Genomic DNA, 60,541 nt, shown 5'->3' with positions numbered 1-60,541 from the left:
GAAGAAGCGATGTCGGTTCCTCGCATCTTGACGGATGTGGAGGAAGCTACCCCGTGGATTATGTCACGGAGAAGACAGATTGCGAGCTACATATGTTATTCAGGACCGCGTCCGTTAAGGTGGCGGTCGGCTATGTGTACCCAAGTGAAGATGGAGCAATGCACCATCATATGCCCATTCCACCTGGTTGTGTTCGTGTCGGGGTGGATGAAGTTGTTTCGGGGTTTGAAAAAGTGGAGCTTGATATTCCTAGAGGTGAAGATGAGAGGACACCGGGCGATGTCAAGCACGGTTTCGCCCTATGGCCGAAGAAGTACGTCGTCCTTTTGCAAAGGCCACCGACTCCTACACATGAGCAGCAAATGCCATCGACTCCTCCTGGTGGCAGTCCGGTGAGCAGCCAAGTCCACACCTACCGAGAGGGACCCCAGCGTGAGTCCACCATCTCGAGATCCTCCGCGTAAGACAGCGTCCGTTAAGCGGAACGGTACGCCGCCTAGGAAGAAAGCTAGAAAGGAGAAACAGCTGCCGCCTCCCGAGAAGTTACCTTGGGAAAAAACTCCGGAGGAAAACGCGGAGGCCGTTAAGGCCGAGGTGAAGACATTTTTTGCACCGAAAGTGCCAGAGATACCTTTCGAGAAGACACTAGATCGGGAGAAAGTTGTGCGTACCGTTGACAATCTATATGACCCTGTACCATCGCCGCCATCTGACTATGCGCGTTCTATTGAAAGGTCGTATGACAAGATGATCGAGGCGACAAAACCCGTTAAATCGGGTATCGTGGAGATAAAAGGGATACACGGTGTCTACCAGCTCGGACAACAACCCGTTCAATCGGTCGCCCCTCTCAAGGTGTTTGACGGGAAGACCGTTCAAAGTTCTCGACAAGACGCAACTGATTACGCCTTAGCTGAACGAGCATATCAGTTTGTTCAAGGGAAAGATTTGGTCGAGAATCTCAGGAAGGTACCAACATGTATGCGTAACTTGCATTCGTGGTACCTTAAGGCCTCAAAGGAAGGGATCGAGACTATCATGGTGCGAGTTAGGGAAGAGCACTACTTCCAGAGTACTGTGTGAACGTTGACTTCGCCGAACTCTTTCGGTTATACAATCTCGGGCCCTCGACAAATCAATCATCAGTTGCTATTGTCCGTAAGTGATTTATTTATTTAATTTGAGAAGTCGTTCATTGTCTGCAGATTATAATCTTTTGTGCGCTATATTATGCAGATCGAAGATGCTCGAATGCAAAAGGGACGATATCACAGACATTGGGTTCATTGACCCGAACACAATGCATGTCAAAACCATAGATGATCCCCTCTATAACAAGGATACACCGCAGACTTTGCTAAGGTTTTTGAAGCGACAACGTGACAAAAAGCTAATACTTTGGCCTTACAACTTCGAGTGAGTCTTACTGTCTTATAACACATTATATTTTGCTCACCGTATGTCAAAATTTTAACTAATGACTACATATTGAAACGTGCGTAGGTTTCACTTTATTCTTCTCGTCATCAATTTGGAAATTGGAGAAGTTGAAGTCTTGGACTCACTAACCAAAGAAAAGGATCTATACGTGTCTTGTTTTTTAATGCTCGGAAAGGTAATTTGAATTCTTATCGGTTTGTTTCGTTAATTTCCTGCTTTGAACTAATTGATGACTCTTTTATGCATTTTCTTTTGTCGAGCAGCGTATGGCAAACTTTCATCAAGGAAGATACGTCCCGTGAATGGCCACCGAAGCTGCGATGGCGTGCGAAAGTAAGTAGTACTACCTAGGTCCACACACCTTTCAATTATCATACTTGACTATTGTTTGATTGAATTATATTCTTGTAAAGAAATGCCCGCAACAACCTCCGGGGACCGATCTCTGTGGATTCTTCGTTTGCGAGTTCATCCGCAGAATTGTCAACGAGAGAACGAATAATGAGAGAAATAAAGAGGTACAAAAACAATCTTCACAAATTTGTTTTGTTATCATAAGTTGTGCCGAGTTTCAGTAATAGTTGTTTCATGTATTCATTTGTATCTTATTCTTTTATAGTTGGCAAGAAAGCGGAACAAGCTCTCAATCGATGACCGCTTCATAGCAATAGGCGAGGAATTGGCGGGATTTTTCCTTCGGGACGTCATACCACCACTCGCAGAGCACCACAATGAATGAAGATGTACATGTTACATATATCGTTGACTCGAAGAGTACCACTATGCTACATGTAATAGACATATATAGAGTACGCCTCGGAGAGCACCACTATGCATGAAGATCGATCTTCATGCATAGTGCTACTTAATTTGCGATCTCATGCAATAACATGTGTGTTATATTATATGCACCAACTTGCTATGCATCATCTTGATCTTCATGTACTACCTAAACCCAAACGCGTTTCTGGTGCATCGACGCGATATGAATCAAACCGATATCCCTAAACCTCTCCAAAACCCTAAAAAGCCAATTCTCTGCCGCGGCAGAGATTTGGGAAAATTCCCTGCCGCGGGGGGAACCTTTGGTACCGGTTCGTATTACCAACCGGTACCAAAGATCCTCAGCCCTGAGCTCTCCTGGTGGCCCACGTGGAGGCCCGTTTTATACCGGTTCGTAAGCAACCGGTACGAAAGGGGGGGGGGGCTTTAGTGCCGAATAATTTGTACCGGTTGCAAAACCGGTACGAATGGCCCTCTGGAACCGGTACAGATCGCCCGCCACATCTTTACATACTTACCAAATTCACCTTGACATGGATGACATCTCCGGAACATCGATCACGCGGCCGTCCTGCCGCACACAGCAGATAGACGGTGGTACCTTCACGGCATCAGATCAAGCACCACGCCTTGCCACTTTGCATCATGGATCAGCTTCTCTTGCCTTCACCGTCGCAGCGTCGGTCACCACCATCTTCCGCAGCTTCACACTACTGCTGCCGGCATCACGCCGACTCTCCTTGAGATGACGGCATCGCACCGTCGTCACCGTCGTCGTCATGCAACGGCATCGCACTGTCGTCTCCTCATGGGAGCATCACACCGCCGTCTTCTCCTAGGTATCATACCACCGCCGGTGGCACCCAGCAGCATCGCAAGGCAGATGCCTCGTGACGGCATCGCACCGTCGCCTTGCCATGGCAGTATCGCACCGCCAGCTCCTCCTAGCGGTATCGCGCCGCGACCAGCTGCTAGCGGCATCGCACCGCCAACAGCCTCCTTCTTGCGCCCTCGGCCTCCACCTCGCATGAAGCCCGCCGAGCCGCCGCCTCGGATGGGGCTGCATCTCGCAGCCCCTCTTCTTCTACCTCCAACTCTCTATCTCTCAAGCACAAACGCAATGGAAGAAAGTTGGAAGAACTCTCCCCCACACACACACCACCAAGGAGAAAATAAATGACTTTGCCATGAAAACTTTCTCCTTGGGAGCACGGTGGCTACATTGTGTCTTGCCCTCACGGCTTGCCTTTTCCATTTCTGAATGCATATATATATATACAAGACGCATGCACCCATGCCACTCCTCCACTAACCACTAACTCCATGACTCATGCACTAACTAGACGTGACTACCTCTCACTCCTGAAATCACTCTATGACTCAGCGATCTGGACATGCAACATGCATGTAGCTAACTAACTTGACCAACTAACTCTACGACCCCTTCTTCCTAGAATCTCTCTAGAAACCAAACTGACGGATACATGTCCAAATTAATTCTAACATGAGGATTGCATTAATAGAACCCGAGTGATGTATCATCTCATGACCTACATAACCGTGTTGTTGTTCAGACTTCAGACTTTCAACATTACCAGTACCATGATGTGACCTCGATGACATTGCAGGATCTGAAGATGTCGGGACGGCGCGGCGCCGGAGTGCTGCCGGCGGCCGGAACCGGTGCGGTCCGGTCGTGGGATAGGAGGCGGCGGGGCGTGGCCATGCAAGGCCATGAGAGAGCAGCGGCCGGGAGAAGAGAGGAGTGACTTGGCTTCGACAGTTTTTTTTTCTGAATTCTTTTTTTTTTAGCAAATGCCTTCACTCTGGACTTGTGCGTGCGGGAAGTGTGCAGCTCTAAACGTCATGTGCACTTGAAGATCACCCATCTTGCTCTCCTGAGACTGAAAACCTGTCCGGTGTCCCCTGTTTAAGCAGGAAATCAATTTTGCCAGCAGAGTTGCAGGCTGGTAATACTTGTCAACTTTAATTGTTATCTTTTCATGACTTTCTTTCTAGATGCGTTACGATGTAGCTTTACATGAGCACGATTCTAGCATTGCCATTTTAAATTTTCAGGTAAGTTAAGTCCACTAGCTTGTACCAACTTGATGTTTGAAAATCTCGCTCGTTAAAGATCTGCACTAAGCCCCACTAATCAAAGTTTGTGTTGTTGCTTTTATTTTCTAATTATGGTATTTCGTCGTGTGCCCAACTAGCTATACTTGATAAGCAACCAATATCATCTAAAGGCATGCAAATTTACCAAAATTGTTTACTTTAATTTTTCCCAATATGGTGACAATTTACAGATATTCCTTGACGCTCCAAAAGAGCCCACCGGCATAGGTGCCGATGCAATGTTGGTGGAAGCGACAGAAAACTCATCCTAGAACCATCAGCATATTGTTAGCTCGGTGGAAACCCAATTCTTTTCCTCAGGATCTCTTGAATGAAATTAGGGAACGAAGTAAGTAGACTAGATGGATTTAGATCGATTTTTTTATCTCCTATTCTGTAAGGATCATCTAGAAAGTAGAGAGAGTTTTACATAACTTAAGCGTGTCAAGGGAGAATAGCTTAGTAAATAAGAGATAATTTGTTGGGCCTTGCTTTTTATATACATTACATTGAATTAAACATTTAACTTTTTGTAAATACTACCGGGTTATTTTTTCTATATACTTAAATATTTATGTGCATTGTATTGTGTGTTTACACGTGTAACATGTGCGACACCATGCATAAGATTAAGAGCCATGGCAACACACGGGCATTCAACTAGTGAATGTTAAAGGAAGGCCTAGTTGCAAGGTCGACTTAAAAAAAGACCAAATTATTACAATCATAATTAGGTTTCCGTCATAATTTACACCTCATAGCAAACATTGCTTTGCCGAGTTCTACCAAAAAATACTCGGCAAACAATCAACAATACTAACGGCTATATATTTTTTCCGAGTGTCCCGCGTGGTACACTCGGCATACATTGACACGCCATCAACCCGCTGTCAACTGTGGCGAGCATGGACATGTGGCGCGCTATTTGCTGAGTGTCGCCGGATGGGCACTCGGCAAAGCGGAGACTTTGCCAAGTGTATTGCCTTTACCAAGTGTTTTCTCTGTCACTCGGCGTAGGGCAGCGACTTTACCAAATATCCAACAAAAAATGCTCGCCAAAAATTTGGACACTCAGTAAAAACGTAGCTTCCTCACTAGTAGAAAACCCCCCTTTAGTACCGGTTCCAAAGGGCCTTTAGTACCGATTTTGGAACCGGTACTAAAGATCCGGTACTAAAGCCTCACCCCTTTTAGTACCGATTCCTTATGAACCGGTACTAAAGGTACCTCCACGTGGGCACGGAGGAGCCCGCGGGGCTGGAGACCTTTGGTACCGGTTCGTAACACGAACCGGTACTAAAGGTTGACCCATTTTTTTTCTTTTTTCAATTTTTTTTTAAAAAAAATTCAACTTTTTTTCCTAATTTTTTTATTTGAATTGTTTACCACTTAATCACACTATACACACATTTATCACTAAGCATTCTTAATTTCAATCTAAATTACTCGATTCTACTAACACTTTCCCACAGGTCACCCATCCTCAGACTACTCCAGCCCTAGCACTCTTAACTTCTTAGTTCCTTCCCTATGAGGGACCTACAAACAACTAATGCTTACGTGACAATAGTATCCAATCAATCCTATTAACCCATGGACCATGTTGTCACACACATTTATTTTATGAATCGAAATTATTATTTAAATAAAAATAAATAAATCATTAATAATAATCTTGAATTAAAATATTCTTGAATGCAAATAATAATTAACTTATTTGCCTTTTTCCATTTAATATTGAATAATTCATATCTGCAAATCCGTAAATCAAAATTTGACAAATAATATGTCTAAATCGATTAGAAAAATGAGAGAAATCTAAATATGACATCCATATCATCCACATCCATGTACCTCTTTTGAAAATGACAAATTCTTGCCGATTCGGCTGGAAACGGGTAAAATTTGAACTGCAGGTGCATCATAGTTTGCTCATGATTTTTGGGAAAAATCATTTTTCGGTACACAACTATCTATTTCATCAGAGATATACAAAGAGTTTCTCAATATTCAACCCCTAGCTATGAACGGTCGTGCCCGCCGTCTTGACTTTTTCCTAAAACCGGCATAAAAAATTATACAAAATTCACAAAAATTCAAAATGGTGTAAGACTTTCACGTGGTGTCATTATATATACCCTAGTATCCTCCAAAAATAATAGACTTGGAATACCAAAGTTCTGTTGAAAATGTTTTCAAAGAAACGAGATATCTCGTACGAACATTCTAGGGTTTCGGTCCAAATGACGGGTGTTTTAGCCACATCCAAAGCATAGTTTGCTAAAATGTGCCCATATTCCATACAAACATGCATTTTGGAAGCACGGATAATGTTCACGGAGGAAGTTTTCATATTTATTGGAAAAAAAACCATTTCCCATTTTTCGAGTGCGAAAAATGGGTTTTTTTGTGAAGCAGCAACCACAAATATGTTGCAAAAATTGGGACATGCATTTTTTGAGTACATTAGACCATGTTAGATTCAAAAATAACCAAAGTGTTGGCTGTGAAAAGGTTTTCATGCACCTCTTTTGAAAATGACAAATTCCTGCCGATTCAGTTGAAAACGGGTAAAATTTGAACTGCAGGTGCATCGTAGTTTGCTCATAATTTTTGGGAAAAATCATTTTTAGGTACACAACTACCAATTTCATCAGAGATATACAAAGAGTTTCTCAATATTCAACCCCTATTTACGATCGTTCGTGCCCGCCGTCTTGACTTTTTCCTGAAACCGACATAGAAAATTCTACAAAATTCACAAAAATTCAAAATGGTGTAAGACCTTCGCGTGGTGTCATTATATATGCTCTATTATCCACCAAAAATAATAGATTTGGAATACCAAAGTTCTGTTGAATTTTTTTTCAAAGAAACAAGCTATCTCCTACGAACATTCTAGGGTTTCGGGTCAAATTACGGGTGTTTTGGCCATATCCATGGCATAGTTTGCTAAAATGTGCCCATATTTCACACAAACATGCATCTTGGAAGCACGGACAATGGTCAAGGAGGAAGTTTTCATATTTATTGGGAAAAAAACCATTTCCCATTTTTCGAGTGCGAAAAATGGGTATTTTTGTGAAGCAGTAACCACAAATATGTTGCAAAAATTGGGACATGCATTTTTTTAGTAAATTAGACCATGTTAGATTCAACAATAACCAAAGTGTTGGCTGTGAAAAGGTTTCCATGCACCTCTTTTGAAAATGATAAATTCCTGCCGATTCAGCTGAAAACGGTTAAAATTTGAACTGCAGGTGCATCGTTGGTTGCTCATGATTTTTGGGAAAAATCATTTTTAGGTACAAAACTACCTATTTTATCAGAGATGTACAAAGAGTTTCTCAATATTCAACCCCTAGCTACGATCGGTCGTGCCCGCCGTCTTGACTTTTTCCTAAAACCGACATAGAAAATTTTACAAAATTCACAAAAATTCAAAATGGTGTAAGACCTTCACGTGGTGTCATTATATATGCCCTAGTATCCACAAAAAATAACAGACTTGGAATACCAAAGTTCTGTTGAAAATGTTTTCAAAGAAACGAGCTATCTCGTACGAACATTCTAGGGTTTCGGGCCAAATGACGGATGTTTTGGCCATATCCATGGCATAGTTTGCTAAAATGTGTCCATATTCCACACAAAAATGCATCTTGGAAGCACGGACAATGTTCTCGGAGGAAGTTTTCATATTTATTGGGAAAAAAACCATTTCCCATTTTCCGAGTGCGAAAAATAGGGTTTTTTTGTGAAGCAGCAACCACAAATATGCTGCAAAAATTGGTACATGCATTTTTTTAGTATATTAGACCATGTTAGATTCAAAAATAACCAAAGTGTTGGCTGTGAAAAGGTTTCCATGCACCTCTTTTGAAAATGACAAATTCCTGCCGATTCAGTTGGAAACGGGTAAAATTTGAACTGCAGGTGCATCGTAGGTTGCTCATGATTTTTGGGAAAAATCATTTTTAGGTACACAACTACCTATTTTATCAGAGATATACAAAGAGTTTCTCAATATTCAACCGCTAGCTACGATCGGTCGTGCCCGCCGTCTTGACTTTTTCTTGAAACCGACAAAGAAAATTCTACAAAATTCACAAAAAATCAAAATGGTGTAAGACCTTCGCGTGGTGTCATTATATATGCCCTAGTATCCACCAAAAATAATAGACTTGGAATACCAAAGTTCTGTTGAAAATGTTTTCAAAGAAACGTGCTATCTCTTAAATGACGGATGTTTTGGCCACATCCATGGCATAGTTTGCTAAAATATGCCCATATTCCACACAAACATGCATCTTGAAAGCACGGACAATATTCACGGAGGAAGTTTTCATATTTATTGGAAAAAAAATCATTTTCCATTTTTCCAGTGCGAAAAATAGGTTTTTTTTATGAAGCAGCAATCACAAATATGTTGCAAAAATTGGGATATGCATTTTTTGAGTACACTAGACCATGTTAGATTCACAAATAACCAAAGTGTTGGCTCTGAAAAGGTTTCCATGCACCTCTTTTGAAAATGACAAATTTTTGCCGATTCAGCTGGAAACGGGTAAAATTTGATCTGCAGGTGCATCGTAGTTTGCTCATGATTTTTGGGAAAAATCATTTTTAGGTACACAACTACCTATTTCATCAGAGATATACAAAGAGTTTCTCGATATTCAACCCCTAGCTACGAACGGTCGTGCCCGCCGTCTTGACTTTTTCCTAAAACCGGCATAGAAAATTCTACAAAATTCACAAAAATTCAAAATGGTGTAAGACCTTCGTGTGGTGTCATTATATATGCCCTAGTATCCACAAAAAATAATATACTTAAATACCAAAGTTCTGTTGAAAATGTTTTCAAAGAAACGAGCTAGAACATGGTACCACATAATTTTTGGTTGGATTCCGACGCTCCGGAACCCCTCTTCGGTGAAACCCTAGTTTGAACATGAACTTTTTTGTCCTTGCTCATGGATTTTTTTTGAAGAATATAGTTTGAACAACGTGTATGATGATGTGGATCTACTTCTTCTCTTCGAAACGAGCTAAGGAACATCGAAATCCGAGTTCCATTGCAAAAGTTATGCTCAAAACGGTGAGTGAGTAAAAAAAACAGAGGAAAACCTTTAGTACCGGTTCGTATCACGAACCGGTACTAAAGATCTTTAGTGCGCGACCCTTTAGTACCGGTTCGTATCAAGATGAAGTTCGAACCGGTACTAAAGGTTGCCGACGCCCTGAACAGTGGAACCAGTACTAATGCTACCTTTAGTACCGGTTCGTAAGGGAACCGGTACTAAAGGCTCAGACGGTTGCCCCTTTTTCTACTAGTGCCTGTAGTGGAACTGAAGGGACTTGATTGTAATTTTTCTTTTCTGGGTTCTTTCCTACAGTTTGCATCGGGACACTTGTCCTTGTCTTTTTCGGGATTTTATCTAACTAGTTGAATGCCCGTGTGTTGCCACGGCCTCTCTCGATAGAATAGTTTAACTCTCTAGCACTGGCTATACAGGAAGTCTATCTTCTGCCCGTTTTTCTTTTGTTTTCTCCGAATTGTCAACATCATCTATCTTTTACCACTTCACAAAATTAAACATATTTTAAAGTATTTTTTATTCAGAACATATGCACTACTTTGATATTATACACTGAAAAAGAGCACATAATCGGTTAAATAAAAGTCAACTATTATTCTCTTAAAGTCAGAAAATCTACTACACACTCTTTGTAGAAAAGGCCTTGTAATTATCCTGGCAAAGCATATGTAATAAGACTTTACTCTGATTAGTGCCAACAAGGCAAGCCGTAGCAAAATTGCAGCAAAGTCTCTCTCTCTCTCTCTCTCTCTCTCTCTCACTTACAGTGGTGCCCGGCCGGGTGGGGAAAATTTGGACATGTGGCACGCTATTAACTTCTGATAATGTGTTGCTGACCTGGTATTGAGATGTTGATAAATGGTAGCTGTTGTTAATTCTTGAATGACACCATGCTTAAATTTGGTGTCTTGTGATTAGCAGTTGTGGTGATATATCAGTCAAACAAGCACAAAGCAACTTACACAGTAGGAAAAACTTAGAGGTGCTTTTATCAACTTCTTTGCTTCTATGAAATTTCATTCCTCCATATAATACTCAAAAGTACATACATAGCTATCTGCTCACCCTTTTATATATACTAGCACAATACCCATGCGTTGCTACGAATAGATCTGAGTACATGTATATCGAAAATAGTTTGGTAGTGGTGTTTTGGCACGTTGAAGCATATACTCCTTTTATTTTGAAATGCTTGTTACACATACTTTGATATTGGAAAAAAATTTAAAACGGAAAATTCGCACGTAATTCTTCACGTGCTACGTGCTCACAAAGTTGTTTCATGAAAAATCGATTTATCCTGTGACGTGTGTAAAAATGAAAAAAATTCAATGCTAAAAATAAGTCTTTTTAGAAGATAAATTTTCTCTTTCTTACATAGATCACAAAAAATATTGGTTCCTCGCAGAACTTCACGAACACACTTATATTGTGGAGATGTACATGTAGAACGTTTTTTCAAAAATTTCGACATTTCGAAATATAACTTTTTACACATACCTTGTTTCCCAATATTGCATTGAGGTAAAAAAAAATCCAGCCAGAAATGCCACTACTTTTTTTTGAGAATTTCCGCTACTAACTCTGTGAAAAAAAAGTAAAGAAAGTTTGAGCCCATATGTCAGCCCATGGCCCAGTACATTAATCATCGCATGTGCTATTTTTTTTCACGAAGCACATCGTGAAATCATCCTCAAATCCCCAAATCTTAAGTCTCCAAAGCTTTATCCCGTGCCCATACATAGAAGACAACCAGCCAAACCCTCCGGTCCGCTACCTACAGGAACGTGAATTTGGGGATCGGGAGACATCAGCGAAGGCGGAAAGTGTAGGAGAGGCGAGTTGCTGCTAATTTCATTCTTGCAACCTAGTCGATTCTTCCTCCACGTGCTAATCTTTCACCAAATCTCAGCTTAACGCGAGGGGCATGTTCCATGGGATCACGATGCGCTTCGGCTCCTTCGCAGCGGGCGTCGGTCTCGACGCTTTGGCGCTAGTCGCGGGTCTGTACTATGTTTCTTCCTTGCGTTACCGTTACAGCGGGTTTATTTCATGATTTCTGAGGGACTAAACTGAAAAACGACTGGCTACATACAACGTACCGGTTAGGGTACCAGACTGATCCGAATGAGATCGAAGGTCCCTGCGAGGCTGCGGCCAGATGGAACACCATGCGTCCATGCCCATGCCTTGCCACGTATTGACTGCCGTCACGGTTGCAACCATCGGACCGGTGAGATAGGTGATGACTTTTCCGGAGATGCTGGCGAACACGAACAGTTCAGCGATCTCCCTGCATTCAGTTTGTACCGCCACCAATCTTGAAAACCTTTTGAGCCGTGGTATCATGCCCTAAAGATGACGGAGAGGGTGGATGGCCGCCGGCCGGAAGAGCGCCGCGATACCGAACGGACCCGGTGGTCCACGGCAGTCACCGCCTTCTCTCCTGCCAAGGCCATAGTCGATTTCTTTGCTGCTACCTGCTCGCTCTCCGCTGTTTGGAGTCTGCCGCCAACACAAGTACATAGGTCAAGGAGTTATGCATCCGCGTGAGTGTGCTAGCCTGCCTGCTGTGTGCGCCGCTGTCCGCACGTCATCATAGGTTCCTGGATCGAGGCGTGCAGATGGCGCTTGCTGCTGGTGGCGTACGCGCGGGTGGTCTAGCGCTGGTGCAGCCGCCGATGGAGAGCAGGAAGGGGGCAGGCGGGGCAGAGCAAATTTTGCAGCGAACCGTTTTTTAACTTGGCGGTGGCACATGATGTAATTTCAGCGAAATATAGGGGCAAAATCTGACGGACGACGAAACCCCTTTTTTTGCTACGGATTGACCACCTCAAACCATTAAGTTCACGTTCTCTATTTCAACGCTGCGTTCCATTCATGTCTCCTACGCATTAGGCAATACATTTGCAAATTTTATAATTCCATGATTTATCTCTTGAAAAAATGAGAAAGAGGATTGGATGTCCGTAATTACTCTCACAGAGTATCAACTTAATTCAACTAATAATCCTTAATTTTTAACTATAAAGATTTTAGCACATTAATTCAACTACAAAAATAGTGGTAAGCCAATATACAAACTATTGCGTGTTGTAACTTGAAGGGGTGCAATATTGGAATCATTTGTTGGCCTTTGGCAAATTCAAAGGCAGAACAAGTTTAACTCATTACAGTTCAAAAAAAAAAAAGGGGGTGGACGGAAGCCTCTTTTTCTACTAGTGAACTCATTACTTTGCATCAAAGCTATTTGCTAGTATATTAACTTGAAGTCCATAACATAGGTCATTGCAACGATGCGTTGTTATCGCTTAAAGAGTCTGCAAAGAACGTGTACAAACAGATTAAGAATCAGCCAACAGAATGGGATCTCTCCATGTACCTACAACGTACTGACGAGAGAAACACCAAGCGCGCCTTCAAACCTGGCTCGCTCTATATCCACTTCCGAATCTTCTCAATCTTACACACTGTAATAAATTCTTTCATGGGCGTAGCACCGGGAAATTTTTATTTTTACTTGGCAGCGGATAGGACCTAGGGAAGTAGAGTTGGCTTTCAGAACCAAACAAGCACGAAACCAGCGGAGCTGAATCCACTCTGAGACACTGTCTCCTTCTCGTTGTAGACATCCTGACATCCTCGCACCCGGCTGCGCTCGTCGTACGTGGAGCCAGGCTGTGTAACGACCGAGTACCGTATCCAGGAAGGCAAGCGACCCAGGACTCGTGACAGGCTGCGAAGACGTGTCCTGGCCAGGAAGGCGTGTGCTCCGCTCAGTACTTAAGGAAGGCATCTCCTCTGTAATAGGCATCGAGAAAACTGTAGACCAAACCGAATCGGGATAGAAGCGGTGCTTCGTCCTTGGACTCCTTCCTCCCTCCCCTTTATGTTGTATCCCTGAACCAGATATCTTCTCAAATTCGAATCGAGATCGAGATCTGTAACATTTGGTATCAAGAGCACCGATCCTGGAGTACCTCGACAAGCCCCGCTACATCACCAAGGCTACGCGGAAGATCATGACTATGGAGGAGCAGATCGCCGCGCTCACGGCGGCGGTGAAGGAGAGCCGCACGGCGACAGACGCCAAGTTCGACGCACTCCAGGCTTCCTTCGACAACTGGAAGCCGGTGGTCACGGATCTGCAGAGCCAGGTCGAGGCGCTGCGGATCAAGGTGGATCGCGTCATCCCGCTCATCGACGGATCCTCGTCATCGACCCCGCACGCCACCGCCACCGCACCAAGGGAGGCGGAAGCGGAGCAAGGAGTACGCGCGACGGCCGTCAATTTCGGCGGCGGAACCAGCGGCTACTCCGGGCCAGATGGCCACCGTCTTCAACACGACACCGGGGGTAGCGTGCTTGGGTTGGCCAACACGACACCTCCGATCACAGGTGTGAATCAGATCCTCTCTGCAACCGCGATTTCACTTGGTCGTCATGAGTCATATGAGTGTAGAGATGGTAGGGATTCACATCACAAATGGGCGCTACTGAAACTGGATTTTCCAGCGTTCGATGGCGAGAATCCCCAATTCTGGAAAGCTAAGTGTGAGAAGTATTTCGATGTTTATGGGCTTCAACCTGATCTCTAGGTTCGGGTGGCGACCTTGCACTTCTCGGGCAACGCTGCACGGTGGCTGCAGGTGCACGAGAAACAAGGGGTGCAGTGGAATTGGGACATTCTCTACTCCAAAATTTCAGAAAAATTTGGCAGAGAGCACTACCAGCTGCTTCTTAGACAGTTTAATTCTCTGAAGCAGCAAGGGTCAGTCACAGATTATATGCACCAATTTGAGGATCTCATGCATCAAATCCTTGCTCATAATCCAGCCATTGATTCGCTGTTTTTTCACCACACAATTCCTAGAAGGGCTCAAAACTGAAATTAAATCTGGTGTAATTTTCCATCGCCCCAAGGATTTGGATACTGCTTTTTCTCTGGCTACAATGCAGGAGGAGCTGTTGGAAGCCATGCCCAAGCGAGAGTACCGGCGTGCTGATGCAGGAGGGCAAGGGCGCTATCCAGCGCGCCCCCTGTTGGCGCTCGATGCACCACCACAACGGCCACTGCTGATGCCACCTCCGGCTCCAGCAGATGATCGAAGAGGCATGGAGAGCGCACGCGCTGCAGAGCGCCGAGCACCTGATCAAGGGTGCGCTCCAGAATGAGCACGAGGCGACGATCGCGTCAGCGCTCTCCGAAATTACAGGAGAGCGCGTGGCTTGTGCTTCAAGTGCGGCGAACGATGGGGCACATGGCACCAGTGTGCAGCCACAGTACAACTGCATGTTGTGGAAGAACTACTCGAGCTGCTGCAAGCAGAACAGGACGCTCTGCAATCAGATGACTCAGATGATGACCTGCTCATGTCAATTTCCAAATTGGCAGTATCTGGAGCAACAACTTCCAGTACCATCAGACTGGTGGGGATGATTCGGGATCAGGAAGTGTTGATTCTTGTCGATTCAGGCAGCTCCCATTGTTTCATCAGTGAAGGTGTTGTGGAGAAATTGAAGCTTGCAACCACAACAATACCTCCAGCTCGAGTAAAAATCGCAAGTGGTGGAATTATGACTTGTGACAAACAATTGGCAGACTGTGCTTGGTGGACTCAAGGGTATTCTTTCAATACTGACTTGCGAGTGCTAGCTTTGGGTTGCTATGACATGGTCTTGGGTATGGATTGGTTGGAGGAAATGGGTGATATGAAGGTGAGCTGGAAACGGAAAACAATGCAGTTTCAGTACAAGGGACAGTCGGTGTTTCTGCGAGGTATACCGCCTACACCACCTGTCCTAGAGTGTGCGCCAGTAACACTTGCACAGCTGCAAGCCATGGAAAAGGTAGGCTCCATCCTACACATGGTTGCCATCTTTTCTGCAGAGGACGGAGACAGTACGCAGACTTACGCACCAGCAGTTCAGAGACTGATCAAGGACTTTGCAGAAGTTTTTGCTGAGCCTACTACTCTACCACCGGCTAGGGATTGGGATCACACCATCCCATTGGTGGCAGGGGCAATCCAGTTACAGCAAGATAGTACCGCTATACACCAGCACAAAAAACAGAGATCGAAACACAAGTCACTGCTATGCTGCGTGCGGGACTCATCCAACCAAGTGCCAGCCCTTTCTTGTCACCAGTCCTTCTCGTGCGTAAGAAGGATCTATCATGGCATTTCTGTATCGATTATCGACTGCTCAATTCCATCACAGTCAAGAATAAGTACCCGCTCCCGGTGATTGACGAGCTTCTGGATGAGTTAGCAGGGGCATGTTGGTTTTCCAAGCTGGATCTCCGTGCAGGATATCATCAGATTCGTCTGCGAGCAGGGGAAGAATACAAAACTGCCTTCCGAACACATCAAGGACACTTTGAATTCAGAGTAATGCCATTCGGGTTAACCACGGCCCCAACAACGTTTCAAGGAGCTATGAACACAGTGCTCGCTCCGTTACTGCACAGATGTGTCCTGGTGTTTCTGGACGATATTTTGGTCTATAGCGCAACCCGGGAGGCGCATCTCCAATACCTGGACCAAGTTTTGCGTTTGCTACAGCAGCACGAGCTCAAGGCGAAGCTGTCAAAATGCACATTTGCACAGCCAGAACTCAGTTATTTGGGGCACAGAATTAGCGCACAGGGCATAGCGACGGAGGAGGATAAAATCTGTACCATCCGTGATTGGCCAGTTCCAGCTACGATCAAGGAGTTGAGGGTTTTTTTTGGGACTGGCTGGCTACTATCGCAAATTCGTACAGAATTTCGGGATCATCAGTCGCCCACTCACGGAGCTGCTGAAGAAAGGGATCCAATTTCACTGGACACCTACAGCGGACATTGCGTTCCGAGCTCTGAAGCGTGCACTCATGGAAGCACCAGTATTAGCACTTCCAGATTTCAGCAAACGATTCATCATCGAAACAGATGCAATTGGGATGGGTGGGAGAAGTATTGATGCAAGACGCCCATCCCATTGCTTACCTCAGCAAGGCGCTCTGTCCCAGGAACTTGGGCTTGTCAGCATATGAGAAAGAATGTTTGGCACTCCTCTTGGCAGTGGATCATTGGCGACCGTACCTGCAACACTCAGAGTTCACCATCCGCACAGACCAGAAAAGTTTGCTCAACCTCACTGACCAACGCTTGTATACACCAATTCAATAGTGCGCCTTTACAAAGCTGTTGGGATTGCAATTTCAGATACAGTACAAGCAAGGGTGGAGCAATCGGGCCGCTGACGCACTCTCCCGTCGCCCTCACGAGCAGACATCAACATCGGCTGAACTAGCAGCAATGGCAGTGTGCCGACCAGCGTGGCTGGAGACAGTACAGGCAAGTTATCAACCAGACCCAGAAGCACAGGCTCGGTTAGTTCATCTTAGTGCAGGGGATGCATCAGAAGTTGATTTCGAACTCAAAAACGGCGTCATTCGCTGGAAGGGGCGAATTTGGATAGGAAATGATCCTGACATCCAGATACAGCTGATTCGTTCGCTGCATGACAGTGCAGTAGGAGGACACTCGGGATTCTTTGCAACGTATCACCGTATCAGAAGGCTTTTTGCTTGGGCAGGGATGAAGTCAATGGTGCACCAGTTTTGTCAAAGAATGTGTCACTTGCCAGCAAGCGAAGACGGAGCGCTGCCCTCCTGCTGGACTGCTGCAACCCCTGGACATTCCTGGACAACCTTGGGAAGTTATTTCAATGGATTTCATCGAAGGCTTGCCGCGGTCAGCGAATCATGACACGATCCTGGTAATTTTTGATAAATTCTCTAAGTTCAGTCACTTCATTGCCTTGAAACACCCCTTTACTGCTCTGCAAGTAGCTAAGGCATACATGGCAACCTGTTTCACGATCCATGGGCTTCCTCAAGCTATTGTCTCGGATCGAGACAGAATCTTCACCAGCACCTTGTGGCAAGAACTTTTCAAACTAGCACAGACAGAGCTGCGAATGAGTTCCTCTTATCATCCTCAGAGTGATGGGCAAACGGAACGAGTTAACCAGTGTCTCGAAGCATATCTCAGATGTGCAGTACATGCCTGTCCAACCAATTGGTTTCATTGGCTGCATTTGGCTCAATATTGGTACAACACGTCGGTGCACACGGCGCATGGTCTGACTCCCTTCCAGGTAATGTTTGATCGCCTACCCAGGGAATTTGGCACATTGCAAGTGGATCAAACTACTGTCACCGATTTAGCAGCATGGCTGAAGGAAAGGGACATCATGAGGGAGCTACTGAAGCAACAACTGTTTCGTGCACAACAAAGAATGAAATCACAGGCAGATAAGCACAGAACTGAGCGTGAGTTTGTGGTGGGTGATCGAGTGTTCTTAAAGTTACAACCATATATTCAGACCTCAGTGGCACATCGCCCCAATCAGAAGTTGGCCTTCAGGAAAGTGGGGTCCGTGGCTTATAAACTCGACCTCCCTGAAGGAAGCCGAATTCATTCAGTTGTGCATGTCTCATTGCTGAAGAAGGCGATTCGATCGAGTACCCCGGTGAGCACACAATTACCACCAACCATAGACATTTTGCATTCTGTGCAGGCTCCAGTACAAGTCCTGGCGCATCGGCTGGTGAAACGAGGCAACATCACCAAGCTTCAAGTGCTGATTCAGTGGGAAGGCCTGCCGGTTCATCTGGCTACCTGGGAGGATGACATCGACTTTCATCGTCGCTACGAAGCAAGGTCGGCGTGAGGACACGCCGCGGCAAAAGGAGAGGGGAATGTAACGACCGAGTACCGTATCCAGGAAGGCAAGCGACCCAGGACTCGTGACAGGCTGCGAAGACGTGTCCTGGCCAGGAAGGCGTGTGCTCCGCTCAGTACTTAAGGAAGGCATCTCCTCTGTAATAGGCATCGAGAAAACTGTAGACCGAACCGAATCGGGATAGAAGCGGTGCTTCGTCCTTGGACTCCTTCCTCCCTCCCCTTTCTGTTGTATCCCTGAACCAGATATCTTCTCAAATTCGAATCGTGATCGAGATCTGTAACAGGCTGCTGCCACGGCATTTGTGGAGGAGACGCAGTGGGCCTCAGGGAAGGACGTGGAGGTTGTCTCATGAATAAGGGAAGGAGAGAGTGGTTGGTACAGCGCTGTTCGTCTTTGCCCTTAGAACCACCATCGAGCAGAGGCTGCTGCTGATGCAAGACGACGACCCGCACAGGTATCAGGATGGATCCTCCACGCCGCATCTCCGACAGTTACCTGACTCCACGACTGCCGGCTCCGGTAGCTCCTGCCGCTTCATACTCTCCATCCGCATCTCCAATGGCCCCATGACCGCGTGCTCCCCAAGCCCTTGAGGAGGCCTCAGATCCCGGGCGTAGGCTTCGTCGTCGTACCCTACGGGTCAGTGCAGCCATGGTCTCTGACATCGGTGATGGCAGACGGAGTCAACGGCAGGAGGTTGGAGAGACGACGATGGCGGCTCGAGCGGGTGACGGCAGCCAAATCCGGAGGAAGCGGGGGCAGATTATCGTCCGCGTAAGGGAACCTGGAGAGGGGCTTGAACCGTTTTTTCACTCGTGGGTGGCAGTGGTGGGTAATTTAGATTAACTTTCGGGGTAGTTTAAAGTTGGACGGACGACCGAGGGAGAAACCTTTTTGCTTTTATTATTAGGTATAGATATACTGAAGCTTCATATATTTTATCTCCCTTTCAGGATCATTATGCAGACTATTGAATGTCCAAATTTTTTTTTTACAATAGCGACATGAAGACCACTAAGTAGGATTTCTTCAAGGAAGTAGGAGACCACTAAGATAAGGCAACACCTATATGTATTGGAGAATACTATGAATCAGGTATGCATCACAGTTCAATCATAAGAAAGATTTCAATCCGCATTAGCAGTTTGTTGCCCTTTGTTTCTATTGAACTACATGCCAAGCCTGCAGTTTATATTGATATTGTTGTGCTTGTTGTCGTTGCCTGCAATCAAGAAGAATATGTATAATCTATGAATTTAAAATGCTACATGTTAGTTGAATGCTTGACCCTGTCATCACAAATATCTCACGCGTAAACATAAATTGCGGATAAATATTCATTTGATATAAAATCATCCATTACATTTTGAAAGATATAATAATTATCAAGGAATCTGCTCAAATCAGGTCTAGCGAGTACCAAGTGCTACGTACTTCCTTGTAGACTATGTTCAGCGTGGTTGTTACAAAGGATTTGGTTCTTTTTCTCTTCTTTGAATTCTTGGTGTCTTTTGCATTGTCCTTGATGGAGAGGATCTTGATGTTACTTCTCGCGGTGGCTCTGGACAATGCGACATACAGTTGACCATGACAGGACACTGGCTCTGGTAGGTACATGCCCACAGTCGGGATGGTCTGCCCTTGCGCCTTGTTGATCGTCATGGCAAAGCTGAGCCTGATGGGGAACTTCTTCCTCTTGAATTTCAACGGTAACATGTCATCGTTGGATGGGCATAGAGGTATCCAAGGAAGAAACACCCTCTCCCATGTGTGTTGTCCCACGACGATCTCCGCATCGATGGCATTCCTCTAGAACCCACGGACCACAAGTCTCGTGCCGTTACACAACCCGTTAGCTCGGTCAATGTTCCTCAGCAGTATAACGGGCCAATTTATCTTCAGTTTAAGCGCTGGGGGGGGGGGGGGGGGGTGTATCCCACTAGGAGCCAGCGAGTTAAGAAACTCGGAAGAGTAGTAGCCATGTGGATCATTCTCCGCACTGTCGAAGCTATAGTAGATCATCTCCTCACCCTGAAAATGCTCAATCATGTGCAAGTTTATTCCATCGATGATGTCGTTCCTTGTGGAGAGGATCGCTCAAGAAGTCATGTAATGCGGATTGTCCATGTTGTGATCTAGGGCAGGAAACACATGGTCGATCAACTTCTTTATGTCAGCCGCGTCATCGCCCGTAGACGACACACATATATCTTCGGAAAGCTGGATGTTTCCTTCCTCGTCAGGTGCCGTTGCCTACCCTCAGGAGGTAATCCGTGAACCACCGGTCATTTTCCGCCCTCATGTTCTTGATGAGCCTTAGCTGGCACATGCTCTTCCAGAGGTTCGAGCTCCATAGACGTGCGTCAATTATCTGACCCCGTGACCCTTTCCTCGCTACCGGAAGCACATGCCTGAAGTCCCCACCGAACATGACAGTCTTGCCCCCGAAAGGTCGGTCTCGGCATTCCATGATGTCACGCATGCTTCTATCCAACACCTCAATTGCCTGCCGTTTTGTCATGGTTGCCTCGTCCCATAGTATGAGCGAAGCCATCCTCAGGATCTTGGCTATCCCACTCTGCTTAGTGAAGCTGCATTGTTCCATGTGTCTCCTGGGCCATCCATGAAGAATACGCCCCCATCTCCACCATCAACTGCCGCTAGTATCTCGTCGTAGGCAAGCCTCTGCTCGTGGTTTAGTGAGGTCGCTAGAGAAGCGTCTTCCTTGTCTACCTAAATATTGGTTCCCTCGCCTTCTGTGTTGTCATAAGTCTCATCAATGTCTGGGAGAGGGTAGGACTTTATGTCTTTGCCCACGGACTGCGGCATGCCCCTGATATTAATCAACACCTTATGCTCCACTGCTCTTTGAAACTTGTGTTCGCTCCGGTAGTCGTCAGACATCGCCTCAAGGTGTCTATCCCAAAGACCGCGCACATCTCCAGCCTCATAGAATACCAAGATCGTTGCGAAGAGCCTCCTTAGTGAGGCTGGCATGGCGAACTGCTTTGACTCGGTAAGACACTCGTCGAGCGTGCTGTCGGCCTCAATCAGACCCTTCCTCTCGGTGGCCTCACAAAAGGTATCACATAGCACACCGTCCACTATTTTCAGATCTTCGAAGGACTTCAAGCCTGGTACATGGTTTAGAAGCACCCTCAGAAAGTACCGCTCCCCCTCGGCAGGATGGGCTAACAAGATTCGGCCTACTTGCTGACCCTTGTCCCTTTTCTTCCAGTACTTTGTTGGTTGCCATGTGAACCTTCCCGGAAAATATTTGTAAAGAATATCCCAAGTGCACGCGTGCCTCTGGTTAACCACGAAATACTCTGTCAGCATGGATGGGTTCTCCCGGGCGGCGATATCATTCTTGTTGTCTCCCTCTTTGAAAGACTATTTGCATATTTGGGAGATGAAGTGGCAGCTGTAGGACTGCTGGGTGGTTCTCACAGAGCTTGAAGCCGAATATCCTCCACATGGCCTCCGGTGGAGTAACCCACCTTGCGTCAATGAATCTCTTGATCTCGTCTATGTTACCATCGGCGTCAGGCTTGTTTATATTGAATGAAGTCTGATCGTGGCGCTTGTATATGTACTTATATAGGTACTTGATGACCTTTATGCTGGAGCACACCTCCAAGTTGATGTGGCAGTCGAACATCAGCAAGAGGTAAGGGTTGTAAGGCACAACCCATCTATTGTCCAACGTCTGGTTTTGGACCTTTGCACAACGACTGTCCTTCCGTCTCCAATAAATGGGGTATGAGTCCTTCCCCTGTACGGTGGTCTCATTGAACGTCCGTGGGTACCTACACTTGCGTGACCCATCTTGCATGCACATGTTGTTTGGCTTGAGGACACCACATGGGTCGTGCAGCATATGCTTCACAACCATGGCGTATAGCTCTGGGTACTTATTCTTGTCCGGGAGCTCGGCGGATATGATGCGGTCGTACTGCTCTGGCACAATGAGCTTATATTTGGAATCCACGGTCAACAGGAAATGGGCATGCGGGAGGCCCCTCTTCTGGAACTCGACCACATAGATGTAGGGCTTCACAACGCCCAGGATATGCTTCTTGGTCAGCATCTCTTTTATCATCTCCACCTTGGCCCTAAACACTTAGACCACAATGTCTAGTCGGTCCTGCCGGGTTTGTCCTAGAAGCAGTGCATCTTGTATCTCCTGCCAGTTTGGGTTGCAGGTCATCGTCATGAAGATGTGAGGCTTGTCGTACATCTGCACCAATGCCATGGCGTCCATATGCCTCCGCTTCATGTCTCGGAAGCCCCCTGGAACTTCCAGGGGATAACACTCACTACTAGGAATAGGGCTATAGGTGGACGGCTTACCTGTGGCGCACCAAACTTTTGGTGCGCCACTGCTATTACCCGTGGCGCACCAAAAAAGGGTGGGCCACTAGTATGGCCTTACCTGTGGCGCACCAGCTAAATCCATACGCCACGGGTAAGTGGGGACAGGGGTGGCTGGGGTGCACCCACATACTAGTGGCGCACGCCACGGGTAACCTAATACCCGTGGTGCACCAAAAAGGATGCGCTACTACTATGTCTCATCCGGCCAAATCCAGCCCACCTGGAGCAAACCCTAACTCCCAACCCGCAGCTCCCCTTGGCATTTTTGCACTCCACCCGCCGCCGCTCTGCATCTCCGCACCTCGCTCACTCTCCCTCACCCCGCACGCACGCCCCCCTCGCGTCCCCCATGGCCATCTCTCCCCCTTGTCCTCCTTATCTGTGGTCGTCGTGCTCTCTCTCCCCTCTGCCCCCAACCTCTCTCAATCCCCCCATCGACTGTTCTCTCTCCCCTCTGTCCCCGACGCTGCCGCTTCCCTTCCCTACCCCGCCTCCTCTGGACCCAAGGAGCCGCAAGAAATCCGGTCGGCGCCGCTGGGCATCGCGAGGAGAGGGCAGGCTAGCTCTGACGCGCCGCGTGGCTCCAAGGGCAAGCGGGGCCAGCAGCTAGAGGGGCGGCCATCGAGGCGGGTAATGGCGCTGTTGGCCACATGTGCGCGTGCAACACCCACGAGGAAGAGACGGGGCTGGTGGGGCGCGCGCTGCTTAGCTAGGTGGCGGATCTCACCAGCGGTGCTGGCAGAAGAGGATCAGCTGCTTCCCCTTGAGGAGCAGCACAGACTCGCCGCCGCCATGGCTCCGTGTTGTGCGCGCCGTGGAGATGTGCAGCGGAAGCACCCACTCAGCCCCGACCACCACCACGGTGGTCATGAACTATGATAGCAGCATCGCGCCATCATGGCGCTGTTGGTCGCGGCGGAAGCGGCCACGGAAGGCCGGCCAGCAACGGAAGTCATCGACGGTGGCACGGATTGCGTGGTGGGCGACGATCGGGAGCCCACCCTTAGCGGTGGCGCTGACGACCTGGACGTGCTCGATGGGCGGATTCATCGATTCCTCTTTTTTTTTTAATTTCGATTAATAGCTTTGTTGTGTGCACAATGACAAACACTCGGCAAAGACGAACTTTTTTTTAATCCACTGAATCTTACCCGTGGCGCATCATCCTGGTGCGCCACTAGTATCTTACCAGTGGCGCACATGCGACACTGGTATGTGTATATACCAGTGGCGCACCAAGCCTGTGCGGCATAGGTAAGATATTACCAGTGGCGTGATACCAGTGGCGTAGGGCCCTGCGCCACGGGTAGCACAAACTGGTGCGCCACTGGTAAGTGTTTTCCTACTATGACTCCTTGTGCCAAAAGTGCTTGCGCAAATCTCTTCGGCTGTGATGCTATCCACAATGCCTTTATATAGATCGGCACGTATCTTCGGCTGGTGGCTCCTGATCCAATTCAGCCTGCAACCCTCAATCTTTATGTACATGCTGACCGCAAACTATTGGAACAGATGTTCGCCACAGTAGTAATCCCTAACGAAGACGCATAAATGGCCACCTCCATCTGCATGGAGGACATGAAAAACAGGGTTAGGCAAAATACGAGAAGGATATACATAAAAATGCAGAAGTATCTTCAGCAGCTGAACCTTCGTCCTCACGGTCCTCTCTTGATAGCTGCGCAACGTGCCAAGGCGTATCACGTTTTGGGAGATTCGGATGCTAGCCAAGATCCCCCTTTCGGAAGAAGAGGGGGTACGAGAGAGGGTCATAACATCCTTGTGTGGCCTGTATACTGTGCCTCTCGTTGTTGTTACCGTAGAGGGTAATGCTGCGCTTGAACCTATTTCCCAGATCGCTGCCCTCAACCCAGGTCGTAGCCACCTCAGACGACACCGGTAAATTGCATCTCCGTTGGTCCAGCTTCGTGTCGGTGTTTAGTTCTATATGATATTCCTGGAGGTTGCCCTTGTGGGCGCCCAAATGCCTAAGTTGTTTGCTCTCAGTATGTGCAAACCTTCCAGACGACCTCCTTGGTGGCTTCCTTGCGATGTATCAGGCTGGGATCGTCATCATAGAAGCAGAGTTGTAGATGTTTCGGGTGAGAGTTTGGCCTGAACGAATGCACATTGTGGTACAACTAGCCTTGCGTCCGGAATGTGTACACCCAAGACCTCATATTCGTACAGTTGTTATCTAGGCTAACGCCAAGAATAGTGAATGAGAAGTGGCCATTGAAGATTCATATGCTCTCCCGAAAATGTCGATCGTCTGCATCCGCATTAAACTATAGCCTCATCAGCTCCGGGATAGGCTCTGGTTCTTGTTAAGCTAGATCAATTTGTCCTTTTTACAGCAAAAACCATTGGTCTCAAGCTCAAACTTCTTGGTATGGCAGTGTTTGCAGTTTGGTACTTGGTTCGGGATGTGCGTGCTGTCTGGGAGGTTCGAGTACACAAAGTCAAAAGGATCGATAGATTCAGCGCCGGATGAGTCTGTCGGTGTATCTAGGTCCATGTCATTAGCGTCGAAACCTACATGCATAGGATGTCATATCAATATGTTCATATTAACTCGTACAACAGAGAGTGCCGATGGAAAGGCTGGCATAAGTACCTTCACGGCCATACATGCAGCACTCCTTGTCCGTGAGTTCATCGGGGATGGCATTCTCGTCCATGATACCACTAAGGAAGGCCTTCATGTCGCCTACAACATTCTTGATCTGGTAAGTACAACGCTTTAATGCTCCATGACATAAATAAAATTAGTAAAGATCGGTTTGTTACCGTCGGTCCCATGATATACTCCGGCTTGCTCGTTGAAGGGGATGCGGGAGGTGAAGCAGTTCCCTCTCTGGCGGGTGATGCATGTGTGCTTGATGTCAGGTTTATCGTTGGAAAAGATAGTGTATTTGGGCACGGCATTGCGATGGATTCAGCACACGGGGTGTTCCTCCTAGCTACAGCGTTTTCCCTGCGCTGAGGTAGCAGTACCGCCCTCTCCTCTTTAGTTATGCTCTGCCTAGAAGTGCGTCATCGTGCGTTGTTTTCTTGCCTCTCTTCCGTGGATATATTTTGTCCGTCTGCCCTTTGTTGTGCGTTTCTTTCATCGAGTGCTTTATTCTGTCGGGATGCTCTTCTACGTGCATTAATTTCTTCCTTTCGCCGTGCATTTTTGGCATGCCTCTTTTTTTTGCGAGGCTGCCCTTTACTTGCATTGATCTCCTCCTTTCGCTATGCGGTGTCGTCCTCTCTCTCTTTGTTTTGCTAGGTTGTTCTTCTACGCGCATTAATCTCCTCCTTTTTCTCACACTAGTAGAAAACATGTCTTTTGTTCGGAGCTGCCCGGAGCAGTAGTCCCGGCTGTGTTTGAATCCGGGACTAATATACCCATTAGTCCCGGTTCAAACGGCTAGGATATCGAAAAGTTTTAGTCCCGGTTCGTAACGGAAAATTTAGTCCCGGTTGGAGACACCAACCGGGACTAAAGGGGTTGCGGCAGGCCTCGTCGGTGCCAAAATACCCTTTAGTCCCGGTTGGTATTACATACCGGGACTAAAGGTTTTCTGGGTTTTTTTTTGCTCTCCAAGCACCCCACCCCTGCCCCCCCCCCCCCCCGAATCGTCTTTTTTAGCTTTGTAAAATACAAAAGAAATAGATAGAAATTTCAAAAAATAAAATCCTTCGAAATGCCCATGTATTATGTCATCTAGTTTTAATGAGAATTAACAAACATGAAATTTGACTTTTTTTGCAAAATTACGTCATGGATCGGTAAAACAGGATTTCTGGTTGCATACGAACTCGAAAAAATACGTTTAATATATGAAAATGTATCTACGCGAAATTTCTGGTTTACCCGGTTAGCCAATTTTTAGATTTTCAAACTGCCAAAGGGAAGTCTGAAAATTTTCAGGTTTTAGGTTTTGCAAAAAAAAACTTAAAATTTAAAAATTAAATAATTTATTTTTATTTAGTTATTCAAGATTATTATTAAATCATTAGTTTATTTATTAAATTAATTATTTGGATTTAAACAATAAACTTTTTTAACATCGTGACCAAGAGGTTAAAAGGATTGATATGATACTAATATCAATAACATACGCGAAGCGGGACGAAAGGAACTCGGAGGTTAAGCGTGCTAGTGCTAGAGTAGTGGGAGGATGGGTGACCGACCGGAAAGTTTGACCACAAACAAGTAATTTGACTAGTGATAGGTGTAGTTAGAGACTAAAGACACTAATAACTCAAATACTAAAAATTCTGAAAAGAAATAGAAAAAAATTAGAATGGGAAAAAATTAGAAAAAAATAGAATGAATTTTTTTTTCTCGTGGAGACCTTTAGTCCCTGTTGGTGTTACAAACCGAGACTAAAGGTCCTCCGCCCCGGTGCGCGCCTGCAGCCCACGTGGAGGGCCTTTAGTCCCGGTTTGTAACCCAACTGGGACTTGGAAGCGGGACGAAAGGAACTCGGAGGTTAAACGTGCTAGTGCTAGAGTAGTGGGAGGATGGGTGACCGACCGAAAAGTTTAACCACAAGCAATTAATTTGACTAGAGATAAGTGTAGTTAGAGACTAAAGAGACTAATAACTCAAATACTAAAAATTCTGAAAAGAAATAGAAAAAAATTAGAATGGGAAAAAATTAGAAAAAAAATATAATGAATTTTTTTTCTCGTACCAACCGGGACTAAAGGTCCCCCGCCCCGGCGCGCGCCCGCAGCCCACGTGGAGGGCCTAAAGGGTGAAACTTTAGTCCCGTTTTGGTAGTCCCGGTTGGGAAACCGGGACTAAAGGCCCTTCCCAACCGGAAGAGAAGACCCATTTTCTACCAGTGTCAGCTGTCAAACTATTACGCCAAGCTCTATCATGATCACGTCTTGCTTGATTTATATCCTTTTAAATATTTACAATTGGTTCCCTTTGCTATGCCATGGTCACGTGTGCCTTGTGAGTCGTTGCTAAAGTAGTAGTTTAATGATGCAAATATATTTAAATTGTATTTGGCATACCTTGACCATAGAACATGTATTCATCGCTTGTGTCTTGTTCAAATATGACTTCATCGTTACCTGCGCAGCAAATTTGTTTGTATATTATTTTGTGTGTTCCATAAGAATATATATGAAATTGATAACCTTACCATGATCATAATTATTGCAGAATGATTGTGCTGGTGCATCTTCGTCTATGTTGATTGGACAGGCTGAAGAGGGGATGTCTGTCTAGAAAGATGCTTAGTAGTTCATACTGTATATTGTTTTTGGAATGTATGAATATTTTAGAAAATTTAGAGTATTACCATTAATCATGACTGCTGGCTTCTTTAGAGGTTGTATGTCACCGTTGCCGTTTTTCATCATGGATATTATGAGATCGATAGCCTTACCATCTTCATTATCATTGCAGAATGATTGTGGTGGTGCATCTGCGCCTTTATTGGTTGCACATAATGAATAGGGGATGCCTGTCCAGGAAAGATGGTTAGTTGTACGTACTGTTTTTTGGTATTTGGGATGTCTCAGTATTGTATGGAAATTTCAGTATTACAGTTAATCAAGATTTGTGGCTGTTTTAGAGGTTCTATGTCATCGTTGCCGTTGTTCTTCACGGATGTGTCCTCTTTTGATGATTCCGAAACAGTTTTTCTCTGTTTTGTCGAGAACTCTTCGTTACGACGATGTAGAAATGTTTGTCTTTCTCCTGGCATCACAGACTTTCTTTGTCTTACATTTAAGGTAGATGTACCAATTTCCTCTTCTGTTGTGTTAGATGTAATTTGTTCTATTGTATTTTTCTTTTGTTCTGGCTCTGCCTTTCTTATGCACATATTTTTATCCTTTTTCTGGCTCTAATTCTGCATATTTCGTTGCCTCTTTAATTGTTTTGTTTTCCTCATAGGCATCACGGCGTTTTTCTCAGTTTTTCTTGCTTTTCTTCATCAGTCATCCGTGCATACCGCTCTCTATCTCTTTTCCTTCTCTCTTCTTTGGTGTAAGAGTTGGTTTGGTGCAACGATGATTGTATTGATCGTGCACAAGGCATATATATATAGGTACAGGGGTGTGACCGGGTCTATCTCCACGTGAATACAGAGAGAGAGAGACGCTACAGGTGCAACATACAAAACCGTAACCTATACACATACGGATACGTTCAACACCCCCCGCAGTCGAAGCGGCGCCAGTGACGCAAAGACTGGACCTGAAGCCCTTGAATGTCGAGGTAGGAAGGCCTTTCGTCATCACATCGGCGAACTGCTGATCGGTGGGAACATGAAGAACGCGGACACGACCAAGGGCGACGTGCTCCCGGACGAAGTGAATGTCGAGCTCGATATGCTTCGTCCTGCGATGATGGACGGGATTAGCCGAGAGATACACCGCGGAGACATTGTCGCAGTAGACAATCGTGGCCTTCGGAACCGGGCAGAGTAATTCCTGTAGGAGCTGTCGGAGCCAGGAACACTCGGCAACGGCGTTAGCCACAGCCCTGTACTCAGCCTCGGCGCTCGAGCGTGAGACCGTGGGTTGTCGTTTAGACGACCACGATATCAGGGAGGGGCCGAGGTAGACGCAGTAGCCGGAGGTGGAGTGGCGCGTGTCAGGACACCCAGCCCAGTCAGCATCGGAGTAGGCGACAAGGCTGGTGTCGGAAGAGGCCGTCAGGGTGAGTCCCATGGACATGGTGCCACGGATGTAGCGAAGGATCCGTTTCACCAGTGCCCAGTGAGTGTCACGCGGGGCGTGCATGTGGAGGCACACCTGCTGGACAGCGTACTGGAGATCCGGCCGTGTCAAGGTGAGGTACTGAAGACCGCCAACGACGGAGCGATAGAAGGCAGCATCGGACGCCGGAGAGCCCTCAACGGCGGATGCCTTCGCCTTCGTGTCGACAGGCGTGGAAGCGGGCTTGCAGTTAAGCATGCCTGCGCGCTCCAGTTGCTCATGCGCATACTTCTGCTGATGCAGGAAGAACCCGGTTGCGGTGCGGACGACCTCGATGCCGAGGAAGTAGTGGAGGGCCCCCAAGTCCTTGAGGGCGAACTCAGCGCTGAGCTGAGCGGTGATCTGCTGCAGGAGAGCCGTCGATGAAGCAGTCAGGATGATGTCGTCAACATACAGAAGGAGGTAGGCGGTGGCGGCACCCTGGTGGTACACAAACAGGGAGGCGTCGGTGACATAGGCATCCCAAATGGGCCTGCCGAAGATAGTACCCGGGGTTTACTGAAGGCCCACTACCCGAAGAATAAGAAGATTCGGGAGCCCAAGATATATCAAGGAAAGTCAAGAGTTGTAATAGGAAGTGTTATCCGTAATCTGGCGGGATGAGTTAGAAACCGTCCCGGACTCTGTAACTTGTATAGCACGAACCCCTCGGCTCCACCTCCTATATAAAGGGGGAGTCGAGGGACGAAGAAAGGATCGAATCATTGTCTACAAACCCTAGTTTTCATAATCGTCGAGTACTTTTCGGCTGAAACCTTCGAGATCTACTTACCCTCTACTTCTAACTAAACCCTAGCCTACAATCCATAGGCATTGACAAGTTGATACCTTGTCAATTGGCGCCGTCTGTGGGAACTAGAGGCGTAAGGATCTGATCTCGATGGCACGCTCAAGATCTTCGACATCGTCAACCGCAAGCAACACAATGGATCGAGGTAAACAGATCGCTGCTGGTCTTGTCGATTTTGTTCCTCACCCACCCTCCCGTTTGGATGCATATGCGTATCTGGCGGAGCCCATGGAGATGACGTTCGAAGGTTTCACTTTCGCGTCGAGAAGGAAGGATCGTATCGTGTCGAGGTTCCGATTTCGTCGGGATCGTTGAAGGTCGATTCCGATTTTTCAAGCTATGCGTCGTCAACCGAGTCAGGAGAAGAAGAAACTTCGGCGACACGCTACATCAGCACCAGAACAAGAGAGAAACTCGCCAAGATCTTCAACGACATGTCGTTTGAGTCATTTGCGGACTCATATATAAGCGATGGCTCAAGCGATGTCGACAGCCATGACTTCATCGACAAATCTATCACAGTGGGCAAGGTCTTCATCAATCTAAACGATGATGCCACCAAACCCAACATAGATCTGAGTACAAAGTATCATCAGATTTATGCCATTGAAGATCAAGAGGAAACATCTGAGGCTTTCGACGATCTGGGAAATCCATACGTCGATCCCTCCAATCTGCGACAAGGCCTGGGCAATAAATACGTCGGGCCAGGGCCGCGAGATAGAGTCCAACTTCCGCAAGCAGCGTGGGACAGAGCCGCGAGAGCTATGAACGGTACAGAACCAATGGCTACCACAGCCACACCAGAGGAATTACAAGCATATCAATATAGGCTCGCACGAGCTGCCAGGGAATTGGAAAAACAGACAGCTGAGTTGAACAGGAGGACGGAGGCAGCTTCCTTCGCATCCGGCCAGAGAAGGGCAGATCTGAGTCGACAATCTAGAACTTCGGGTGATAGCCACAGGGAGGCTCGGAACAGAGGAAGATCAAGGTTACAACACATACCCGAAGCAGAAAGAGAGCACTTGGTTCAAAACCTCGACATGTCCTTTATGTCGATAGACACAAGAGGAAACATTATCCCTAAGACACCAGAAGCTGGGTATATGGCGACACAAGCTTTTATCCTCGCGTCTAAACCACCTCCAGGTGATCCAAGGGAAACACTATACAATATGGCGATAGCAGGAGTTGGAGCTATGGGGACAGCGTTCGTTTCAACGCCTCCCGAAGGAACAGCAAGGCAAAATAGTCCACGACCTGCAGCAGCAACGGCGGCAGCCCCTGAAGGACCAAGTGGAGCAAGAGATACGGCAGCACAAGCAAGAGTCGACAGAGCACGACAAAGCAGAAGGGATCATCGGCAATCTCCGGAGCTTAACGACGAAGATATGTGCGGCTTGCCATGCTTCACGAGGAGAGTCCGAAAAACTCGAGTCCCTTCAGATTCAAGCTACCCGACAATTTCAAAAAGTTCGACGGCCTTCAAGATCCGGAGGATTGGCTAGTCGACTATCTCTGAGACAGTGAAGCTCACGGGAGGAACCAGTGCAACAGCCATGCAAAGCATTCAGGTGCATTTGAGTGGAGCCGCACGATCGTGGATAAAGAAACTCACTCCAGGATCTATCGACAGCTGGGAAAGTTTCGAGGACGTGTTCGTCAAGAACTTCAGATCCACGTGCAAAAAACCCGCGTCGTTAGAGGAGTTGAGAGCATGTCGACAAAAGCCAGATGAGCCAATGAGAAAGTACATCCAAAGGTGGAACATCATCAAAAACTCGGCAGAAAATATATCTGACGAGAGAGCAATAGATGCGTTTGTCGCGAGAGTCGTGCGTGGAGATTTTGTCGAGGACTTGGGAAGGACCAATCCAAAGACAAGATCCGCGTTAATGGAGATAGCAAATAAATGGGCAGATGGAGAAGACGCTGTCCACAACAAACGGCACAGGTCGCCAGAGGAGGACCGTGGTCGAAACTATCAACCAAGGCGAAGATTTCCTCGGCAGTACCAGAACTACGACGCTCCAGGACAAATTTCGGCAGGATTTCGGACAAATACAGGAGGAAGCAATAGAGATGATTACCAGAGAAGCAATGAACAGCGAGGTGATAACAGGGATGATTCACGCAACAGGCAAAATAGCGGGCCTAGGTTCCCAAGGCCTTTCGTGTCCCCTGAAGAGATGATGAATGGACCGTGCCAGATGCATTTTTTCCTCGACAGCAACGGTAAAAGACAGTCAGGGCACTTGCAGAAAGATTGTCGAAATTTTCAAGCAATGTTGCGGTATGCAGAGAACGCTAATGCACGGGCAGCACAGAGAAATCCTCGAGAACCCAGAAGCGAGATTCACTTGCCGCCTCCTCCCGCGATTACAGACGACAATCGGCATCAGCTCAGAATAGCGGCAGCACCTCCACCACCACCTTATGTTGATCCTAACTCCAACGGAGCAGTGTCGATGATTCAGAAAGGAAGGCCATCCAATAGAGCTCAGAAAGTAATCTCACGACAGGTGTTTATGGCAGAGAAAATGCCTCCACCAACAGTTGAGTACCTTAATTGGTCAGGACAAGATATCGGCTTCACAATAGTAGATCATCCGCAGCAAGTTCCTCAACCAGGGCAGTCAGCACTTATTCTGCCAGCAGTTATCGCGGGATTTGATGTCTCTCGAGTGTTCATAGACGGCGGCAGCAGCTTAAACCTTATGTATGCAGATACATTGAGGAAGATGAACATATCCTTAGCAAACTTGAAACCAACAGACACAAGGTTCCACGGCATCACACCGGAGAAACCAAGTTATCCACTGGGAAAGATCAATCTCGACGTTCAGTTTGGGACCCGAGAAAATTATAGAATCGAGAGGCTCGAATTTGAAGTCGTGGATTTTCCGTCGCAGTACCACGCTCTGTTGGGACGACCAGCATATGCTAGATTTATGGCGGTGCCACACTATACATACCTGTTGTGGAGGATGCCTGGACCAAAGGGACCAATCACAGTAAAAGGAAGCTTTGCCTTAGCCGATAAGTGCGACAAGGATTTCCACCGGTTGTCAGAAACTTTCGGGATGCAAGCTGAGTACTTGGCGTCAAAAAGCATGACTGATTACGACGTACTGCCAGACGTTGGAAGGCCAAACAAAGAATCAACTTTCAGTACTGAGAAAAATTCAAAAGAGGTGCAGATTCACCCGACAGACCCGAAAAAGACGACATCTATCGCAAACGACATGGATATCGCATAGGAAAGCGCGCTCGTCGAGTTCCTCCGTGAGCACTGGAAAATCTTCGCATGGTGTCCAGCTGACATGCCAGGAGTACCCAGGGAACTTGCCGAGCACCACCTAAACTTGGATCCACTAGCGAGACCAATCAAACAACCTTTGCGGCGTTTTTCGGAACCAAACCGCAAAGCCATGCTGTCAGAAATCAATCGACTACAAGAAGCTGGTTTTATCAAAGAGATATTCACAGAAGCCACATGGGTAGCAAATCCTGTGCTGGTGCCGAAGAAAAACACTAAGGTCCTTCGCATGTGCGTCGACTTTACGTGCCTCAATAAACATTGTCCAAAGGATCACCTTTCCCTCCCGAGGATCGATCAAATTATCGACTCCACGGCTGGATGTGAACGTCTTTCCTTCCTGGATGCATATTCTGGTTATAACCAGATCAGATTGAAAGAAGAAGATGAAGTAAAGACCGCGTTTATTACACCTTACGGCGTGTTTTGCTACAGAACAATGCCCTTCGGTCTAAAAAATGCGGGAGCAACATATCAGAGAATGATGCAGAAGTGTTTGGCGACACAGATCGGAAAAAACGTACAAGTATACATCGACGATGTCGTCATAACGTCAAAAAAGGGGACAACACTGATCGAGGATCTCAAAGAAACTTTTGATAACCTCGACAAATTCTGCCTGAAGCTGAACCCGACGAAGTGTTCCTTTGGCGTCCCAGCAGGAGAACTTCTGGGGTTTCTAGTCTCAGCAAGAGGGATTGAAGCAAATCCCGACAAAATACAAGCTATCGTAACAATGAGGAAGCCAACAAAGTTGAAGGAGATACAACAGCTAACTGGGCGAGTCGCAGCTTTGAGCAGATTCGTCGCTAGGCTGGGTGAAAAAGCGTTACCATTTTACGCTTTGATAAAGCAAGGAGATAAATTCCAGTGGAACGAAGAAGCCGACAGAGCTTTCGAGGATTTGAAGCGCATAATCTCGACACCACCAATTTTGGTGGCGCCAAAAGAAAGGGAACCTCTCCTGCTGTATATCGCAGCCACGCCCCAAGTGGTGAGCACGGTGCTAGTTGTTGAAAGGGAAGAAGAAGGAAAACTCCACGGCGTGCAGAGGCCAGTATACTTCGTTAGCGAAGTTTTATCGCCCTCAAAACAAAGGTATCCTCAGTACCAAAAGATAGCATATGGAGTGTTCACGACAGCACGAAAATTGCGCCACTATTTTTCGGCACATCCGATCATAGTGGTCAATGAAGCTCCCTTGTCAAATATATTGAACAACCCAGAAGCTACGGGTCGTGTCTCCCTTTGGGGAATAGAACTTTCCCCTCGGGACATCACGTATGAAAAAAGAAAAGCAATCAAGTCGCAAATACTGCCGGACTTCATTGCAGAGTGGATGGAGTTGCAAAATACAGGACCTCCAGACTTGTCGAGAACCTGGACCATGAACTTTGACGGGTCCAAAAGACTAGAAGGAGCTGGCGCAGGAGTAGTACTCATATCACCTGAAGGCGATAAGTTAAAGTACATCCTTCGGATGACGTTCCCTAACGCATCTAACAATGAAGCAGAATATGAGGCTCTCATACACGGGATGAAGATGGCGAAAGCCTGCGGTGCAACTCGACTAAAAATCTTTGGCGACTCACAGTTCGTGGCTCAGCAAGTTATGAACCAATGTGACGCAGTCAATGATAGCATGATGGCATACAAGGAGGTGTACAACGAGCTCGAGAAGTTGTTCGATGGATGCGAAGTAAATCATATTAGCAGATTGAGCAACGACGAAGCCGACGTTCTTGCAAACATCGGGTCGCAATGCCTTGCAGTCCCGCCAGGTGTATTCTGGGAAGAGATAACAGAGAGGTCCACCAAATCAACAAAATCAAAAAAGAAGGAGAAGAGACCCTCGGGGGCTACCAAGGAAAAGCAAGAAGAAGAAGAAGATCAGGACCTGGTCATGATGATACAGACACCGTGGATGCAGCCGTACATATCATACATCCTCAGGAAAGAAATACCCGACGATCCAGTTGAGGCAAGGCGAGTAATTCGACGCTCCAAAGCTTTCACGGTGGTCAAAGGAGAACTGTATAAGCGAAGTATTTCAGGCGTCTTGCAAAGGTGTGTTACACCCGAAGAAGGAAGAATAATTCTGAAGGACGTACACGAAGGAATATGTGGCCACCACGCGAGTAGTCGAGCTATTGCAGCCAAGGTCTTTCGGGCAGGATTCTACTGGTTGACAGCAATCGAGGACGCCAAGGACATAGTAAGAACTTGCGACGCGTGTCAAAGGTTTGCCGCAAAACCTCACTCTCCAGCAGCAGAGCTAGCACCAATACCATTGTCATGGCCCTTTGCTCAATGGGGACTTGATATGGTAGGCAAGTTACACAAATCCTGGCCAGGAGGAAAGGAGTATATGCTAGTAGCTGTCGATAAATTTACAAAGTGGATAGAAGCGAAGCCGATAAATTCACCAGACGGAGCATCCGCAGTAAAATTCATAAAAGGCCTCGTTTTCAGATTTGGAGTGCCCCACAAAGATCGTCATGCATACAACGGCGGTAACTTCACATCCCACGAATTCAAAGATTATTGCGAAGAGGTGGGTATCAAGTTGCACTTTGCGTCAGTTGCACATCCTCAAACCAATGGGCAAGTCGAGAAAGCCAATGGTATAATCTGCAATGGCATCAAGAAACGCTTGTTAGGACCACTGGAAAAAGCTCGACATACCTGGCCAGAAGAACTACCAAGTGTGTTGTGGAGCATCCGAACAACACCAAACACAGCAACACAGGAAACTCCGTTTTTCTTGGTTCATGGAGCAGAAGCAGTACTACCAATCGAGATAGAGCACAACTCTCCACGTGTCGTCGAATATGACGAAGAAGTGTCGAGAAAAGCACTAGAAGACGACGTGGACGCACTTGATGAAGCCCGAGACGAAGTATTGTCTCGGGTAACCAAATACCAACAGGACTTGAAGAATTACCACAGTCGACGTTTGCGGCCAAGATCTTTTCAGGTGGGAGACCTAGTTCTTCGGCTCACGCAAAAAAGTCATGAAAAACTCGAGTCACCATGGCTTGGCCCTTACATTGTCACGGAAGTAATCGGAGGAGGAGCATACAGGATAAAGGACAAGAAGACAGGGGTGGAGGAGCCAAACCCCTGGAACGTGGCGCAACTCAGGCGGTTCTACGCCTAGAGTCGAAATATAGTCCTTGTAAAACTTCAATATACTGAAACGCCCGCGAGTTTTCAGACGCACTCTTTTCCTTTTTCGGGGCACCGAGTGGGGCCGGAGAAGGTTTTTAATGAGGCAGGCTCGCGGTGCTGCAATATAATAAAGATAGTGTCAATATACCTTTCTCTTTATCGACATGTTCAAAGTCTTCGCTCCGACGAATTTCAATATAGTCCATCAAAAAAGAAAAAACCTTGCCTTGGTATTAAAATACCTCGTGAGTCAGTACAAAATAGTACTCAATAAAGAAGCTCGGGGGCTCATATTCGCCATAAATATATAAATGCCTTGGTTCAAAACCTCGCAAATATATAAATACAGTAAAGAGTCACCGAAACACTCGGGGGCTAGACGAACAGAGAAATATAATGATTGCTTTACAATATAGTCATGGATTACAAAGAAGAAGTATCTACAAGAGGAAAGTAACTAGTCTTGATTCAATATGTCATCAAGAGTAACTCTGTTTTCTTCAGGAGCAGCACCAAGAAAATCGGCATAATGGCCATCGGCAAAAAAGTCGGCGTCCATCCGAAGAAGGTCCTCAATCATTTCTTCGGCTATAGGCGTAACCTTCGTGTTAATCCTGTCAACACCAACTCTTCGACGTTGTACCTTTTGATGAACTTTTGCGACAACTTGGGTAAGGTCAAGATTTGAGTGGCAGATCTGGAGCATGATAAGAGCAAATCTGGCGCCAGCTACCAGTTGAGCTTTGACAAAATCATGGATACTGCCAGCATCCTTGAATCTTTCCATCAATTCAGGGAGAGTTTTTGGTTGGACGTTCCGAGGAAACATGGAGTTGTAAACCATGGACAAGGTCTTGGTACAGAAGTCAAGGAAATCGCGAGTTTGAGAGGTGCGATCTTGGAATCTGACAATTTGTCGGGTCCTCTCTGGGGTAGCCCAAAACAAAGAACCACGGTCCAGGGAAAGGTTAACAAGGAGGTTCGTCCTAGCATTTACCCTCTCTTCCTCGGCAGCAGCATCAGTAAAGGAACCTATCAAAACAACGAAGGGGAAACCTTTAAGAGACATAGCATGAGGATGAAAGATATCGGAGGATGAAGCAAGCATACCCGACATATCTGCACTGGCTTCATTCATTAATTCGAGCATGAAATTTTCTCGAGTGGTCGCCTTTTCAGCCTCGGAAGCAGCAATTTCCTTAGCAGCCACGGCCTCGCGAGCTTGCTGAAGAGCAACTTTTTCGGCTTCAGATGACTTACGAGATTGCTCCATCATCACAAGTGTTTGCTTCTTCGCATACTGAAGCTGCTGTCGAAGCTCATCCAGTTCTTGCGACAAGGTATCGTCGACAGGTGCAGTATCAGCAAAAGTTCTCCTCGCGCGAGAAGAAGAAGGCGAAACATTGGAAGGAGCGGAAGATGGAGTATAGTTATCAAATATCAACTGAAATTTAAACAAGACAACATCAAACAACAAGCAAAGATAGAGTTTTCATTAATCTCTTGGAATAATTACAAGGGCATTACAGTGGAGCTAAGGAAGTACGTGTCGCCAAATGACTACTTTGGCGACAAGAGCAAAAGAAACATAGAAAGAAAAATAAAGAGGCATGCAACTAGACCTCCGGCCTTGATGAGCTAGGAGTCGACGCTGGTTTGATCCCGAGATAGGCCAAGATCTTCTTCGTGTTGGGCTTGGCTGCCTTAATCAACGACCTCCATCTTGATTGCTCTATCTGCTCGGTGTCGCCAACTTTCATCCAGTCAATAGTCTGTCGACTGTCAGCAACCAACGCGACAGTGTTCTCAACGGCAACCTTCATATTTTCTTGGCGCATCTTCAGTCCAAGGTCTTCCGGTGTATTGAACATCTTGGCAAGGTTGAGGAAAGTCGCAGGCTCCTCTTTCTTCGGGAAGAAGTAGGGGAACAATGCCGACAACACTGCGCTAGCATTCGACACACCTTCACGAATCTCGGATCCATGAAGCTCCAGATAGGAAAGTGCGTCAAGGACAGGGTCATTGACAGGATTCGTCAGATCAAAATCCTGGTTTGTTTGGGCTGTCAAGGAAACAAAGCATTAGTGAAAAGACAAGAAACAACGATTCTCATAAAAATAGAAGGGATCAGCAAAATTACTGAAAGTGCGGCGACTCTGAGTTTTCAGGCGCTTGAGGATTCCTTCTTCACGAGAAGCTTGCGCAGCTTTGTGCTCATCCAAGGCAGCTGTAGCATCCTCAAGTTTTTTCTGCAGTTCCTCGACACCAGCAGCTTTCGCCTTGGCTTCATCAGCTTCGGCCTTGGCTTTGCTAGCAGCGAGTTCGGCTTTCTTGCGAGCCGCCTCACTTTGCTCAAGTTTTCGAGCAAGTGCGTTGGCGCGTTCGTTGGCCTCTGCAAGTTTCTCTGTCGGGATATGGAAAAGAGAGAGAAGAAAGATCAAAATCGCGAAAAGCAACAGGAGTAAAAAATCAAGGAAAAACAGCAAGTATAAAAGTCGTTACCTTCGGCTCTATTAGCATATTCACGGTATCCAATAAATTGGGAACCGATGCGGAGAAGATCTTTGATCATAGGCTGTTCAAGGTGAACACAGCAAGAGAAACATCGGCATGAAAAAGAGAAAAGGTGTGAAAAAACAAAATAAGGAAAATATAGATGTCGACAAGCTTACATCATCTAAGAGCAGAGTCGACGAACTGCCCAACTGAGGGGCAGGTTCAACAATCTTTTCAACCCTTGTCCTTTTTGGTGAAGGAGCAAGGGGCTTGATGGTGGAGTAGTGGTGACGACGTTTTGTTGAGGAGGCGAGGTTTCTTCTCCTTCAACTAGCGTGTACGAAGCAAGTACGGTCACGTGACGTGCTTGTCCGAGGAGCCACGTCAGTAGTTGGTACTTCTTCCTCGTCATCACTGTTGATCAAAAAATCGGCAGCATAAAAAGCAAGACAAGATAAATATTTCGAGTACAAAAAAAAAAAAAAAAAAAAAAAGGGAGAAATAAAGACGACTTACGAGCTGACGAGGGATTCAACATAAGGATCGTAAGCTGCCTTCGGATGAGAAGGAACAACTTCTTCAGCCTTAGAGGTGCCAGAATCCTCGGCATCAGTCCTTTTCCTTTTGTTCCTTGGAGAAACAGCAGGAGGAAGGGATTGCGTCGACTCACTGGCTTCAGACTCAACTTCTTTTTCGTGAGAAGCCGCAGATTTGTGAGAACCCGCGACTTCACTTTCAGGAATAGAAGAACCTTGAGTATCTTCGGCAACGATGGCCTGTTCTTCGACTTCTCCATCCTCAGGAAGAGGAGGAAGGGAAGACATAGTAGGATGGTTCTGCAAGAAAATAGCGACAAAAGAAAATTAGCGAGATACCAATACAATGAGATGCAAGGAAAAGTTTAGAACAAGACAAAAACTCGAGAAGACAAAATACCTCGGGAAGAGGATTGGAAGCACTGTATGGTTCTACTCGACAAGAGGAGGGAATAGGATCCTTCTTGGCTAGTCGAGAAACTCTTCGAACCAATTTCTCCAAGTCCTTTACAGAAAGATCGTTGGAGATTCTGTTGGCGTCGTTTTCGCAGTACGTCCAAAGGGGATTTTTGCGAGCACGAAGAGGCTGCACTCTAATCCTAAGGAAGTAGGCAGTGATTTGAACACCAGACAGCTCTGTGCCTCGAGTGGTTTGACGCTGATGAATACGACACCTGAGTGCCTCTGTCGCCTTATTCTCTTCCTCAGAAGCTTCGGCATCCCAGGAGCGGCGGCGCTGAATTCTGGCACTTCCGTCGAAAGGAACTATGTTGTGTTCAACGGAGTTGGCGCTTTCTTCGTGAATATAGAGCCACTTTTTGCGCCATCCTTGGACAGAATCAGGAAATTTGACGTCAAAATAATCGACATCAGTACAAACACAGATAACAACGCCACCTATGTTATAAGTGACGTTGTGGGAGCCATTGCGGCGGAGGCAGAAAATGCGTTTCCACAGAGCCCAATTGGGAGGGATTCCGAGGAAGCATTCGCAAAGTGTGATGAAAATAGAAATGTGAAGGATGGAATTGGGGGTCAACTGGTGCAGTTGAATCCCATAAACGAAAAGAAGGCCGCGGAGGAAATCGTGAATTGGGGTCGAAAGACCACGGATAAGGTGATCAACAAAACTAACCCGGTACTCCATTGGAGGCTTGGGGTAGCTTTCTTCGCTGGGAAAGCGGATGGCGTCTTCCTTCTTTATGAGGCCAAGCCTCTTCAGCATGTTGATGTCCTGGTTGGAGATTTTAGATCTCTCCCACTCAAGATCCTCGGCGGCCATCTTGGATTCCGGAGTACTGTGGCGAGTGAGTCGCGTGCGCGGTGGCATCAACGGCAATGGGCAGAGCAATGCTCGTGAGTGCGGATGATCAGAGAGAGTTGGGCGCAGGGGAAGCTTTTGCGAAGAGGAACAGATGAGCGGCGCAAGCGAGGGGATGAACGGAGGTTGAAGAAAGGTTTATATAAGAATCGGGTGAAGCAGTGCGCCGTTGGATGAAGAAATCGTGTGGTGAAAACAGATCTTCTAGATACAAGGGTAAAAAGGTATTTTTACTGAGATAGGCGTTACTGTACGTGCGCCAGAAAAAGCGGAGGACGTGTGTCCCCCACTTGCACGACGTGTCAACATGGTGGAAACAATGGACCCACAAGGCAGAAAAATCAAGATTATAAACAGAGATGAAGCAATTTTGTTTAAGGGAAGCATGTCGACAAGAAAAATAAAAGAAGATTGGCGATAGAAGGAATTATTAAATACTTCGGGAGCCTTTGATCAAATACAAGTTTTTGCCCAAACGCTCGGGGGCTACTTCGATAAAAAGTAAAATTTCGAGTATGGCAATATAGAAATTGCGGGAGCCTACAACCAAGCACAAGTCCTTGGCTGTAGCCTCGGGGGCTACTCCCATCGGGAGCGCTGTTCGCGCACCCGAGAGATAAAAAAAGAAGAGAGAGATCATATTGGGAAATAACGACAATATAGCGACAAGGTGGACTAAAATGTCGAGCCTACAACCAAGCACAAGTTCTTGGTTGTAGCCTCGAAACTACTCCCATCGGGAACGCTGTTCGCGTACCCGATGAAGTTCAAAAATAAAAGATAGAAAAGCAAGAGAGTATATTTCGAGTTATAATTAACTCTACATATACTCCCATCGGGAGAACAATATAAGTCAAAATTGACTCGATAAAATGTGCCATTCCAACAGCCGGAAAAGCACTCGACAATATATTCTCAGAACGCCGAAGTTGCGATCAATTTCTGAATGCCGCAAATTTGCGAAGGTAAGACCCCAGATCCGTTCTGCTGGGCGTGGCATCGCCAAAGACTGCGCTCTGCTACCTTTATCCGTATCAACAGATACGAAGAAAAATCCTAACGGACGCGTTAGGTACCCGATAAATTTGACGGGACTCGACAATGGTAAGACCTTAAGCGGCACCTGTCGAAGTTTACACCAGTATCCCGAGATCATGTCCAGGGACGTGATCTTGAAGTAGGTTTTTGCGGATTGCCACTAGAGCAGTTAACTAGTACCTGATCCGTCAGATGAACTAGCCCTAACTACCATTATCCCTGTACAATATAGAATTTTATGTGAAGAAATATAAAAAAGTTGAAGCTTTCGAATAAAAATAAACAGTGGAGATTTTCCCTGATTCTACGATTCAAGCAAAATCTCGGGGGCTACTGACATAGGCATCCCAAATGGGCCTGCCGAAGATAGTACCCGGGGTTTACTGAAGGCCCACTACCCGAAGAATAAGAAGATTCGGGAGCCCAAGATATATCAAGGAAAGTCAAGAGTTGTAATAGGAAGTGTTATCTGTAATCTGGCGGGATGAGTTAGAAACCGTCCCGGACTCTGTAACTTGTATAGCACGAACCCCTCGGCTCCACCTCCTATATAAAGGGGGAGTCGAGGGACGAAGAAAGGATCGAATCATTGTCTACAAACCCTAGTTTTCATAATCGTCGAGTACTTTTCGGCTGAAACCTTCGAGATCTACTTACCCTCTACTTCTAACTAAACCCTAGCCTACAATCCATAGGCATTGACAAGTTGATACCTTGTCAGTCGGACCGTGTAGACTGAAACCCCTGCTGCTAAAGAAAGCCCGCCATCCGCTGGTACCAAGCGCGAGGAGCCTGCTTGAGCCCATATAGAGAACGGGAGAGCAGGCACACATGGTCCGGGAAGGCGGGGTCGACGAAACCAGTAGGCTGCTGACAGAACACTTGCTCAGTGAGGTGCCCATGCAAGAATGCATTTGACACATCGAGCTGGTGAACCGTCCAAGCTCGAGAGGCCGCGAGCTGAAGAACGGCGCGAATCGTGCCCGGTTTGACAACCGGGGCGAAGGTGTCGGTGAAGTCCACGCCGGCACGCTGATGAAAGCCGCGTACCACCCAGCGCGCCTTATGGCGCTCAAGAGAACCATCCGGGTGACTCTTGTGCCGAAAGACCCATTTGCCAGAGATGACATTGGCATGATGGGGTCTGGGCACAAGCTGCCATGTGCGGTTGCGCTGGAGAGCATCGAACTCCTCGCGCATAGCGGCAAGCCAGTTCGGATCTCGAAGGGCTGCGCGGGCGGAGGAGGGTAGCGGGGACGGCACCGATGTAGAGGTGGCATACGCGTACGCAGGGTCGGTGTAGCGCGGGTTCGGACGGCGAGTCCCGGTCCGAGCGCGGGTGACCACACCGTCGAGGGGTGCGGCCGCCACAGGCGAGGTCGAGGAGGGTGCAGCCGGGGCCGCATGGGGCGCGGGCGCAGCCGGGGCCATAGTAGGCGCGGGCGCAGCCGGTGTCTCGACACTGCCGGAGGGTGGGACCTACTGAAACGGAAACACAAGCTCATCAAAGTAAACGTGTCGCGAGATGTAAACGCGACGGGACACGGGATCATAGCACCGGTAACCTTTGGTGTTGGGAGGATAGCCAAGGAAGACACAGGGAGCTGAACGCAGAGCGAGTTTATGAGGAGTGGTGGACGCGGTGCTAGGATAACAGAGACACCCGAAGGTCCGAAGACCATCGTAAGACGGAGGGACACCGAATAGGAGCTGATGAGGAGCGTAGTTCCAGCGAGGGCGACATGGGCGGATGTTAAGAAGGAGGGTGGCGGTGGAGAGAGTATCCGGCCAGAAGTGAGACGGAACGGGAGAGTGGAACAGCAGTGTGCGGACGCAATCATTAAGAGTGCGGATGACGCGCTCAGCGCGGCTGTTCTGCTGGGACGTGTAAGGACAAGTGAGACGGAGGACGGTGCCGTGCGACGCGAGGAGATGGCGGACAGCAGCGTTGTCAAATTCCTTGCCGTTGTCAGTCTGAAGTGCGATAATGGGACGACTAAACTGAGTAGCGACATAGGAGTAGAAGGTAGTGAGGGTGGCTAAGACGTCAGACTTACGACGAAGTGGGAATGTCCATACGTAATGAGAGAAATCATCCAAAAGAACTAAATAATATAAGTAACCCGTGTTGCTGGCAACCGGGGATGTCCAAACGTCACTATGCAACAACTGAAAAGGAAAAGTGGAAATAGTGGTAGACTCGCTAAAGGGAAGCCGTACGTGTTTGCCAAGACGACAGGCATTACAAGTATGATGTTCGGCCTTATTACAGGAGAATGAAAAAGTCTGAAGAATTTGACGCAAGGCGGTGGAGTTGGGATGACCAAGACGGGCATGCCAAAGGTCGACGCTAGTGGCGAGGGTGGCGGGGCGAGTGACGGCTGTGGAGGAGGGGTACACCGGGTAGAGCTCGTCGGGGCTATCCCATCGGTGCAGAACCATCCGAGTGCGGGCGTCCTTCACAGAAAAACCAGCGGCGTCAAATTTAACAGAAATAGGATTTTCTCGAGTAAGTTGACGAACAGAAACGAGACTTTTAACTAAGTTAGGACAGACAAGGACATTAGACATTTTAATGGGAGTGGACGTGGAGGGAAAAGACATACTACCGACATGTGTAATGGGAAAGGAGGAACCGTCGCCGACGGTGATGCGAGTAGAAGTTTGAACGGGAGTGGAAGAAGTGAGGTTACCGGGATGATTGGTCATGTGAGCGGTGGCGCCCGTGTCCATGAAGTAATCACCACCTGACAAGGTATCAACTTGTCAATGCCTATGGATTGTAGGCTAGGGTTTAGTTGGAAGTAGAGGGTAAGTAGATCTCGAAGGTTTCAGCCGAAAAGTACTCGACGATTGTGAAGACTAGGGTTTGTAGACAATGATTCGATTATCTCTTCGTCCCTCGACTCCCTCTTTATATAGGAGGTGGAGCCGAGGGATTCGTGCTATACAAGTTACAGAGTTCGGGACGGTTTCTAACTCATCCCGCCAGATTACAAATAACACTTCCTACTACAACTCTTAAATTTCCTTATTATATCTTGGGCTCCCGAATCTTCTTATTCTTCGGGTAGTGGGCCTTCAGTAAACCCCGGGTACTATCTTCGGCAGGCCCATTTGGGATGCCTATGTCAGTAGCACCCGAGATTTTGCTTGAATCGTAGAGTCAGGGAAAATCTTCACTGTTTATTTTTATTCGAAAGCTTTAACCTTTTTATACTTCTTCACATAAAATTCTATATTGTACAGGGATAATGGTAGTTGGGGCTAGTTCATCTGACGGATCAGGTACTAGTTAACTGCTCTAGTGGCAATCCGCAAAAACCTACTTCAAGATCACGTCCCTGGACATGATCTCGGGATACTGGTGTAAACTTCGACAGGTGCCGCTTAAGGTCTTACCATTCTGTCGAGTCCCAGTCAAATTTATCGGGTACCTAACGCGTCCGTTAGGATTTTTCTTCGTATCTGTTGATACGGATAAAAGTAGCAGAGTGCAGTCTTTGGTGATGCCACGCCCAGCAGAACGGATCTGGGGTCTTACCTTCATAAATTTGCGGCATTCAGAAATTGATCGCAACTTTGGCGTTCTGAGAATATATTGTCGAGTGCTTTTCCGGCTGTTGGAATGGCACATTTTATCGAGTCAAATATGACTTATATTGCTTTCCCGATGGGAGTATATGTAGAGTTAATTATAACTCGAAATATACTCTCTTGCTTTTCTATCTTTTATTTTTGAACTTCATCGGGTACGCGAACAGCGTTCCCGATGGGAGTAGCCCCCGAGGCTACAGCCAAGAACTTGTGCTTGGTTGTAGGCTCAACATTTTAGTCCACCTTGTCACTATAGTCATTATGTTCCAATATGATCTTCTTTTTATCTCTCGGGTGCGCGAACAGCGCTCCCGATGGGAGTAGCCCCCGAGGCTACAGCCAAGGACTTGTGCTTGGTTGTAGGCTCCCGCAATTTCTATACTGCCATACTCGAAATTTTACTTTTTGTCGAAGTAGCCCCCGAGCATTTGGGCAAAAACCTGTATTTGATCAAAGGCTCCCGAAGTATTCAAATAACTCCTCCTGTCGCCAATCTTCTTTTATTTTCTTGTCGGCATGCTTCCCTTAATCAAATTTACTTCATCTCTGTTTAATAGTCGTGATTTTTCTGCCCTGTGGGTCCATTGCTTCTACCACGTTGACACGTCGTGCAAGTGGGGGACACACGTCCTCCGCTTTTCCTGGCGCACGTACGGTAACGCTTATCTCAGTAAAAATACCTTTTTACCCTTTTATCTAGAAGATTTGTTGTCACCACACGATTTCTTCATCCAACGGTGCATTGCTTCACCCGATTCTTATATAAACCTTTCTTCAACCTCCGTTCACTCCCTCGCTTGCGCCGCACATCTGTTCCTCTTCGCAAAAGCTTCCCCTGCGCCCAACTCTCTCTGATCTTCCGCACTCACGAACATTGCTTTGCCCATTGCCGTTGATGCCACCGCGTACGCGACTCACTCGCCACAGCACTCCAGAATCCAAGATGGCCGCCGAAGATCTTGAGTGGGAGAGATCTAAAATCTCCAACCAGGACGTCAACACTCTGAAGAGGCTTGGCCTCATGAAGAAGGAAGACGCCATCCGCTTTCCCAGCGAAGAAAGCTACCCCAACCCTCCAATGGAGTATCGGGTTAGTTTCGTTGATCACCTCATCCGCGGCCTTTCGGCCCCAATTCACGATTTCCTCCGCGGCCTTCTTTTTGTTTACGAGATTCAACTGCACCAGTTGACCCCTAATTCCATCATTCACATTTCCATTTTTATCACACTTTGCGAATGCTTCCTCGGAATCCCTCCTAATTGGGCTCTGTGGAAACGCATTTTCTGCCTCCGCCGCAATGGCTCCCACAACGCCACCTATAACATAGGCGGCGTTGTTATCTGTGTCCGAACTGATGTCGATTACTTCGACGTCAAATTTCCTGATTCTGTCCAAGGATGGCGCAAAAGGTGGCTCTACATTCACGAAGAAAGCGCCAACTCTATTGAACACAACATATATCCTTTCGACGGAAGTGCCAAAATTCAGCGCCGCCGCTCCTGGGATGCCGAAGCTTCCGATGAAGAGAAAAAGGCGACAGAGGCACTCATGTCTCGTATTCATCAGCTTCAAAACACTCGAGGCAAAGAGCTATCTGGTGTTCAAATCACTGCCTACTTTCTTAGGATTAGAGTGCAGCCTCTTCAGGCTCGCAAAAATCCCCTTTGGACGTATTCTGGTGAAAACGACGCCAATAGAATCTCCAGTGATCTTTCTGCAAAGGACTTGGAGAAATTGATTCGAAGAGTTTCCCGCCTGGCCAAGAAGGATCCTATTCCCTCCTCTTGTCGCGTGGAACCATACAGCTCCGCCAATCCTCTCCCCGAGGTATTTTGTCTTCTCGAGTTTCTATCTTGTTCCGAATTTTCCCTGCATCTCATTGTATTGGTATCGCTCTAATTTTTTGTTTGTCGCTATTTTCTTACAGAACCATCCTACTATGACTTCCCTTCCTCCTCTTCCTGAGGATGGAGAAGTCGAAGAACAGGCTATCGTTGCCGAAGACATCCAAGGTTCTTCTATTCCTGAAAGTGAAGTCGCAGGTTCTCACAAATCTGCGGCTTCCCATGAAAAAGAAGTTGAATCTGAAGCCAGTGAGTCGACGCAATCCCTTCCTCCTGCTGTTTCCCCAAGGAACAAAAGGAAAAGGAATGATGCCGAGGATTCTGGCACTTCTAAGGCTGAAAAAGTTGTTCCTTCTCATCCGAAGGCAGCTTATGATCCTTATATTGAATCCTTCGTCAGCTCGTAAGTCGTCTTTATTTCTTCCTATGTTTGTACTCGAAATATTTATCTTGTCTTGCTTTTTATGCTGCCGATTTTTTGATCAACAGTGATGACGAGGAAGAAGTACCAACTGTTGACGTAGCTCCTCGGACAAGCACGTCATATACTGTACTTGCCTCAGACACGCTAGTTGAAGGAGAAGAATCCTCGCCTCCTCAGCAAAACGTCGTCACCACAACTCCACCAGCAAGCCCCCTTGCTCCTTCACCAAAAAGGACAAGGATTGAAACAAATCTTGAACCTGCCCTTCAATTGGGCAGCTCGTCGACTCTGCTCTTAGATGATGTAAGTTTGTCGATATCTATATTTCCGCTATTTTGCTTCTTCGCGCCTTCACTCTCTTTTTCATGCCTATGTTTCTCTTGCTGTGTTCTTCTTTAACAGCCCATGATCAAAGAGCTTCTCCGCATCGGATCCCAATTTATTGGGTACCGTGAGTATGCTAGCAGAGCCGAAGGTAACAACTTTTATACTTGCCGTTTTTCCTTGACTTTTTGCTCCTGTTGCTTGTCGCGATTTTTGATCTTTCTTCTCTCTCTTTTTATATCTCGACAGAGAAACTTGCAGAGGCCAACAAACGTGCCGACGCACTTGCTCAAAAACTTGAGCAAAGTGAGGCGGCTCGTAAGAAAGCCGAACTTGTTGCTAAGCGAAGCCAAGGCCGAGGCTGATGAAGCCAAGGCAAAAGCTGCTAGTGTCGAGGAACTGCAGAAAAAACTTGAGGATACTGCATCTACCTTAAACGAGCACAAAGCTGCACAAGCTTCTCGTGAACAGGGGATTCTCAAGCGCCTGAAAACACAAAGTCGCCGCACTTTCAGTAATATTATTGATTTCTTCTATTTTTATGAGAGCCGCTGTTTCTTATTGTTTGACCAACGCTTTGTTTTCTTGACAGATCAAACAAACCAAGATTTTGATCTGGCGAATCCTGTCGATGACCCTCTCCTTGACGCACTTTCCTATCTGGAGCTGCATGGGTCCGAAATTCGTGAAGGCGTGGCAAATGCTAATGCAGGATTGTCGGCGTTGTTCCCCTACTTCTTCCCGAAGAAAGAGGAGCCCTCGACTTTCCTTAACCTTGCCAAGATGTTCAATTCACCGAGAAGACCTTGGACTGAAGATGCGCCAAGAAAATATGAAAATTGCCGTCGAAAGCACCGTTGCTTTGGTTCTTGACAGTCAACGAGGCTATTGATTGGACGAAAGTTGGCGACACCGAAGCAGATAGAGCAATCAAGATGGAGGTCACTCGATTAAGGCAGCCAAGCCCAACACGAAGAAGATCTTGGCCTATCTCGGGATCAAACCAGCGTCGACTCCTAGCTCATCAAGGCCGGAGGTCTAGTTGCATGCCTCTTTATTTTTCTTTCTATGTTTCTTTTGCTCTTGTCGCCAAAGTAGTCATTTGGCGACACGTACTTCCTTAGCTCCACTGTAATGCCTTTGTAATTATTCCGAGAGATTAATGAAAACTCTATCTTTGCTTGTTGTTTGATGTTGTCTTGTCTAAATTTCAGTTGATATTTGATAACTATACTCCGTCTTCCGCTCCTTCCAATATTTCGCCTTCTTCTTCTCGCTCGAGGAGAGCTTTTGTCGATACCGCACCAGTCGAAGATACCGTGTAGCAAGAACTGGAAGAACTTCGACAAGCAACTTCGATATGCGAAGAAACAAACACTTGTGATGATGGAGAAGTCTCATAAGTCATCTGAAGCCGAAAAAATTGCACTTCAGCAAGCTCGCGAGGCCGTGGCTGCTAAGGAAATTGCTGCTTCCGAGGCTGAAAAGGCGACTACTCGAGAAAATTTCATGCTCGAGTTAATGAATGAAGCCAGTACAGATATGTCGGGTATGCTTGTTTCATCCTCGATATCTTTCATCTTCATGCTATGTCTCTTAAAGGTTTCTACTTCGTTGTTTTGATAGGTTCCTTTATTGATGCTTTGCCGAGGAAGAGAGGGTAAATACTAGGACGAACCTCCTTGTTAACCTTTCCCTTGACCATGGTTCTCTATTTTGGGCTACTCCGGAGAGGACCCGCCAAATCGTCAGTTTCGTGGATCGCACCTCTCAAACTCGCGACTTCCTTGACTTCTGTACCAAGACCTTGTCTATGGTTTATAACTCCATGTTTCCTCGGAACATTCAACCAAAAACTCTTCCTGAGTTAATGGAGAAATTCAAAGAAGCTCACAGGATCCATGACTTCGTCAAAGCTCAATTGGTAGCTGGCGCGCATTTGCTCTTATCATGCTCCAGATCTGCCACTCAAATCTTGACCTTACCCAAGTTGTCGCGAAAGTTCATCAGAAGGTAAAACGTCGAAGAGTTGGTGTTGACCGAATTAACACGAAGGTTTCGCCTGTAGCCGAAGAAATGATTGAAGACCTTCTTCGGATGGACGCCGATTTTTTTGCCGATGGTCATTATGCTGATTTTCTTGGCGCTGCTCCTGAAGAGAACAGAGTTACCCTTGATGACATATTGAATCAAGGCTAGCTGTTTTCCCCTTGTAGATAATTCTTCTTTGTGACCCATGACTATGATTATATTGTGAAGCAATCATTATATTTCTATGTTTGTCTAGCCCCCGAGTGTTTTGGTGACTCTTTACTGTATTTGTATATTGCGAGGTTTTGAACCAAGGCATTTATGTATTTATGGCGAATATGAGCCCCCGAGCTTCTTTATTGAGTACTATTTTGTGTTTTTATTGACTCACGAGGTATTTTAATACCAAGGCGAGGCTTTTCTTTTTCGATGAACTATATTGAAATTCGTCGAAGCAGAGACTTTAAGCATGTCGATAAAGAAAAGGTTATATTGACACTATCTTTATTATATTGCAGCACCGCGAGCCCGCCTCATTAAAAACCTTTCCCGGCCCCACTCGGTGCCCCGAAAAAGGAAAAGAGTGCGTCTGAAAACTCGCGGGCGTTTCAGTACATTGAAGTTTTACAAGGACTATATTTCAACTCTAGGCGTAGAACCGCCTGAGTTGCGCCACGTTCCAGGGGTTTGGCTCCTCCACCCCTGTCTTCTTGTCCTTTATCCTGTATGCTCCTCCTCCGATTACTTCCGTGACAATGTAAGGGCCAAGCCATGGTGACTCGAGTTTTTCATGACTTTTTTGCGTGAGCCGAAGAACTAGGTCTCCCACCTGAAAAGATCTTGGCCGCAAACGTCGACTGTGGTAATTCTTCAAGTCCTGTTGGTATTTGGTTACCCGAGACAGTACTTCATCTCGAGCTTCATCAAGTGCGTCGACATCATCTTCTAGCGCTTTTCTCGACACTTCTTCGTCATATTCGACGACGCGTGGAGAGTTGTGCTCTATCTCGATTGGTAATACTGCTTCTGCTCCATGAACCAAGAAAAACGGAGTTTCCTGTGTTGCTGTGTTTGGTGTTGTTCGGATGCTCCACAATACACTTGGTAGTTCTTCTGGCCAGGTATGTCGAGCTTTTTCCAGTGGTCCTAACAAGCGTTTCTTGATGCCATTGCAGATGATGCCATTGGCTTTCTCGACTTGCCCATTGGTTTGAGGATGTGCAACTGACGCAAAGTGCAACTTGATACCCACCTCTTCGCAATAATCTTTGAATTCGTGGGATGTGAAGTTACTGCCGTTGTCTGTGACGATGCTGTGGGGCACTCCAAATCTGAAGACGAGGCCTTTTATGAATTTTACTGCGGATGCTCCGTCTGGTGAATTTATCGGCTTCGCTTCTATCCACTTTGTAAATTTGTCGACAGCTACTAGCATATACTCCTTTCCTCCTGGCCAGGATTTGTGTAACTTGCCCACCATATCAAGTCCCCATTGGGCAAAGGGCCATGACAATGGTATTGGTGCTAGCTCTGCTGCTGGAGAGTGAGGTTTTGCGGCAAACCTTTGACACGCGTCGCAAGTTCTTACTATGTCCTTGGCGTCCTCGATTGCTGTCAACCAGTAGAATCCTGCCCGAAAAACCTTGGCTGCAATAGCTCGACTACTTGCGTGGTGGCCACATATTCCTTCGTGTACATCCTTCAGAATTATTCTTCCTTCTTCGGGTGTGACACATCTTTGCAGGACGCCTGAAATACTCCGCTTGTACAATTCCCCTTTGACTACCGTGAAAGCTTTGGAGCGTCGAATTACTCGCCTTGCCTCAACTGGATCATCGGGTATTTCTTTCCTGAGGATGTACGATATGTACGTCTGCATCCATGGTATCTGTATCACCATGACCAGGTCCTGATCTTCTTCTTCTTCCTCTTGCTTTTCCTTGGTAGCCCCCGAGGGTTTCTTCTCCTTCTTTTTTGATTTTGTCGATTTGGTGGATCTCTCTGTTATCTCTTCCCAGAATCACCTGGCGGGACTGCAAGGCATTGCGACCCGATGTTTGCAAGAACATCGGCTTCGTCGTTGCTCAACCTACTAATATGATTTACTTCGCATCCATCGAACAACTTCTCGAGCTCGTTGTACACCTCCTTGTATGCCATCATGCTATCATTGACTGCGTCACATTGGTTCATAACTTGCTGAGCCACCAATTGTGAGTCGCCAAAGATTTTTAGTCGAGTTGCACCGCAGGCTTTCGCCATCTTCATCCCGTGTATGAGAGCCTCATATTCTGCTTCATTGTTAGATGCGTTAGGGAACGTCATCCGAAGGATGTACTTCAACTTGTCGCCTTCAGGTGATATGAGTACTACTCCTGCGCCAGCCCCTTCTAGTCTTTTGGACCCATCAAAGTTCATGGTCCAGGTTCTCGACAAGTCTGGAGGTCCTGTGTTTTGCAACTCCATCCACTCTGCGATGAAGTCTGGCAAAACTTGCGACTTGATTGCTTTTCTTTTTTCATACGTGATGTCCCGAGGGGAAAGTTCTATTCCCCAAAGGGAGACACGACCCGTAGCTTCTGGATTGTTTAGTATATTTGACAAGGGAGCTTCATTGACCACTATGATCGGGTGTGCCGAAAAATAGTGGCGCAATTTTCGTGCTGTTGTGAACACTCCATATGCTAGCTTTTGGTACTGAGGGTACCTTTGTTTTGAGGGCGACAAAACTTCGCTCACGAAGTATACTGGCCTCTGCACTCCATGGATTTTCCCTTCTTCTTCTCTTTCAACAACTAATACCGTGCTAACCACTTGGGGTGTGGCTGCAATATACAGCAGGAGAGGTTCCTTTTCCTTTGGCGCCACCAAAATTGGTGGTGTCGAAATTGTGCGCTTCAAATCCTCGAAAGCTCTGTCGGCCTCTTCGTTCCATTGGAATTTATCTCCTTGCTTTATCGGAGCGTAAAATGGTAACGCTTTTTCTCCCGATCAGCGACGAATCTGCTCAAAGCTGCGACTCGCCCGATTAGCTGCTGTATCTCTTTCAACTTTGTTGGCTTCCTCATTGTTACTATAGCTTGTATTTTGTCGGGATTTGCTTCAATCCCTCTTGCTGAAACTAGGAACCCCGAGAAGTTCTCTGTGGGACGCCAAAAGAACACTTCGTCGGGTTCAACTTCAGGCAGAATTTGTCGAGGTTGTCAAAAGTTTCTTTGAGGTCCTCGATCAGCGTTGCCCCCTTTTTTGACGTTATGACGACATCATCGATGTATACTTGCACGTTTTTCCCGATCTGTGTCGCTAAACACTTCTGCATCATCCTCTGATATGTTGCTCCCGCATTTTTTAGACCAAAGGGCATTGTCTTGTAGCAGAACACGCCGTAAGGTGTAATAAACGCTGTTTTGGCTTCATCATCTTCTTTTAATCTGATCTGGTTATAACCAGAGTATGCATCCAAAAAGGAAAGACGTTCACAGCCTGCCGTGGAGTTGATGATTTGATCGATCCTTGGGAGGGGAAAGTGATCCTTAGGACAATGTTTATTGAGACACGTAAAGTCGACGCACATGCGAAGGACTGTCGTGTGTTTCTTCGGCACCATCACTGGGTTAGCTACCCATGTGGCTTCTGTAGATATCTCTTTGATAAAACCAGCCTCCTCAAGTCGATTTATTTCTGATAGCATGGCTTTGCGGTTTGGTTCCGAAAAATGCCGCAAAGGTTGTTTGATTGGTCTCGCTACTGGATCCAAGTTTAGGTGGTGCTCGGCAAGTTCCCTGGGTACTCCTGGCATGTCAGCTGGACACCATGCGAAGATTTTCCAGTTCTCACGGAGGAACTTGACGAGCGCGCTTTCCTATGCGATATCCATGTCGTTTGCGATAGATGTCGTCTTTTTTGGGTCTGTCGGGTGAATCTGCACTTCTTTTGAATTTTTCTCGGTATTGAAAGTTGATTCTTTGTTTGGCCTTCCAACGTCTGGCAGTACGTCGTAATCAGTCATGCTTTTTGACGCCAAGTACTCAGCTTGCATCCCGAAAGTTTCTGACAGCCGGTGAAAGTCCTTATCGCACTTATCGGCTAAGGCAAAGCTTCCTTTGACTGTGATTGGTCCCTTTGGTCCAGGCAACCTCCACAGCAGGTATGTATAGTGTGGTACCGCCATAAACCTAGCATATGCTGGTCGTCCCAACAGAGCGTGGTATTGCGACGGAAAATCCACGACTTCAAATTCGAGCCTCTCGATTCTATAATTTTCTCGGGTCCCAAAAGCTGAACGTCGAGATTGATCTTCCCCAATGGATAACTTGGTTTCTCCGGTGTGATGCCGTGGAACCTTGTGTCTGTTGGTTTCAAGTTTGCTAAGGATATGTTCATCTTCCTCAATGTATCTGCATACATAAGGTTTAGGCTGCTGCCGCCGTCTATGAACACTCGAGAGACATCAAATCCCGCGATAACTGCTGGCAGAATAAGTGCTGACTGCCCTGGTCGAGGAACTTGCTGCGGATGATCTGCTATGGTGAAGCCAATATCTTGTCCTGACCAATTAAGATACTCAACTGTTGGTGGAGGCATTTTTTCTGCCATAAACACCTGTCGTGAGATTACTTTCTGAGCTCTATTGGACGGCCTCCCCTTCTGAATCATCGACACCGCTCCGTTGGAGTTAGGATCAACATAAGGTGGTGGTGTAGGTGCTGCCGCTATTCTGAGCTGATGCCGATTGTCGTCTGTAATCGCGGGAGGAGGCGGCAAGTGAATCTCGCCACGGGTTCCCGAGGATTTCTCTGTGTTGCTCGCGCGTTAGCGTTTCTGCATACCGCAACATTGCCTGAAAATTTCGACGATCTTTACGCAGTGCCCGACTGTCTTTTACCGTTGCTATCAAGGAAAAAGTGCATCTGACACGGTCCATTCATCATCTCTTCAGGGACACAAAAGGCCTTGGGAATCTAGGCCCGCTATTTTGCCTGTTGCGTGAATCATCCCTGTTATCACCTCGCTGCTCATTGCTTCTCTGATAATCATCTCTGTTGCTTCCTCCTGTGTTTGCCCGAAAGCCTGCCGAAATTTGCCCTGGAGCGTCATAGTTCGGATACTGCCGAGGAAATCGTCGCCTTGGTTGATAGTTTCGACCGCGGTCCTCCTCTGGTGACCTGTGCCGTTTGTTGTGGACAGCATCTTCTCCATCTGCCCATCTGTTTGCTATCTCCATTAACGCGGATACTGTCTTTGGATTGGTCCTTCCCAAGTCCTCGACAAAATCTCCACGCCTAATTCCTGCGACAAACGCATCTATTGCTCTCTCGTCAGATATATTTTCTGCCGAGTTTTTGATGATATTCCACCTTTGGATATACTTTCTCATTGGCTCGTCTGGCTTTTGTCGACATGCTCTCAACTCCTCTAACGACGCAGGTTTTTTGCACGTGGATCTGAAGTTCTTGACGAACACATCCTCGAAACTTTCCCAGCTGTCGATGGATCCTGGAGTGAGTTTCTTTATCCAAGATCGTGCGGCTCCACTCAAATGCACCTGGATGCTTTGCATAGCTGTTGCCCTGGTTCCTCCTGTGAGCTTCACCGTCTCCAGATAGTCGACTAGCCAATCCTCTGGATCTTGAAGGCCGTCGAACTTTTTGAAATTATCGGGTAACTTGAATCCTGAGGGGACTCGAGTTTTTCGGACTCTCCTCGTGAAGCATGGTAAGCCGCACATATCTTCGTCGTTAAGCTCGGAGATTGCCGATGATCCCTTCGCTTTGCCGTGCTCTGTCGACCCTTGCTTGTGCTGCTGTGTCTCTTGCTCCACTTGGTCCTTCAGGTGCTGCCGCTGTTGCTACTGCAGGTCGTGGACTATTTTGCCTTGCCGCTCCTTCGGGAGGCGTTGATACAAACGCTGTCCCCATAGCTCCAACTCCTGCTACCGCCATATTGTACAATGTTTCCCTTGGATCACCTGGAGGTGGTTTAGATGCAAGGATAAAAGCATGTGTCGCCATATACCCAGCTTCTGGTGTCTTAGGGATGATGTTTCCTCTTGTATCTATCGACATGAAGGACATGTCGAGGTTTTGGACCAAGTGATCTCTTACTGCTTCGTGTATGTTTTGCAGCCTTGATCTTGCTCTGTTCCGCGCCTCCCGTGGCTATCACCCGAAGTTCTAGATTGTCGACTTAGATCTGCCCTTCTCTGCTTGGATGCGAAGCTGCCTCCTTTCTCTGTTCAATTCAATTTGTCTGTTTTCCAATTCCCCTGGCAGCTCGTGCGAGCCTATATTGATATGCTTGTAATTCCTCTGGTGTGGCCGTGGTAGCCATTGGTTCTGTACCGTTCATAGCTCTCGCGGCTCTGTCCCACGCTGCTTGTGAAAGTTGAACTCTATCTCGCGGCTCTGGCCCGACGTATTTGTTGCCCAGGCCTTGTCGCAGATTGGAGGGATCGACGTATGGATTTCCCAGATCGTCGAAAGCCTCAGATGTTTCCTCTTGATCTTCAATGGCATAAATCTGATGATACTTTGTACTCAGATCTATGTTAGGTTTGGTGACATCATCGTTGAGATTGATGAAGACCTTGCCCACTGTGATAGATTTGTCGATGAAGTCATAACTGTCGACATCACTTGAGCCATCGCTTATATATGAGTCCGCAGATGACTCAAACGACATGTCGTTGAAGATCTTGGCGAGTTTCTCTCTTGCTCTGGTGCTGACATAGCGTGTCGCCGAAGTTTCTTCTTCTCCTGACTCGGTTGATGATGCATAGCTTGAAAAATCGGAATCGACCGCCGACGATCCTGATGAATTCGGAATTTCGACACGATACGATCCCTCCTTCTCGACGCGAAAGTGAAACCTTCCGAACGTCATCTCCATGGGCTCCGCCAGATACGCATATGCATCCAAACGGGAGGGTGGGTGAGGAACAAAATCGACAAGACCAGCAGCGATCTGTTTACCTCGATCCATTGTGTTGCTTGCGGTTGACGATGTCGAAGATCTTGAACGTGCCATCGAGATCAGATCCTTACGCCTCTAGTTCCCACAGACGGCGCCAATTGACAAGGTATCAACTTGTCAATGCCTATGGATTGTAGGCTAGGGTTTAGTTGGAAGTAGAGGGTAAGTAGATCTCGAAGGTTTCAGCCGAAAAGTACTCGACGATTGTGAAGACTAGGGTTTGTAGACAATGATTCGATTATCTCTTCGTCCCTCGACTCCCCCTTTATATAGGAGGTGGAGCCGAGGGATTCATGCTATACAAGTTACAGAGTTCGGGACGGTTTCTAACTCATCCCGCCAGATTACAAATAACACTTCCTACTACAACTCTTAACTTTCCTTAATATATCTTGGGCTCCCGAATCTTCTTATTCTTCGGGTAGTGGGCCTTCAGTAAACCCCGGGTACTATCTTCGGCAGGCCCATTTGGGATGCCTATGTCACCACCGCCGCCATAGTTGCTGGGGAAGGGCACCGAGTGCAGCGCAGCGAGGAGGGCAGGGTCCCACGGCGGCGGCACCTGTGGAGGGTACGCGGCAGGTGGCGCGGCAGGGAAGCCGGCGGCAGTCGGAGGCGCGTAGTAGCCCTGGTACGAGGCGGCGGGAGGCGTAGCGCCGAAGGCCGGGTAGGAGGCGCCATGGGGCGTCGCAGCTGGCCCGGCGAAGTACGCCTGGTGAGTCGACGGAGCCGGCCCGAAGAGGCTCGGTGCGGGTGCCCGAGGCACCGGCATGGAGTATGCGTGGACCACACCTGTCCATGGGTTGGTGCCGTACGTCCAGGGAGGGGAGGGCTGCATCGCGCGTGGGGCCTGACCGCCCCCGGGTGCCGGCTGCTGCGGTGGCTTGTGACCGCCATGTCGGTTGCCGCGACGACCGCCCTGCTGCGGTGGAGTGGCGGCAGGAGGTGCGGGTGCTGGGGCGGTGGGGGGCGCGCCGCGGAAGACGCCGGCGGCAAGAGCGTGATGCTGCGCACGCTTCTTCACACCCTTCATCCGACGTTCTTCGAGCTTTAAGTAGGACACGAACTTAGGGAAGGAGGGGTCCGGCATCAGGGTGAGGTTGCTAGCCGCGTTACCGAAGTCCTCATGGAGGTTGGCGGTGAGGGTGCTGAGGAGAAAGTCATCGTCAATCGGGGCGCCGATGTCGCGCAATTCATCCGCCAACTGCTTAAGACGACGAGTGTATTCGTCGATGGTCTGATCGTCCTGGTGACAGTCCGTGAATTCTTGATGCAAGAAGATGCGGCGCTGAAGCTTGTTGTCGGTGAAGAAGCCGTTGAGCTTGGTCCATACGGCGGCGGCGTCGTCGTCGTCCTTGATGACGGTGAGAAACAGATCGCGCGAGATCGTGGTGAAGAACCACCTGATGAGCGTGGCGTCGATCGAGGTCCACTCGGGATCGGCCGCCATGATGCGCGAGTCGATGGAGCCATCAACGTGATCCAGCAGGTCCTCCTCGCGGAAGAGAAGAGAGAAGTACGTTTTCCATGGGTGGTAGGAGGAGTTGGTGGCGTCGAGGGTGACGGGGACTCGGTCGCGGATGTTGATCAGGCGGATGGTGGCGGGATCGGGGCCGGCGAAGGGGTTGGAGTGAGAGGAGGCCGACGACATGGCGTCGGTGGTAGGAGGCGGCGGCGCGTAGGGGAGGTCGCGCGGCGGCTGGTAAGAGGCGGCGGCCAGGGAGGCCTGCGGCGACGGCGGCCTGAAGGCGGCGGCGGCGGCAGGGAGGCGGCGGCGGCGGCGGCCTGGAGGCGGCGGCGACGGCGGCTAAGAGGAGCGGAAGCTAGGGTTAGGGATCGGTGCGGTATCTGATACCATGTAAGAGTTGGTTTGGTGCAACGATGATTGTATTGATCGTGCACAAGGCATATATATAGGTACAGGGGTGTGACCGGGTCTATCTCCACGTGAATACAGAGAGAGAGATGCTACAGGTGCAACATACAAAACCGTAACCTATACACATACGGATACGTTCAACATTTGGCATCCATGATTGGATACTGCAACCCAAATGGCTTGCCTGCATCAGAGTTTGTAGATTGTAAGTATGAAACCTAATAATATCAATGAAATGAAGCCAACACAACTTCTGCTCCTTTTGTATAATATTTTGAAGCACGCGAGCAATGAGAAGTTTCTGTATATCTGTAGTTTGAAACCAAAAACTGTGCAACAGTTATTGAATTGATTATCTAGCTATTTGCTTATATGTGTTTTCTAACAGTGAGCTCTTACCTACAGTTTTATTTGTGTTTGCCTTTGTTGTCTGGATAAGTCTTGGTACTACAGCTTGTTTACTCTTTTCATGTTTTTCCTATTTGGGTCTACTATTGCAAAGAACAGATTGTAGAAATTGGCTGAGCTTAGGCTTGTGAAATTTCTTACATGATAGTTTACTCCATGTCAGGGTTTGCTTTCAGCAGCACTATACTTCGGGAGTGTCAGGGTTTGCTTTCAGCAGCACTATGCTTTGGGACAGCAAGAAGAGGGGCATCAGGCCTGGAATTACATCAGGCTGCTGGACATGGTCAAGGAGGGGTTTCAGGTAAGCTGCTTTTGTCCCCCATTCGTTGTTTTGATTGAACTACAAAGTGATATCTCTTGAAGCTTCACTTTATTGTTTTTGCCATTGATCATTATCTTTTCTTTTACCAGCGATGCTATTTTTGGTCAAGTATGTGTTGGTCTATATGAGTGAAGCGTTTCTTTATGCAATTGTATTTCATTCTCCCATTAACTTACAGAGCTTGTCGCGCAGGCTGCCGGAATTCCGGCATGGTTGGCAGAATGGCGAGACGGCGGCAATGAGGGAATTCTTGAGACGTGGTCGGTAAAACGGCGAGAGGAGGCTTAGGAACTCCCGCGTTTTCGGCAAAACGTGTGTTTCGGGCGGCACGGTAGTTTTTTTGCGTCCTTAGGCTAACCGAGCAAGAATCCATGGAAGTCGAGTCCTTTTTACATGGGCGTGTGCTCGAGCTGACTTGCTATCGGATTAGGATTAGTGACACTGGAAGATCAACCTCGATGGGCCGGAACCAGCTTTCCCTGGGCCGGAACGACCGAGGGTTTGTATTGTTGGGCATGGCTGTGCGCGGTCGAAGGACCAAGCGAGTTAGCGAGACGATGTTTTGTCCCACATCGAGTAGTCGATCGCGTGGGCAACGTACGGGTGGAGACGTACGAAACATTTGGATTTGACAAACGAAACGTACCAACCAACCATCACCACCGGTTAGTAGACTTGGTAGTACTAGGCCAGCACGCACACCCAAAAATGCGAAGAAACTCATAGTTGGGCTGAATATGAAGAAGACGAAAAAGTGGAGTTTCTTTGTTAA

The 60,541-nt window shown here is 47.2% G+C and overlaps 1 protein-coding gene and 1 pseudogene across 1 annotated transcript; one reads left to right on the top strand and one right to left on the bottom strand.

Annotated features, from left to right (window-relative positions):
- Positions 1–13,471: 13,471 nt before the first annotated feature.
- Positions 13,472–18,166, top strand: LOC139834073 (uncharacterized; annotated as a pseudogene).
- Positions 18,167–24,890: 6,724 nt separating this feature from the next.
- On the bottom strand, positions 24,891–58,811 carry LOC139834072 (uncharacterized). Its single transcript, XM_071824459.1, has 7 exons — positions 57,678–58,811; positions 44,230–44,424; positions 43,801–43,941; positions 42,760–43,446; positions 28,691–29,713; positions 25,176–25,284; positions 24,891–25,093 (listed from the first exon to the last, which is right to left on the bottom strand). The coding sequence occupies exons 1-7, from the start codon at positions 58,809–58,811 to the stop codon at positions 24,891–24,893; spliced, it is 3,492 nt and encodes a 1,163-aa protein (XP_071680560.1).
- Positions 58,812–60,541: the final 1,730 nt, after the last annotated feature.

Source organism: Lolium perenne, chromosome 7, assembly GCF_019359855.2.
Source record: "Lolium perenne isolate Kyuss_39 chromosome 7, Kyuss_2.0, whole genome shotgun sequence".
Lineage (NCBI taxonomy): Eukaryota > Viridiplantae > Streptophyta > Magnoliopsida > Poales > Poaceae > Lolium > Lolium perenne.
Note: the sequence above shows the minus strand (reverse complement) of the source record. Positions and strands in the feature narration are given on the sequence as shown.

What these genes read in the sequence shown, in the direction of transcription:
- LOC139834072 (XM_071824459.1), bottom strand. Translation starts at nt 58,811, where the DNA reads ATGTCGTCGGCCTCCTCTCACTCCAACCCCTTCGCCGGCCCCGATCCC. An exon ending in CTCTATATGGGCTCAAGCAG is followed by an intron (nt 29,714 to 42,759) that starts GCTCCTCGCGCT and finishes GTGTACCACCAG; the next exon opens with GGTGCCGCCACCGCCTACCT. An exon ending in CTGCATGTATGGCCGTGAAG is followed by an intron (nt 25,094 to 25,175) that starts GTACTTATGCCA and finishes CTATGCATGTAG; the next exon opens with GTTTCGACGCTAATGACATG.